At 42.2% G+C, this 72,089-nt stretch overlaps 1 protein-coding gene across 1 annotated transcript; it reads right to left on the minus strand.

The window, feature by feature from the left end:
• Positions 1 to 18,740: 18,740 nt before the first annotated feature.
• Positions 18,741 to 57,780, minus strand: LHFPL1 (LHFPL tetraspan subfamily member 1). Its single transcript, XM_049644204.1, has 3 exons — positions 57,399 to 57,780; positions 47,217 to 47,315; positions 18,741 to 19,187 (listed from the first exon to the last, which is right to left on the minus strand). Exons 1-3 carry the CDS (start codon positions 57,778 to 57,780, stop codon positions 19,006 to 19,008), a joined length of 663 nt encoding a protein of 220 aa, XP_049500161.1. The 3' UTR covers positions 18,741 to 19,005.
• Between the last annotated feature and the right edge of the window lie 14,309 nt (positions 57,781 to 72,089).

Raw genomic sequence — 72,089 nt, forward strand, 5'->3', positions numbered from 1 at the left:
CTCCTCCACAGCTAGGGAGACCTTTTCTAAGAGCGAACACAAAGCAGGAGGTGAAGGCACTGGTGTTTCCTAGTTTGAGACTCACCTACTGAGCAATCTAACAGCTAAGAGATTTAAGAGTCCCTACTCAACACTCTCATGGTTCCCCTCAACTTTCACCTCAGAAGAAGCATTTTCCTCTCGCCTCGCACCTAATGGTGGTACCAAAGGATGAATTATGTTCTTGGCTCTACCCTACCAAAAGGCAGAAAATGCTTGGTTTTTAGGGACTAGAAGCCTTATTAAGAACAAGAAGTAGAGACGTAGGAGGGCATAAGACTGCATGCAGGCCTTAAAGACCTGAAATGACCTGTAATATCAAAACTCGGGACTCTCAATAGGACCTGGGAACAAAGTAGTGGAGCATTAGTGTTTTGAAAAACATGCCAAGGTTATTATGATTCTCACCTTGAACTTTATATCCATGCATTAGCAAGTTATTCTTCCTAATTTCCTAGTTCACTGAAGAGACAAAAATGTCCCAGATAAGTAACATGACCTACAAAAGGTCCTCTAGCTGAAAGCGATGCCAGAACCTGCCCATGTCCTCCAGTGCTGATGCACCCATCACTGTTAGCCCACCTAAACCTCTCACCATGAGAGTGACTTTAGGGCGACCCTCATTCAACACTGAGGACCAGGGCTTGAGGCTTAAGAACAACAATCTTCCTTCACATGTGTGTTAATCTGCTAGGGTTACCATAACGAAATACCATAAGCTAGGTGGATTAAACAATAGAAATTTATTTTCTTATAAGTCTGCAGGCTGAAAGTTCAAGAGCAAGGTGCCAATTGAATTGGTTTCTCCTGATGCCTCTCTCTTTAGTAGGGAGATGGCTGCCATTTTTCTGTGCCCTTACATGGCCTTTTCCTCTTTGCACACACCTCCCTGGTGTTTCTTATTATTATAAGAACACTAGTCCTTTAGGGTTTGCTCCCCACTTTTATGACCTCATTTATCTTTAATTACCTCTCTGAAGGCTCTTCTCTAAGTATGGTCACAATGGGAGTCAAGGCTTCAACAGATGAATTTTAGGGAGACACAATTCAGTTCATAATATTATGAAAACTCTGTGAAACTGGTCTCAAGAGTGTTCATCCCCACCTTACCCTGCATTCATGAAACTATATTTCAATCATCCTAACCACATGCTGCAAACAACCTTCCTCTGCACCTCGATTACCACGACTGTTGCTTTCACTAAGTTACATTCCTTCAATTCTTCTCCAGCCCACAACATTCTGTCTCCTCAGTTCTGCGTGATCCTGGGACTGCCTGTCTTTTTCAAATATGAGTTCTCTGCTCCATGGCAACCTTATTAGTTCTTAAGGGCAGGAACCAAATCTGTTTCCTTTGGATCCCAAGAACAGACAGGAAATGTCTGGGCACACAGTGGGCAGTTGTACTGAAATCACTTTATAACGTATTTAATGACGTGATATGAAATGACAGTAAATGTCATTGCGCCCCAGAAATGTTGACTGAGTGACTGCCGAGGGACAAGAACAGGGTCACCTCATCCTCCTTTCTGCCCCCTATTTTAGTCTTTTCCAAACACCATGGAAAAGGTCTTGCTCTCTGCTTCTGTTAGACTGTTCTATTTTCTACTCTTACACTCTAGGCAGTGAGAAACTCAAATAAGAATAAAGGGCATTTATCTCACTCCGAGAGGCTGAGATTTTTTCTGCCACTGCTCTGGGGCTCTCACTCTTCCAACCAAACAGCTCAATAGGAAAAAAAAATGAAATTAGAAATTGGGGGCAGGGGAAGGGAAGAAAGAAGGAAGAAAAGGAAGAGATGGAGGTGGAAGGGAAAGCAAGCCAATATCATAGTGGCCAATGCTGCCCTCCCTGCTGCGAACAGGAAGGGAGCTACATTTTGTAAAGCACCTGTAAGTTTAGCCTTTCTCTGGACAAAGACTCTAATGAGAACTGGAAGAGGAGTGAGCCCTTTTCCACTCTCATGGTCATGTTAAAAGTGCAACTTCATCATCTGGCTCATCAGCCCAAGAACGAGGGCAGCAAGTGCCTAGTGGTTTATTTTTATCCCTGATATCATCTCCCTGGTCCCAGAGGGAGCCTAGTGTGGCTTATTTAAGACCACACGATGTTGCTGTTAAACTCCTGTGTGCCTGAGGGACCCTCCCTATCTGTTGTATAGAAGAGAGAACTTACGCTGAACCCCTCGGCCCTCTCGTCCTTGTTTTCCAGCCAGCAGTGTAATAGTGGCAGTGAACCAGAGAAGCAGCTCAATGACACTCCAAGTGCAATGAGTACATTGAGCAATTGTACCTGGCCCAGTGAGCTTATTTGTCACCAGCTAACAGTTCTGGAGTATGCACTGGACAGAAGACTGCATTAGAGATAGTGTGACTTTTCCATAGAGATGACACGATCCATGCCTTCCGGAGCCCCATGGTCCTGGGACAAGATTAATTCAGATATGCATTAGTTCTTATTGCTGCCGAACAAACATGAACTTTGTAGCTTAAAATAACAACCAATTATTAGTTCATAGTTCTGCGGGTCAGAAGTACAGCGTGGTGCGACTGGAATCTCTGTTTAGAGTCTTACTAGGCTGAAAATAAGTTGTCCGCTGAGCTGCATTCTCATCTCGAAGCCTAGGGCTCTCTTCCAAGCTCATGTAGTTGTGGCAGAATTCAGTTCCTTGCAGTTATAGGACGAAGGTCTGGGGACCTCTTCTTGCTAACTATAGCCAGGCACACGCTCTGCTCCCAGAGGCCACTGGCATCCTTTCTCACGTGGTCCCCTCCATATTTTAATCTGCAATAGCACTTCACATCCTTCTTATGCTTTAAATCTCACTTCCCCTTCTGCTTTTTCGTTCTGCCAACAGCCAGAGAATTTTTTCTGTCTTTGAGGACTCATGTGGCTATATTATGCCCGCTGGGGTAATCTCCCTGTCTGAAGGTCAACTGTGCCATATAACATAATATAATCATAGAGATGATCATCATATTAAGAAGTACAACCTGGTCAGGAAGGAGGGATGCATTGTTAGAATTCTTCCTACAGCAGTAATGAGAGGACACTTGTATATGCGTGTGTACCCACATGCACTCTCTACCCCTCCTTCTTTGCCATGCCCAAGTTTGCAGATCTGAGAGTACATAAATCAATACACATTCAGGGGTTAGCAATACTCAGACTTTCCCCCGACTTCTTTTATTGTCATGATTCTGGAAGTAAAACAGAACCTACTCTTCCCATAATTTCAGATATCAGGGTAATTTTTTTTAGTTCTGCCACGAAGAGTGACTGAATTTACAGTTGTGGTAGAACATCACTTTGAGAAAGAATTCTCCTTCGTGGCTGGCCAGAAGAATGGAAACCATTTTGTTGTTGTTGTTGGTTTCATGTAAGTGCTCAGTAGTATATAGCAGTGGATGGTAGCCATTTACATTTCACACCGGAACCCCAAATGTCTTTGAGTTGCCGATTTTTTTTAGAGGCAGAGTGCACACAAGCAGGGGAGAAGGGCAGAGGGAGAGGGAGAAAGAATCTCAAGCAGGCTCCACGCTCTGAGCGGAGTCTGATATGAGGCTCGATCCCACAACCCTGGGATCACGACCTGAGCTGAAACCAAGAGTCAAACGCTCAAATGACTGAGCCACCCAGGCGCCCCTTGAGTTGCTGGTTTTTTAAAATACATCAATTTATCTGAATGTTCATATTGTTTTATTATTAAAAATAAAATGGTTTTCTGACTGCTGTTACCTCTGATAGTCTAAAACATAAATTCAAAGAGAACATAGTGCATGAGTGCAGACATGAAAGCAGCATACATTTTAGTTAGTGGTGAAGCTGGGAATCAGGTTGGGTAGAAGGTTAATGTCCATGTATTGCTATGATTTACAGAAGGAAAGAGATGTGTATTATTCTTCAGAACCCAATAGTGATGGGAAATAGATATTTAATGGTAGTATGTCAGCCATACAAATAATAAAAGTCCTTGAAACTGAATATGTGTGAAGATTCTAACCCTTTTCCTTCTAAAAGCAACCAGGGAAAAATAAATTATAGAGGATGGTCCCCATATATACTTCCATCCTATATCTGAGTTTCTCTATACCTATCATATGGATATATGCCATGTATACTTACATGGATTCTTTTGAGCTTCGCCCAACGACCCTATAAACAGAATGGCTATGCAAAAAAAAAGGGGGGAATAAAGTCCTCTCCCTTTCCCAATTTGCTAATTGAAAACAACCTTAGTCTGGCAACAGCAGAGCATAAGAAAAGACAATTTTGTTAATGAGTTAATGTCCTACACTACCAATGACTCAGACCTAAAAGTATGGTGTGGAGATGTGCTGGTCCTGGCCGATAGAGCAGAAGCGTGAAAGAGCTTAGGGATCTGTGGGGAATTGTAGTGTCAGAGAGAGAGGGAAAGCTTGTATAAAGATGAGAAAGGTCATTTTTCCTAGGTTGTATGCCAAAGAGTTTGGAATTTGGTTTTGGATCCTGAAATGCTACTGAGTCAGAAGTTTGTATAAATAATGAGAGCATGTCTGACCTAGAAAGGAGAGATGAAGTGTATAAAGTTCAGTCAAAAAGGACTTTGCATTTTGGGGGAGAGAGGGAGCTGAGACAGAGATGTGGCATTATACTGGGGGTATAGAAGCATAAGGAAATTTAATGAACCAACAAAAACTATAAAAAATACAATTTATATTTCAATCTATAATAATTGGAGGGAAGCACCGCAAAAATTGAGGGAGGGACTAGAACTCTAAGAGCAAGGCTTTCAGAGAAGAAACCCCTAGAATGCAGGAAGGGAGAATTAGATAGCAACAGTAACTACAAAGCTGCTTTTTTGGAGGTCCACTCACCACTTATTTATCATTGGCAGATCTTATAATGTTTTTCAGACAAGGAAGAAAACTCAGAGAGGTTACAAGACTCACCCAAAGTCATATAGTTAATTAGCAGCAGGAGCCAGGGCTGGATCCCATGTCTCTGGCCTTTTTGGCAGCTTTCATTTCTAGGCTCTTGACCTTGAGTAAATCTTTATACAATATTATTGAGTATGGCAAGGATTGAGGAAAAGGAAATTAAAGGACAGGGAAAGACATCCCTTCATGACATTTATCATAAACACCAAATAGGGATAATCAGTGACCAAAATCATTGGTGGACTTATTGAGCTGGTTACATAATGGATTCAATCTAAAGATTCTTAAACACACACACACACACACACACACTGACAACTATACAACTATATGAAGTGAAGGATATATTAACTAACTTGATTATGGTAATAATTTGATAATGTATATGCATATTAAATCATCACATTGTACACCTTAAAAATATTGTACTATCTAAATATATGCAATATTTATTTGTCAATCAAAACTCAATAAAATGGAAAAAATTAAACATTCATAAAACATGGATATTTATTGGTAAATTGTATGAATTTTACAAAGAATTAAACTTGCTGAATTGATGAAGTAAAAGAGTTTGTTGTAGATAACCGACAATCTTAGAGTAGTATTTTGCAGGCTAAAGACAAGTATGTTCACTTGTGTCACCTCTTGGTGAACGTGGTATTGCAATCTAGCTGGAGCTACACATTTTAAATGACCAAGAGCAAATCTAATTTCTAAAAGCAAAATATGTGGAATCAGAAGCTTGTGAGTCGTTAGTCATTATGAAGGCTTGAGGAAGGGGCAGAAGGAGGAGAATAAAGCACCAAAGGCTTGGCCACGATAGCTTGATCATATAATTATCTATGTGTTAACCTACTTTCCCAAACTCCCTTGCAGTCAGATTGGGGCCATGTAGCTAGTTCTGACCAATGGAATCGAAGTGAAAGTCATGTGTACTACTTCTAGGTCAAATGGGTTAAGAGTTAGTGTTCCTTCTCCATCTTTATCTCCTCCTCTTATGATTTTGGAAGCTATATCTTGAGATGGTGGTGTCACAAAATAGGTGGAACCTGAATCCTTGAGTCACTGCTTGGAGGAAAATTCCCACCAACTTGCATTAGACTTGGTAAAATAAACTTTTGTTGTGTTGAGATGCTGGAATTTGTATTCATCTTCTAAGGCAGGTAGTGGTTACAAGTCCTAATGCAATACTGTCCTTATGAGAATACCCAAATCAGTCAGTCTTTTGCACGATTTCCATATTTCTCCCACACATGTCACTAAATACATTTTTACTTATATAAGAAGTATAAAACCGTTTGGTCATTTAAAATTGTATGAATTCTACAGAAATTTGTTTTGTACCACTTTGTTGGAAGCCATCTATTCCATAAAGCTATGTAGCTAAACTTTAGGTATTTTCTGGGGTTCCCATCAAGAATACTAAGTAATGGCATAAGGAGGCAATGATAACTGTTCTAAAAATGGATTGTGGTGATGGTTGCAGAACTCTATAAATGTACTAAGAATAGATAAATCATACACACAAACAGGTGAATTTTGTGATGTTTAAATGATGCTTTAACAAGGTTGTTTCAAAAAGAGGTCAACTAAGTACAGATATTATCAAAAACCTTTGCACATATTTGCACACCAATTATAATCATTCCAGAATTCACTTCAAAGAGTCCTAAGGATATGTCCATACAATAAGATAGGAGCTAAATAATGCAGCCTTATAATCAGGAGAGCTAAGGACAATATTCCCAGGCCCAGGAAGAAGTCAGGCCAATAGCACCTGTGTGGTGAGTTTGGCATTGGTTTCTCTTGGCAGATCTACAATGCGTAAAGAGATGATGAGACATAAAACATCCAGAAATCATTCTCAGAACATGGAACACTTGGGAACTTTGACAGAAGGAACATGTCTCACAGACTTCGAACTTCTCACCCACATGATAAGTAACAGATGCTAGAGAGTTGGTTCCTGCTGAGAAAGAAAATGATGACCAAGAGCATTTTTGAACAGAACCATCCTAAAAAGGAGGGGTAAATAACCCAATTTTGTCTCTGGAACTTTTCCCTTCACTTATCTTCCCAAATTTGTACCCAAGGCCCTCAGGTTCCCCCTATTCCCGGCACTGGAGGAAAATAAGTTATCGCATAAAACTGATGATGCAAAACTGTTGGCAGCATATTTCCAATGAAGTTTATAAGAGGCAGCTGGAATGGACAAGACATAAAACAAAAGACTAATTCTGTATGGTGAAATATAAAATATAAATGGCAGATTGGTGTAGAAGATATTATTTTACTAAAGAAAACTTCCAAATAATCTTGAACTTACACTCCACAAGCAACGGCCTGTTTTGTAGTAGAGGCAGTGGTGGCCGTAGCAGCAGTAGTAAAACAGCTAATATTTACTGAACGATTTAATATGTGTCACACCCTGTGCTAAGTGCTTAACGTCATTATAACATTTAACACTTTCAACCAACCTATGAAGTCGGTATTATTATCCCCAGTCTGTAGATCAGGAAACGAAGACATGGAGTGGTTACATAACTTGTTTCAGATTGTCCAGCTAAGAAGTAGTGGAATCTACACCTTGAGTGTCTATACATTATTGAGATAGTACAACAGAGAAACTGCAGATCCAGACGAGAGCAAGAAAGGAGACTGACATAACTGAGAGCCTAGATGCTAGGCTCAACACCTATGCATGCTCACAGACCTATGCTCCTTTAACCCTCAGTATAGCCATGCAAGGCCAGTAGTATTATCCCTACTTACAGATGTGGAAGCAATCCTGTTTTTTTCAACAAGTGTTTATAGAGTTTCTATTGTGTGCTAGGCAATGTACTGGACGCTTGGACCACGGCAGCCAGCAAATAAGAAAAGTTGTTTGCTTTTGTGGAATTTACATTTTAGTGCAAACACATGCTATGAGGGAAAAGAAGCAGAATAAAAAATAATAAGGATTCCTCGTTCCCATCCTGAAAAATACCACTCTCTTAAATTTAGTGCTTATTATTCCTGTTTTTATTACACATGCACAATATTATATATATGCATGGACTTGGTGATATGTATATATGTATTTATGCAATGTATGTGTGTGTATATATGTCATGTTACATATATGTTATGTTATATTTTATACATATATTTATGTATATATATTTATGTGTATATTTATATGTGTGTGTATATATATATATGTGTATATATATATATATATAAAACAACATTAGACCTTTCGGGTTTTTTTTTTAACATTTATTTATTTTTGAGACAGAGAGAGACAGAGCATGAACAGGGGAGGGTCAGAGAGAGGGAGACACAGAATCTGAAACAGGCTCCAGGCTCTGAGCTGTCAGCACAGAGCCCGACGTGGGGCTCGAGCTCACGGACTGCGAGATCATGACCTGAGCTGAAGTCGGCCGCTTAACCGACTGAGCCACCAAGCGCCCCTAGACCTTTCAGTTTTTACTGTATATCAAATCTAGTGTCATGTAACAACAAGCTTGCTTCCTTTACTCACCTGGTTTGTGTATCAGTTGGGGCAGCTTTTCTCCATGTGTTTTCACTCTGAGGCTGATACTGAAAGGGTAGTTTCAGGGAACATGATGTGTTCCCACATGGTTGAGAGAGAGAAAACAAATTCTCTGGTATCTCTTCTTGGAAGGGCACTAATCCTGTCATGAGGGCCCCACCCTGATGACCTCATCAAACCTAATTACCTCCCAAAGGTCCATTTCTAAATACTATCACATTGTCAGAGCTCCAACATGTGAATTTTGGGGGCACACAATTCAGTCTATAGCAATCCTCTATTCTATTCCATCGGTCTATGTGTTGATCCTTGTGTTAATATTACACTTATCAATCATTATACCTTTGCGCGAAGTCCTGATATTTGAATCCAAATATGAAATACAGACATATGTTTTCACTCATATGTGGATCTTGAGAAACTTAACAGAAGACCATGGGGGAAAGGAAGGGGAAAAAATAGTTACAAACAGAGAGGGAGGAAGACAAACCATAAGAGACTCTTAAATACAGAGAACAACCTGTGGGTGGATGGGGGGAGGGGAAAATAGGTGATGGGCATTGAGGGCACTTGTTGGGATGAGCACTGGGTGTTGTATGTAAGCAATGAGCCATGCAAATCTACCACAAAAACCAAGAGCGTACTTTACACACTGTATGTTAGCCAATTCGACAATAAATTATATTAAATAAATAAATAAATAAAATCAGCAAGCAAAGTTATATTTTATTTATTTTTTATTTTTTTTAACATTTATTTATTTTTGAGACAGAGAGAGAGCATGAATGGGGGAGCGTCAGAGAGAGAGGGAGACACAGAATCGGAAGCAGGCTCCAAGCTCTGAGCTGTCAGCACAGAGCCCGATGCGGGGCTCGAACTCACGGACCACGAGATCATGACCTGAGCCGAAGTCGGACGCTCAACTGACCAAGCCACCCAGGCGCCCCTAAAGTTATATTTTAAAAAACAGATGGAATATTTATTGGAACTTCATGGAATTTACAGATTCATTTAGAGAGAACTGACACACTGAGATATCAAGTTTTTTTTTTAATTTGTGAAACATATTTACCTCTCTTTTTAGTCTTTTCCCATGCCCTTTGGTAATGTTTTGTAACTTTCTCTGCTTCTTTTGTTAGATTTAGTGTTAAGTACCTTATATTTTTGGTTGCTATTGTAGACTAAAATACTTTTCATTGCCTTTTTTCTGACTTAAATTAGAATGTTTCTAAAATTTATTATTTAGTATGATTTTTGCTGAAGGCTTGGTATCTGTTATCAGATTAGGGTATCCCTCTTTTAGTCCCAGTTTTCTAATACTTTTTTATCATTGGTTTTCTAATACTTTTTTTATCATTAATGTCTTAGGATAGTACCAACAAAGATAAGAGAAGTAAGCAGATAAAGAATATAGTTTGTAGGTAGAATTGATAGAACTTGCACATGGATTGGAGGTAGGGACCAAAGAAAGAAAAAGAATCGGAGATTACTTCCAAATTTTTGGCAGAAGCAATGGTTACAGAAGGATGAAGAAAACTAGTAATTTTATTTTGTGTAGGTTAGATTTGAACAACCTAATCATGTTTAAATCATCATCATATAGATGCGATCACCTGGAGAGATTCAGCATCTTGAGAGGAGCAATGTGTCCTGGAATATTCCAACATTAAAAGGTAGAACAGGGGCAGAAGAGCCAGAAAAGGATGAGAAGGGTCACCAAAGGTGGTAGGCAGATAACCAAATAAGTACGGTTCCATTTACTTACTAAGATGGGGATAATTACAAAAAGCAGGTTTAGGGAGGAAGATTTGGATCTTGGGTGTGGATATGTACAATTTGTAAAGCCCATTAGACACCCAAGTAGATATGTAGAGTATGTAGTTAGACTTACGAGCCTGGAATTCATGGGAGAAATTTGGCCTAGAGATAATAATTTGAGAGCCATCAATATTTAAGTCGGTGGTTCTCAATCATGGCTATACATTAAAATCACATAGTGATTTATAAAATTTATGTGTGTGCAGGCCCTACCCTAGACCATTAAATTAGAACCTCTGAAGGTGGTCCTGGGCATTAGCAGAGTTTTAACTTTCCTCCTGATTCCAGTTTCAAATCAGAGCTGAGGACCGCTCTTATAGATCTTTGCCTTTCAAACGTTAATGCGCTTGGGAATCTAGCTAAAATGCAGATGATGATTCAGTGGGTCTGGGGTGAAAACCAAGATTCTAAATTTCTTTTTTTTTTTTTAATTTTTTTTTCAACGTTTATTTTATTTTTTGGGACAGAGAGAGACAGAGCATGAACGGGGGAGGGACAGAGAGAGAGGGAGACACAGAATCGGAAACAGGCTCCAGGCTCTGAGCCATCAGCCCAGAGCCTGACGCGGGGCTCGAACTCACGGACCGTGAGATCGTGACCTGGCTGAAGTCGGACGCTTAACCGACTGCGCCACCCAGGCGCCCAAGATTCTAAATTTCTAATGAACTCCTATGTTTTTGAACTATGCCTCACACTTTGAGTAGCAAGGATAGGGATAATATTTAAAGCCATGAGATTAGACTAGTATCCAAAATCTATAAAAAGCTCACCAAACTCCACACCCGAAAAACAAATAATCCAGTGAAGAAATGGGCAGAAAACATGAATAGACACTTCTCTAAAGAAGACATCCAGATGGCCAACAGGCACATGAAAAGATGCTCAACGTCGCTCCTTATCAGGGAAATACAAATCAAAACCACACTCAGATATCACCTCGTGCCAGTCAGAGTGGCCAAAATGAACAAATCAGGAGACTATGGATGCTGGAGTGGATGTGGAGAAATGGGAACCCTCTTGCACTGTTGGTGGAAATGCAAATTGGTGCAGCCACTCTGGAAAGCAGTGTGGAGGTTCCTCAGAAAATTAAAAATAGACCTACCCTATGACCCAGCAATAGCACTGCTAGGAATTTACCCAAGGGATACAGGAGTACTGATGCATAAGGGCACTTGTACCCCAATGTTTCTAGCAGCACTCTCAACAATAGCCAAATTGTGGAAAGAGCCTAAATGTCCATCAACTGATGAATGGATAAAGAAATTGTGGTTTATATACACAATGGAGTACTACGTGGCAATGAGAAAGAATGAAATATGGTCCTTTGTAGCAACGTGGATGGAACTGGAGAGTGTGATGCTAAGTGAAATAAGCCATACAGAGAAAGACAGATACCATATGTTTTCACTCTTATGTGGATCCTGAGAAACTTAACAGAAACCCATGGGGGAGGGGAAAGAAAAAAAAAAGAGGTTAGAGTGGGAGAGAGCCAAAGCATAAGAGACTCTTAAAAACTGAGAACAAACTGAGTGCTGATGGGGGGATGGGAGGGAGGGGAGGGTAGGTGATGGGTATTGAAGAGGGCATCTTTTGGGATGAGCACTGGGTGTTGTATGGAAACCAATTTGACAATAAATTTCATTTAAAAATAAAAATAATAAAAATAAAAAAATTAAATTAAATTAAATTAAAAAAATAAAAATAAATAAATAAAATTAAAAAAAAAATAAAGCCATGAGATTAGATTAACTCATCAGGGGAGTGGGTGTAGACAGAGAAAAGGTACAAGAATAGTTATTGGTTTTTTTCCTCAAAGGTTGGGAAATTGATCCATGCACAGACCAGGCAGATTAGTAAATTTAAACAGGATTAAAGCTTTGTGTGACAAATATATAACAGGTTGAGTGAGGGGCAAAAGAGAGGAACGTTTATTCAAGAGGTGATTACATTGATGAACTATGGGACTCTAGATTGGGTAAGTAGTATGAGATCAAAGAGTTGGTAGACCAAAGGAGCCTGGGTGGCTCAGTTGCTTGAGCCTCCAACTTCGGCTCAGATCATGATCTCACGGTTCATGGGTTTGAGCTCCGTGTCCAGCTCTGTGTTGAAAGCTCACAACACAGAGCCTGGAGCTATGTTGAAGCCTGGAGCCTTCTTCAGATTCTGTGTCTCCCTCTCTCTCTGCCCCTCCCCCGCTCATGCTCTGTCTCTCTCTCTCAAAACTAAATAAACATTAAAAAATTAAAAAAAAAAAAAGAATTGGTAGACTGGAGATATTAAGACCACGAACTGAAAGGATAAGAGGTGTTGGTCAGGAATAGAAGGCTTAAAATCAAGATTTTGGTGATGGAGCATTTATTGTTGATTTCAAGAGTGGGAGTGGCTGAGATTAAGTGAAAGAAAATATAATTGGAGGTAAGGAAGCCAAAGAACTTGGAGGGCAAGAAGTCAGCACAGAAGTTCACATGGATGTTGAAATTTACAAAAGTATGGCAGTCAAGAAGCAAGCCATGTGCTGAAGTCCTCAATGAATGACAGATGAGTAAGAGGCCAGCAGATGATATCAACAATGAAAATGGAATGGTATGGTCTACTGGCCCCCAGAGATTCTGACTCAGTAAAACTGGGGTGGAAAATAGGCATCCAACATTTTTCAAAGCTTCTCAGAGGATTCTAATGTGACCCAGAAATACAAATCACTGTGTTAGAATAATTATTGTGAAGTGAAAGGTATGGAGCTGCTGAATGGTAAATACCTACCATAGCTCCCGGGGAATGTGAAGGCCAACAGCAAATAGGAGATGCTGTCTTAGAAAGTTTAGTAAACGAAGAGAAGTTAAGTAACTTGCCCAGGGAGACACAGCTTGGAAATGTTTGGGCTTGGATTCAAAACTTGATCAGCCTGATTCCACAGTCTAGAGGCCTTCACTTTACCATGTTGTCTAGGGGTCAATATTTTAGCTCACAAGATACAAAGAGATGTCTTGGAAAGCAGTCCAAAATTCCACAAATGAGATTCTAATAGGCCACAGTGGGAAAAGAGACAACGTGTCTCTGGAATGATTCAAGCATTTATGTCTTTACCCCTTTTTATCCTGCTTGACCTTTCTACCAGCTTCGTTTCCTTTCCGGATTTGCAACCATCTTCCCAGGAGGTAGAGGGAAAGGGAGCCAGCTTTGTGGGCTGCCCTCATGGATGCCAGCTGGCCTCAATGCCCCCTTTCCCCAAGTACTGTTCTCTAGGGCCTCCTTTCTACACAGGGAGGAAGAAATAGGATGCAACGCTGCAGCCAAAACCAAGCATTTTGTCTCCCCCTACTTCTGCCTCCTGACATGTCAGCAGCTCTGTATAATGAAAATCTAAATCATCTGTGTGCATACATAGCAACTGTTTATTTTGCTGTTAGCTTTGAGGACTCAGTGGGGGTTCGATGCATTTAGAGAAGAGATCAACACTGGGAAAGCCTAATCTCATAAGTAGACAAAATGGAAATTCAAGCTGAAAATACATTATCTCTACATCCGAAAGGGGGGCCAGTAAAAATATCTTTCAACGTCAGCCCTCTCTCCGGCTCAGGAAATGCTTTTCGACCAAGGACATGGAGGGGAGATGACTCCTTGAAAGGGTCCCGCCTCCTGTCTGCTAGGAAAGTTTTCCTGGGCCTGGTGAGAGATCGTTGTCAGTTCTAGAAATAGCATACCTTTCCCCTCAAACCACCAAGTGGGATGCCTTCCATATTTTACAAAATGCGTTCACTATTAGTTTTCTTGAAACTTCCTTTTTTACCCTCAACCCTCCCCCCCCACCACCACCACCAACAGGCTGCCTTGGGACCAGATACAATCGTGAAGTTCCTCCACATTAGTACTTCTACCAAGAGTGACTGCCAGACTGGAGAGCGTCTCTTATCACATTTTGAAGGGGCCAGGCCCTCCCTCTTAGTGCAAGTTGTTTAACAGTTTATAAAGCATGTGCGTCTCAGTAGCTTCCTCATCCCCACATCTTCCCAGGGTTTCCCCTCATCCGGCAAAAGCCTTTTATTGCCACCTATTCTTGCAGAAGCCAGAAACCCCTTTCCCAGAGGCCAGAGCCTTTCCATCTTCATTTCCTTTCCATCTTGGCAAGGCAGGATCCCAGTGCCTGGAAGCGAACAGAGGCAGCTATTCCTCTGGGAACAGGGATAACGAGGAACAACATTCGGGAGAGGACATTGCCTAAGACACACCTGGGTGACTAAACACTTGCAGGAAACCAAAGACCACTCCAGGTGTAGAAACTATAACCCTACAGACATGAAGGCATGTTCATGGGGCAGTTACTTCCAATCTGGCATTCTCTCCTGAAAGAATGTCCTGCTAAATGGGCTCTTATGAAACAGTCAGTGGATTACGAGCTTGTCCAGGTGAATACCCTCCCACCTGTCACCCCCCCCAGAAGATCTAAGTGTTTCCAGGATTCGTAAAGGACCCATGGCTTGCCACTCCATCTGTGTACACAGGTGGGGAGCACGACAGCCAGCCAGGCACGGAACAAACCATAGTCTCTAATGTCCTCACCTGACTCATTTGGCCCTCCTCCTGACAGAATAGCTCTCCTTCCTCTCTGCTCAACAGCAGCCAGAGAAGGCAGGCTTAGCTTTCAAGAGCCTGCTCCAGGCCACAGGGAAAAAAAAAAAACCCAGGCTACTCAGACATCTCTGCAAAAACAAGGCTTGGCAGCAAAGAAACCAGACACAGGCAGAAAGGAATTTAAATTCAAATTGAACAAGGGGCTGGATCCTTTATTCAGTATAAGCCCCCTGAAGGCCTGATTTCCTCAAAGAACAAAAAAAATCCCTTTTAAATCCTATCCCCTTTCCCTGGAAAAGGAGAGGAAACATTCCAACGAACTAGTACCTTATACAAGGCGACAGTCATGTAAAACAGTTCTTTCGAATTAACTCCTTCCTGCTCAGTCTCCTGTTTAGGGTGTGACTGCTTCCCAGTGTCTTTGGGTGTCTGGGCCTGTAGGGCAGCAAAGCATAGGCTTCCTGGAGAGCCATGTGTAAGAAGATGACAGTGTCAGATCTAAGTATACTCACCACTGAGCTGTGATTTTCCATTTGCCCCTTGCTCCCCCAAGGTCCATTCTCTGCCCTTCTCTGCCACGTTCTGTGCCAAAGCTGACCTCAATGGACTGTAGCAATAGGCTTCCTTGCCAGCTGGCATCTGGCTGGGTCTGGCTAATGGTGGGCACTGGCAGGAGATCAGAGTGGTAAGAGAGTGAGATATATAGATTTCATGCCCCTGTATCCCTCCCAGCTGTGTGGCATTTAAGCAGAGCCCACATCGTGCAACCTAAAGCCACAGCTGTTACACAGCAGCCCCCAGCGTGCACTGGTGTAGCTCTCGATGGGTTCCAATAACACAGTTTCTTCCCTTTGCCCTTTCAGTCGTAGGGGTGTTGACGGCTCCCCACTGTTCATAGTGTCTGTATGCCTCACCAGTATTGTAGGTCCCTTTAATCCTACCCACACCACCATAAATGGTCCCTGCATTAAGCTCATCTCAGCTAAGTATACCTTACTGAGTATGCCATCTGTTTCCTGCCAAGACCTTGACTTAAAGACTTCTGCCCCTTCCGTAAATTCCATGCTACAGAATTCATGAATGTTCCCTATCCTGAGAAGAGAGATCCCCTGATCTTTTTTTTTTTTTTTTAATTTTTTTTCAACGTTTTTTATTTATTGTTGGGACAGAGAGAGACAGAACATGAACGGGGGAGGGGCAGAGAGAGAGGGAGACACAGAATCGGAAACAGGCTCCAGGCTCCGAGCCATCAGCCCAGAGCCTGACGCGGGTCTCGAACTCACAGACCGCGAGATCGTGACCTGGCTGAAGTCGGACGCTTAACCGACTGCGCCACCCAGGCGCCCCACCCCTGATCTTTTTTAAGGGGAGTGGCCTGCCTTTTCTCAAATGCCTGACATACTCTCCATATCTTGGAGTTTCCTAAATTAAAGTTGCATTATTTTGTCTATATAATAAAACGGAGGTTTGAGCTGGTTCCATTTTGTTTTGCCTCTTGTTAGTCATCTTTCCTGTAATTGCAAACTCAGTTACACTGCTTCCCTCCCATTGAGTTATTTTCAACTTGCCTTACCTTAAACACTTAATCCAGCTCCACGAGGAAGATAGTTCTTTACACGGATTCAATCACCAGTTCCTCACTATGTTATTCCTCCAGTATCCCCATCTCGGTGATAGAGACCACTCATATCTCAAAGTGGTCATCCCCAAATTCTCACTTGCCCTCACCTATACATTATCCACTAGGCTAAGTGCTGTGGGATCTAATTCCTAAATATCTTCTTTCAGATTCACCCATCTGCTCAAGCCCCACAATTAACTACCTTAGTCAGGACTGGATCCTTTTACACCTAGATTATGGAAATATTTCTAGTTTCTCCCGATTGTCCTCACTTTTGTCAAACTGACCTTTGAAAAAACCACAAACAGGTTTATGTCACTTCCCTTTCAATGGTGCTCCTTTAGGATAAAATCCAAACTACTTATCTTGGTGTAGAAAGCCCCATGGAATCTGGGTAGTATTTCCCTTGTCAGCTTCATTTTTTTTTTTTTTTTTGCCACCTCCATTTTTACAAACCTATTCATTGCTTTCATGATGGTGCCATATTCTTTTCATGTCTCCATGCCTCTTGGTTCCCCGCTCTTTTGTCTCATCCACTCTTGCCTTTGCTGACTAACTCTTCCTACTCATCTCTCAGATTTATCTTAGGCATCATCTTTCCTACGAAGTTTTCTCATGAACCTCTTTACCCCAAGTTGTTTTAATAGCTTCTCTGCATGATCCTTTAGCCCCCTCTTGTTCACTTACTAGCACTCAACACACTGGCAATTATTTATCTTCATGTCTGTCAGAGCCCACAACAAACTCTTAAGATGTGAAACTGTTTCTTCTTCCGTTTATCCTCAGCACTTAGCACAGAATGTGGCATGTAGTAGGATGCTCAAGAGATGTGTCCTGAATGAGTGAATAAATGAGTGAATGAGCCCATGAGGGAAGTATATGCTTGAATTCACTCACCTCCGTAAGATCAATATCAGGACCTAACCTTCTTGAAATGGCATATAACTAATCAGCCAATCTTTGCCATTTCTCTCCTTCTCGGTAAGGCCGTACCCAAACCACTCTGGAGTGATTAACAATAGAAACAGATGAGCTGGCCTTTTAGGTCACGGGCTCTCCCTAATCCCTAAAGCTACAGTTATGGAACAATAGAGCTGGCCTGAATTAATGGCCGTTGGTGGGGGTGGGGGGAGCAGTAGACAAATTCTGTCCTTGGGAGACACCAAGTTCTTCTACACCATCCGTCAACCTTGAGCACAGATGGGATGGAGGCCAACCCTAAAAATACATCAGCCCTAGGTGACAGCAGAGCTATGTTCTTTCATGTCTAATTCATCCCAGATGGAGAGGAAGCATTTGATGAGCAGTCTTTGAAACAGGCAGAGAAACTTTTATCATGTTCCGAATGACTATAGGGGCAAAAGGCCACTGTGGATTTCCTGGTTGATAAAAATGAACTCTAATAGAAGTTTCAATAAGGAGCCAGCAGAAACATCCTTGTCATCATCATTGTGAATCCATGTTTATTGAGGGTACAACAAATGCTATAGTCTCTGCTCAGAACATTGGATGGACCACAATTTCTGAACTTACAAGGGACTAGAGAATTCGTGCCACTATTTTGATGCCAGTCACCCAGGCAAAACACAAAATGAAATGTTATGAATATTGTAAAGCATAATAAGGAAGGGGTCTTAGACTATATGCAAACATACTTGATTAGTGTTTTCCCCACTGGGAGTCACCCGCCCCGTAAGCTTCCCCGCAACTGGAAAGGAAGAGAGGCAGGAGAAAATAGGAAGAGTCAAGGTATAGTCCTGAGAAGGTGACAAAAATTTGAGCAGTGGCACTCCATGGATGTTCGGAGATAGCAATAAGTCCCAGGGGGAGGGCCATATGCGTGGAGTGGTGGGAACCAGCCCTGTCTGTCTCCTAGTCCTTCCCTGCACACAGGTTCTTACACAGCCTTTCAGTGATAGAGAGGAGCTGTAGGACTCTGAAGAGCTGCTTGGTTGTGAAGTTACTTTTCAGGTGAGGATCTTCTCCTTATTTTGCATAAAGGAGCACTTTGGGACTTGAGGGCTAGTGGGTACTCACCAGCTAGGTCAACATTTGAGAGAATCATAGTTCTTGACGAATTCTGTAAATAGCCGCTGACCCGCTGGCTTAAACAAAAGAGAAAACGAATGACTGGTAAGTTAAAAAGCATGCAAACACTAGGCTATACTCCTAGCAGGTGGGTAGCAAGTGGCCTTGTCTTAGTGTCTGTCTTTTTTTTTTTTTTAAGTTTTTGGACGTTTATCATTTATTCCTTTTTTGAGAAACAGTATGAGTGGGGAGAGGACAGAGAGAGAGAGGGAGACACAGAACCCAAAGCAGGCTCCAGGCTCTGAGATGTCAGCACAGAGCCTGACGCGGGGCTTGAACTCATGAACTGTGGGATCATGACCCGAGCCGAAGTCGGACGCCTCACCGACTGAGCCACCCAGGCGCCCCTTAGTGTCTCTTTTCAAGGCTCCCTTCCCTTCTCTTTCCCACCCTTTCCAATCTTCTGCCAAAACTCAAGGTTTGAGGCAGTGGTCAAGCTCCATGGCATAAGAATTGGTGTTCCTCATGATGCTCTCCGCCAACATGACAGGCTTGGGGTTTCTTCCAGCAAAACAAGAGAGCCAGGTGCAGATCAACATGGCTGCAGCTGCTGCACCTCCAGCACAGTAATAGGCCCAGCCAAGCCGACAGGTACCTGTAGAAATAGGGACAGAGATATAAAGGTTGGGTTGTCTTCTCATACATTCTCTCTGGGGTGTTAGGGTTAATGTGATAATATGAAACAGCAAATACAACTTGGCTTCCTGTTTCCTCCTTTTCCTCTTGGGCTTATGGCTGGTATTTGCTCTAGAAAGAAGTTACAGAATTTTATTCTGTTACAGTAGGAACCTGGGGGTGGTGTGGGTGGTAATGGTGGTGGTGATGCTAATGAAAATGATGACAAGAGCCACTTAATCACGTGCCAAGAACTATGCTAAACTCCTTGGACATATATCTCATTGACCATTACAGTAACTATATGAGATAGACACTCTTATTGTCCTTGTTTTATATTAGATGAGGTAACAGAGGCACAGGTTCAGTTAATTGTGAAAAATCACACAGATGAACAGCGATAGAGTCAGGGTATAAACACTGGCTAATCTTGACTCTAAAGCTCTACGTTTTTCACCACACTGATGTGCATAGACTATTTCCAAAGAATCATATTCTGCATCATCAGGAGATTTGACAGGCAAAAAATCAATAAAAATCCCTTGCTGTTTACGACATGTCTTTGTCTTAACCTACCCTTGCATCATCAAGGGAAGAAACATGCGTTGGAATCAAGGCCAAGCTTGTGAGGCAGCAGTTTAAATTTGAAGGGTAATAGGAAAGGTCACCTGTTCAAAAACATCCACTCTACCACCTGCCCTCCTATCAGAAGGAGATACTGTCCTTTGAAGTATTTGTGCTTTCTCTGAGAATTTTCCCTCAGAAAATGTCAGTGCCCAAAGAAAAGAGAGCTATTAATTTATAAGGGAACAGACTAACAACTAATTACTAAAAATCACGTGCCTAAGCAAACAAGACTCCAGAAATTGGAATGGATGCCAGTGATAGGAAACTGCAGAGGGATCCTGAGAAAAGACATAGGTAGTGACCTTCACCTACCTCACAGTCTTGCAGAAAGCTAGGTCTAACTACAGTCAGTTGGAGATGTCAAGACTGATCTTCATGACAATTTACTTTTTAATAACCAGTTTCTTCTGTTCACATGGTGCCCAGTGAATGTTAATTTTACTTCTTCTAATTGACTAGTTGGCATGTCATATAAAGAGTCTAAGATGGTCCCAAGTTAGGCTGCTTTGCTCCTCTATTCGGGACAGCCTTATATATCCCGAAATTCTCACCTCAGAAATAGTGTTCCTTCTACCACCAAATTATCACTCATGCTGTCTCTCCTGCCAGAAACAGCTTCTTTCCTCTTATTCACCAATTCATATCTACCTTGGAACTCTATCCAGGACTTCCAAGAAACTTTCCTAGATTAACCCCAGTCGGCTCAAGTCACCTCAACAAGTATCCTACCAGGAGTTTGTCCATACATCTCTTACATGGGTGTACCTGTTGGTCAAAATTTTGGGAGGAAAATTTGCATAGCAAATATTTTTCATCTACCCTTTACCCCCTTCTAGATTGGCTCAACAGGGCAGAGGCATCAGCTTCTTTCTTGACAATAGCTCCCATATTGTGTCAACAGTGGGTGCTCAGTGTGCATGCTTTAGCCTGACAATACTCCAAAGGTGGGTACACTTACATTTTTTAGCCCTCGACATCCAAACTTATGACTTAATTTTTTTATTAAAGTTACAAAACCGACCATAGTATTGTTCTGTTTGCTTCTGGAATGTGCTACGATCCTTGTCACCGTAAGGCCTATGCATATTCTACTCCCTAAAATGCTTACCGCATGTAGGCATGTGCGCATATACTTCCCACCACTCTTTTTGCCTAGTGAATTTTCAATCATTCTTCAAAGCTCAGCCCAATCAATTCCTTAGTGAAGCCCTCCCTGACCTCCCTAAGTCAAATTCCTTCATCAGAGGCCCTCATGAGTACTGTGTATATTTCCTTCTATACTTGAATGAATGAATGGATCCCTTATCCCTTCCCATGGCAAATGTCAAACTTCAGTTCTTCAGCAGAGATACTGCTTTACCATAGATGGAGGCAGTCATATAACTCCCTGAAGTCACATGGCCCCACCGAAAATAATAGCGAAAGCCAGACTACAGTAGATAATGGAAACAATGCAACCCTTAGATGGATGGAGTGAATTTGAAAGAGAACCATTCTTGGAGAAAATAATCTAACTGGCCTCAACATGAACAATGATGGGTGGGACTCTGGGAAGAGTAAACTGAAGAATACCACATTGAGGCAAGCAAACAATAAATTTGTTCCTTAACCACCTTGTCACGCCTCCCCTTAGACATACATACATACTCCCTCTCTTACTAAAAGTAGGAGGTTTTATGTAATGCTTTGGGTTTCACGAGGTGAAAACTGTAGAGACGGGCAAACCTTCAACTTCTGCCATCCCTAGGAAGAAGGCTGCAGGTTTTATTGTGCCCAGTTCACAGACAGGAATCGTGAGGCTCAGTTGATAGCCTTAGGAACTCTCTCCGAAACAGAGAGGTAGAGGCAAGGATCCAGACCAAGTCTCTCTACTCTCAATCTGGTACTCTGTCTTCTACTGCTGTTGTTGTTTTTTTTTTTTTTTCATCTTCTCAAAAGCCATTTTCCTCTTATAGGACCCTTGACCTACAAGCCCTAAAGAGGGGCTCCTAAATTAATTTGTAATAGATCCACCTGAGCTTCCCCTGTGACCCCTCTAAGCGAAATCTCCTGTGCTCGCATGGCAGAGTAGACAGGCGCCAGCTCTGAGGTGGACTAACTGTCAGGCAAGTTCCTCCTCTCTGGAATGCTCCCAGTCTAGTCCAGACAAGGCATCTGAAGTCTCATTCTCTTTCTTCAGTTGCTTGTCAGCTCATCCTCCCATTAGAGTAGCAGGGACATTTTTATTAGATATATGCACCCAGGGACCAGGGAAAGACTTGTTTCTGTAAATGAAAGGAATAGATGCATAGCATGCCATTACCTCTAAGCTCTAGGCAGGAAGAAAGTTGACAGAGCGGGCAACTCCGGAGTGAAGACCTGGCTAGAAGGACTTCAATAAACCTTATTGAAGTCAGTCAGAACCGGGTACCACTGGGCGAGGATTCAGCACCAAAGCGCTCCCATTGCCACACCAAATGCACTCAGAGTTTCCATTCACAGAGTCACAGAGTCATGGAGTCACAGCGTCACTGAGGCACAGACACTCCTGTTAGGTAACTGAACAGCACCTAAGCTACAGGCTGCTGCCACACAGGGAGCCAAGGAGAAATAGAGGAGATACACCTTCTATCCAAACCTCTCCCCACAACCCTCCCTGTTATCTGCTTGAGGAAATAAAGAGGTTACATCACTAGCATTGCAAAGGGGAGGCAGGGGAAGCAAACCTTTAAAGAAGCACAGCTTCAGGTTGAGAGCTGATGTCAATATTCACCTACTCCACAGAAACCTTGGACACTGGTCTGATGCCCTATAGAGGAACTTGTGCTTTCTATGAAAGGGTGCAAAATAGGGAGCAGTGACGACGAGCTACCGCCTTTCTCCTCCAATCGCCTTTTGGCGAAGTCCCATGAACCATCACCGATCCCTAAATCCTACTCCTTGAAGCACTGTTGATTCTTCTATTCATCTGACAAATACATATTAAGTTCCTACGATGTGCCATACATTTTGAATACACCATCTCATTTGACTCTCACAACAGGCATGATTATTTTCCTTAACAGCTGAGAAAATGGAGTCTCGGAAAGATAAATTACTTTACCAACTTACAAGTGTTCAGATGTGAGTGCCAGCACGGAACGTCCATGGTCATCTATTTCCATGCCAGAAGAATGGAGCCAAGGATACAAGTTACTATAATCCAAAGTATAATGCCTTCAACTAATCACCTCAACCTTCTGGATCTCAATTTCCTTTTTTTTTTTTTTTAAGTGAAGGGAATTTTTGCTGGAGAGATTTTAAAAATCCCCTTCCAACTCAGAGTGTCCATTCTACCCTGAATGTAATCAATGTTTTAAGAGACATGCAAGAAATTCTACAGGAAAACCTAGGGAAAACAGAATGATTTCTATCTGGGAGAATTCAGGCTCAGGAAATGTTTGTGTGTGTATGGTGTGTGTGTGTGTGTGTGTGTGTGTGTGTGTTTACTTAAATTTTAGTTAGTTAATATACAGTGCAAGATTGGTTTCAGGAGTAGAATTCAAAATTCAGTGATTCATCACTTACAAATGATACCCAGTGCTCCTCGCAACAAGTGCTCAGGTAATGCTTTATAAAGAACATAGCATTGCAACTTGACTTCAGTAGCGGGAAGTGGGCATTCTAGGAAGTGGGAATGGTTGGTGTGAGCAAAGTACGTAAGTGAGAAGGTTGACCACACGCTCCAGAAACGGTACTCTATTCAGAATTGCTTCGGGAAAGAAGATGTAGTTGGCAAATAATAAGCTGAATCGAGACGAGGAGGAACCATGGAATGTGGCATCTTTCCCACAAGCAATGGGGAGCAATGGAAATTTTCTGACCAGAGGATGGCATGATAGAAAACAGTGTCTCAGCCTTGGCACTATTGATATTTTGGGCCAAACAAATCTTTGTTGTACGGGGGTGAAGTGGGGTGGGGCGGGGAGGGTTGTCTTGTGTATTGTTGCACCCTGGCCTCTACCGACTAGATGTCTGCAACTTATCCCTCCCCCCTGAGTGGTGGAAACCAAAAATACCCACAAACATTGTCAAGCGTCCTTGGGAGTGGGGGCGTGGTGGATTGCTTTCCGTTAAGAACGACTGAGTTAGAGGTATAGTTTGGGAAGATTAACCTAAAATCTCTCTATAAAAGAGACTGGAGGCAGTTGTACACTGTAGGAAGAGACCGGTTAGCCAGAGGACGGGGATGCTGGTACACATCCAACAATACATAAAGCAGCCTCCCACAACAAAAAATGATCTGGCCAAAAATGTCAATATTTTTGATGGTAAGCAGCCCTCATCTAGGCAAAACACCAGATATCTACACTTCGAATGACCTCCAAAATGAATCTTGATGACTGAACAATTAGCCCGACAGAATGGAAGCTTGTGCCTTAAGAACATCTGTGCATGGTTCCCTATTGACCTGGGGAGCTGGCTGGAACTGCAGCATGGTCAGCTTCGAGTATTCTAGTATGCTAGCTCAGGGAAGCTGGGGAAGGCCAAGGAGAGAGATCTCACAAGGTATTCAGGAGGAATACCCTGGGAGTCAGGAGACTGGAGTCTTTGAAGGAACCTCTTAACCCCACTGGAATTCAGCTATCTCACTCCTAAAATGGGAGAAAGCAATTAAGTACCTGTCTAAAGACAGAGCAATAAAGACCAGATGAGTTCGTGAGGTCTTTTTCAGAAGTAGCCAGGATCGCTGCCGCCTCACCTCTCAGATCGCACCAATTCTGAGCCTCCATGCTACAATTGTTCAGGGACCTGTGTGCTCAGAAAATAATGCAGTAAGCTGGCATCACACCGGGGGACTGTCTCTACACACGTGCATATGTATCTGTGAAAAGAAAGATTAGGCGGCAGGAGAGAGGGAGAAAAGAGGTCCTAACTGCAAATTCGCTGCATGCAAAGTTTCTAGAGGGGCCTGAGATAAGCCTGTTCCTTTTTGTGCTCTTCTGTACAATTTCTAACACTCTATCTGTGAGTCATTCTATTCCAATGTTGAATTTGCTATGACAAGATCCCTCATAAAAGTTATTAAATCATCACTCAGCAGTGGGCCTGACATTTAAATCAAGACACGTTGCTTTTATTCCAAGTTGCAAATCAAATTGGTTTGGAGTTTGACGCTATTTTCTTTGATTCAGCATTAAGTTATATTATTACATCTCTGCTGTTTAGAGAACAAACTGTCACTGGCTGCTACTTAAACTGACTGCCCTCCATAGAACCCCAGTCCTATGTACTTAAGGGACATGGTGTCTGGCCAACTACAAATGGGTCATTAGGAACTACTGGGAGGTGTTAGCCACACGCTGATGCTTTTGGTAGGGCCTAGCATTGGTGTGGGCGTCAGGATTGGGAATCAGAGTAGGAAAGAGTAACAGAGAGGCTCTCTCTGCAGCTAACATGCTCAGAATGCCAGCTTAGAAGCCAAGGATGCTAGAGAACTAATCCGAAGAAAAGAGTCCTGCTTGGAGAAAGAGGGAAAAGGCATAAAAGAGAGTGAACCCACTTTGGAAGACAGTTTGACAATTTCTTATAAAACTAAAGATACTTATACCATATGATTAAGAAATCATGCTCCTTTGTATTTACCCAAAGAAGTTTAAAACTTATGTCCACACAAAAACCTGCACAAGGATTTTTATAGCAACTTTATTCATAATTGCCCATTCTTGGAAGCAAGAAGTCCTTCGGTAGGTGAATGGATAGATTAACTGCGGTCCATCCAGACAATGGAATATGATTCAACACTAAAAAGAAGTGAGCTACCAAGCTATGAAAAACATGGAGTAAACTTAAATATATATTACTAAGTGAAAAGTCAATCTGAAAAGGCTACTTACTCTAGTATTCCAACTATGGAGATGGTAAAATGATCAAAGGTTGCCATGAGTTGGTAGGCTTGGGGAGGGATGAATAGGCAGGTCATGGAGTGTTGGTAGAGCAGTGAAAATACTCGGTTCGATACTATAATGGTGGATACACATCAATATACATTTGTGCAAATGCATAGAATGTATACCACCAAGAGTGAACCATAATGTGAACTATGGACTTCAGGTGACTATGGTGTGTCAATGTAGGCTTATCAGTTGTAATAAGTATACCACTCTGGCGGGGGTAGGGGGGATGTTGATAATGGTAGAGGCTATGCATGCATGGGGGAATATAGGAAAATCTTTGCACATTCCCTTCAATTTTGCTGTGAATCTTAAACTGCTTTATCGAAGTCTTCATTTAAAAAGAGTGAGCTAAGTCTGTCTTTTGGGTTTCTCAAGCCTTCTCTTTTACAAAATCATCTGATGGAAGTCTTGGCCCCTGAAAGTTTGGAGGAAGAGACAGGGAAGCAAGAATATAGCAAGTACCTAATGACCACTGACACTTCCAACACTGACGAAGGGCTAGACGAAATGAAATGGAACTTTCAGATATATGAAGTTTTGATTTGATGCAAGTGTTGCCAAAAGCCTAGTTCTGGGAGCTAACACTCCAGAAAAAGGCATGCTTATGACCCAGGATCAGAGGTAAGGCGCCCCAGATATGTGGTGAGGAAGGGACTAATGGAAGGGATAAGATCTATGAAGTAGCTTGGAGCTTTGGGGTAGGGCAAGAAGGTACAGAGCTGTTTACCAATGTAAGCAGCTTAGGGGTATGGATGGGGGACTAGAGTCCTATACAAAGATGACATCCAAATTCTAGGAACTCATGAAGTCAGGATTCAGGGAGGGGGTTCAGGTAGAATGCATTGAGAACAATATTGACATCTTTTTTATCATCAAATCTACTCCCATAATCAGGGAGAGGCTGATCACTTGAGAGACACTGCTTGAGCCTTATAGGCAAAATGATGGAAGAAGTGACCCCAAGGTAGAGGGGGACCTGCAATGGGAACAAGCATATTGCCCTCAACCTCACCATCCAGAGCAGAAAGACAGAACAGATATGCAGGATGTCTGTCTAGGAGCCACCTGTGGGGCCATCGCAGCCTTCATAGCAAACCAGGCTGCCCGCACTGGCCCTGAGAACAATCACCTCAGCTACAGAGAGATTTTTATTTTTTTATTTTTTTTAACGTTTATTTATTTTTGAGACAGAGAGAGACAGAGCATGAACAGGGGAGGGTCAGAGAGAGGGAGACACAGAATCTGAAACAGGCTCCAGGTTCTGAGCTGTCAGCACAGAGCCTGACGCGGGGCTTGAACTCACAGACCGCGAGATCATGACCTGAGCCGAAGTCGGACGCTTAACTGACTGAGCCACCCAGGCGCCCCTACAGAGAGATATTTAAGATTCCGTTGGCATTCCGGGGAGCCTGGGTGGCTCAGTCGGTTACACGTCTGACTTCAGTTCAGGTCATGATCTCACGGTTCATGAGTTCAGAGCCCTGCATCGGGCCCTGTGCTGATAGCTCAGAGCCTAGAGCCTGCTTCGGATTCTGTGTCTCCCTCTGTCTCTGCCCCTCCCCTAGTCGTGCTCTGTCTCTGTCTCTCAAAATATGCACAAATGTTAAAAAAATTAAAGAAAGAGATTCCTTTGGAAGTCTGTGGAGGGAAAGGGAAAGAATTAGAGAGAGATTAAAGAAAGGAAAGAGTCTAAAGGAGAGTCAATGGGATAGATAGGTAGAAGAGGAAGAAAAGAAAGATGGGGGGAGTTTAGAAAACATTAGTATAAAATTAGAACACTAGAGAACATAGGGACCGAGTGGAGAGGTTGAGCTCTTCAACAGACCTCTTCCTAATAAAAGTGGAGTTTTCCCCAAAGCATACCCAGCTCAGGAAAATCAGCTGCTCCTCCCTTCACCCACCATCTCAACTTATGAAACGAGGGCTGCAACCCACCTGGTTGGGTTCATGGTTGGGGGTAGGGAGGGCTAGGGTTGCTATTTGCTTATTCAACATATTTTTTGCCATAGGAACTTGCATTTTGTGTTAAGCAGGCAGCAAGGGTTTGGAAGAAGTTGGTGGTCCCATCTGTTCAGAGAGACACTGCTAACTATAGGGTCTCCATAGGTAGCAGCATAAAAATATTTTCAATGCAGCCAAGCTAAATGAGGAGAGAACTTTCTCTGCTAGGTTCAGCATAGATGAATAATTGTAAAATATAAAGCAAAGCCAATGAATTCAAGGGCAATTGCCAAACACCCTACCCCCCAAAACCCTACCACAGCCCCCAGTAAAAAGATAGCCAAAGCCATGAGGACAGCTTTCTTCTTACTCTCCAGGCTGGGCATAACTATCAACCAGACTCTAGATTGGAGGCCAAGAACCTACTAAAGATTCCAGAAGTCTGTCAGGCTCTCTTGCCAGAGACAAAGGCAAAAAAAAAAATCCTTTGAAAAAAATTCAGTAGTTCAGGAAAACATGTTTTTGTTAGTAGTCACTATTTCTAACCACTTCCAGAAAGTCAGGGTAGCACTCAGTAAAGACTCAAATCCTCATGGTGACAGAGAGCCCTGATATGGTTGATTTTCTTTCTCTTATAGTTCTGCCAAAAAAAAAGAGTCCTTCCATTGAAATCTTCCACAGCACCCTTAAATATCTGCTTCTGACCCATCCACATATGTTGCCAACCAGTCTTTCCTATTTATATTATTTCCTGCATAGCTATCCCAAGTTTTAGCTAATCTGCTCATCTTTTTCTTCATTAGGGGATAAATGAGAGGAATCATGTCTTAGGCCAACTTAAATTGTGCTTCTGGATCTTTCTTAAGATTGACCCCCACCCGCCCCTGAAGAAACCTTCGTGTCACTCTGTTATTCTTTATATAGACCATCAAACGACACTTGAAGCAGCTTTTCAGAAGAGCTTTGGGAATTGCTGTAGACTGAATGTTTGGGAACCCCCAAATTTATATGTTAAATCTTAATGCCCAACGTGATGGTATTTGGAGGTGGAGCCTTTGGGAATTGACTAGGTCATGAGGGTGGAGCTTTAATAAATGGGATTAGTGCCCTTATGAAAGAGACCCCCCAATGAGCTCCCATGCCCCCTCCTGCCATGTGAGGACACAGCGAGAAGATTGCCACATGTGAAGCAGAAAGAAAGAATTACCCAGACACTAAATCTGCTGGCACCTTGATCTGGGACTTCTTAGCCTCCAGAACTGTGAGAAAAAGATTTCTGTTGTTTATAAGCCACCTAGTTTTTGGCATCTCTCACAGCAGTCCAAATGGACTAAGACAGGTACTTTCCCCCCAAAGACACTGGTCAAAAACCAGCCAACCAAGTGTTTGTACCTGTTCAATTCAGCATGAGCTCTCTAAGAAATTGGCCTCTCTCATCTAGCATCTGCTCAATAGATTTCTGATTGTATCCACTGGAACTTTTTCAGCTCATAGTCACTGTGGTGAGCTCTTTAAATATGTTGTTCTCACATAGGTAAGATCAACAAACTAGATTGAGGGAAAGGGAGCCAGAGAGAGAAGTGGAACAAGTGAAGAGAATATTAGTGTGACGAGTGCTATTATATAGATGAAACAAAGATATAGATGTAGGGCATCAAATCCAGCTCAAAGAGGGCAAGGAGTTTTCAAGAAAAAGTAGGAAGTTAACTAGCTGAGGAAGGGGGAGAAGGGTGTTCCTAACAATGGACACAGCACATGCAAGGTTGCGAAGGTTTGAAAGAACATGGTATTTTTGAGGGTGGCCAGGCAAGAGGAAGATCTTGAGTGATAATGGACGTGACGGCCAAGGTCCATATAGGCCATTCTTAAGGAGTCTTTATCCTGTAGACAATGGGGACCATTGCTAAAGAATGGGAATGACATCAGATTTTCATTTTTCAAAATCACTTTGGCCACAGGAAGTGAGACCGATCAAGGGAGTAGTGTGAGAAGTATGGAGAGAGAGTCAAGAGTTATTTTCTGTAATATAGATGGCAACTTACACTAAAAGAAGATAGATTCTAAAGTTCTCATGAGCCTTAGCAGTATTTATCCCTTTTGATGATTCATGTCGTTATGGTTTGTAATTGATATTATTGTGGTTGTATTTGTTAGATGTCTATATATGTATATATATAGACATAATATATGCATGTTTATATAATATATATATAAAATGGCTATATGGATGATATATATATACGATATATATCATATATCATATATTATATATATAACATCTCAAAGCTTCTTGAAGACTATATTCTTGAATTCTTAAAATTATGTACAGTGTCTCATTCAGTATTTTATGTACAGTAAGTGTCCATAATATGCTTATTGAGTGACTGTTACATTTTTTTTTCTTATTGGACTAAATGGCTTTATTGGGGAAATCCAGGATTACAACAGACTTAAGAGTTGCAACTTGGTCCCTTCTTCCTGCCAAAGGTGGGCACAGCATTGACAAATGGCTGGTTGTACTGCAACCAGTACAACCATATGACTTGGCCTTTCTTCTTCCATTTATCCTGTTTGGCCACCTTGGGAGTCCGCCCTCTTATGTTCCCGGCACAGGCCAGGGAACCACGGACTTTTCTTCCAAGCATGGGGCCAGCTGCTTCCAGGGTGATCAGAGCCTCAACTCCACACTGACCAGGAATGGCCTCATCCTCTAGGTGAGTGCCTGCCAGGAGGGAGACTTGACCTTCTTGAGTGATCCCCTCCCGTGAGACTGAACCACGGCCACCGCAGCCTCTACTGCAAAGATAGAGTCAAGAAAGAGGAAGGAGCAAGGGTGCACACGTGCTCACCACCTGCCATGTGCCATGTCACTGCTCTTCTGTTATACACTTTGACATAATCTTCAAATACTTAAGAAAGCTAGTGCACCCTCATTCCAGCCATTGATTTAGCCCCATACCTGTGAGGCCAGCTTTGAGCATTCAGCTATTTCCATCCATGCTCCATTGGCCAATAGATACAGACCCTGAAGGCTCTCATCAGGCCCGGAACCTCTAGGTAACAACCAATGCCACAAATATGTTAAATAATGTGTGGCAATACCACCCAATATGTGTACAGAACTTTACAATTTACGAGGCGCTTTTTCTATCCATTATTTCATTTAATCCTCTTTTATTTGTTGTATTCATTCATCAAGCCCCAGCTAGAGGCAGGAATGTTGTTATAGAGAAAGCCATTGAGTAGACAGGTAAGTATTTGACCAAGAGCGACACTTAGCCAGAGGGTAGAGACTGGGCCAGGACCATATGTGCTCAGAAGTCAAGTGGTGCACGAACAAGATCCTGGATGAGAATTACAGAGAACGGTGTCTGCAGCCATGACCTGTCATTTACAAACTGAACCAGTAGGCAAGTGATTTAACACTTCTGAGTTTCAGCCCTCCTGTGAGTAAAATGGAAGTGACGCCACCCACCTCACAGAGCAGCTGTGAAGGTCAAATGATATGACACATATAAAGCACTCAGCACAACACCTAGAATGATCAACGCATCTTGGCTCCTTTTTCTTCCCGCTAAACACTTTTCAACTAGTCTATTCCTTCCCACAAATGTCTGGAGAGAGCTTTAAAATACAGATTTCTAGGCCCGGCTCCAGATATATAGAATTATTATCTCTGGGAAGAGGGCCCAGATGATTGCAACACACAGTCCAGTGGGGAATCACCTGAATGAGACCATATCATTAGCTCAAACTGGTCTAGCTTTCAGATGAAAAGTCCGACTTTCACTGAGAACCTACAGCGCTCGATGCAATGCTAGGGGCTTTCTCTTGAAAGATGTATTTGTGTGCAATTTCTCCCAAAATTCACCCGGGTGGGGGTGGGGGGGCTTGGCGAAGACGGTTTGAAAAAGTCATACAACACAGCAGAAAGACATATATTTCCACCCCTGTAACTCTAACCTTGCCAGAGAACTGCCCCTGGGATGTGTGTGCAAGAATTGTTCCCCGTTTTCCTTCTGGTTCCTACTTTTGAAATCTGTTTCACTTATCAAATAACCTGGGTCAGTCTAACCCATAAGAATAACAATACTAATAATGGCAGTCATTGTTCACATTTATTGAGTTCGGGCCCTATACGAAATTTTAGGTACATCAGTTCATTTCGTCCCTGCGAGAGCCCTGTGAAAATGGGCGTTACGGTACTAACACGCCTATTTACAAATGGTTTCTGTTTCTAAACAAAGGCTTACAATACTGTATCATTCCCCAGTAGCCAGGGAAAGACACAGACTAAAACTGAGGGGGACAAAAAACTATGATATTGAGGTTTGTAGAAGGATATTTGAATGGAGGAAACGGAAGCAAGGAAATTAAACGTGAATCATATTCTTTGACCTGAGCACCAGAGGCTGAACGAAGAAGCAGAAAACAGAATGAATTCGCCTGACTTTACTGCCATCTCGTGGTGGTCTGATGTACAGACAACCAGTTCACAAGTCTGCCTTCACTGTTTCAGTCAATGAGCCCGCTAGACCCTCTGCGAAGCGCTAAGTGGGGAAATAAGGCCAAGTAAATTGAGAACCTGCCCTCTGGGGTCTTTTTAGAGTCTTGTCTCCCTCTGGAGTCGTCAAGCTGGAAGTCACCTTAGGGATCGATTCTTCCAGGGGTAAGCACACTTTTCTCATGCTGGCTATTTCAGGAAAGGCAGAAATGTTTATAAGCACCGTCTTTTTTTTTTTTTTTTCCTATTCAAAATGAAAATAGCTTAGCATCCCATGGGATGTATAGAATCTCATTAAAGTTCTTCACTATTTTTAAGAGATGACGGTCAGTGAGAAACTTGGCACTGAAGTTTAGTCACTAAAATGATACTTTCTGGGGGGAGGAATCTAACAGTAGATAAGCTTTCGCATCTTCGACGCCCGACGCCTGTAGGGCATTGTTTTCATAGAGTACATTTATGTGCACTTTGTCATTTCATGGCCAAAACAATCCCTGAAAGTAGATAAAAAATCATCCTCACTTTAGTCATGGGGAGCTAGGGTTAAAGAAGTGAAATACAGGGGCGTCTGGGTGGCTCAGTCAGTTAAGCATCCAGCTTCGGCTCAGGTCATGATCTCACGGTTCGTGGGTTTGAGCCCTGTGTCCGGCTCTGTGCTGACAGCTTAGAGCCTGGAGCCTGCCTCGGATTCTGTGTCTCCCTCTCTCTCTGCCCCGCCCCCCCGGCTCTCTCTATCTCTCTCTCTGTGTCTCTCAAAAGCAAATAAACATTAAAACAATTTTTTAAAATGATGACAAAGAAAGAAGTGAAATGTATATGAGGAATCTAAAAAAGCCAAAGTCATCCAAAACAGAGAATAAAATGGTGGTTACCAGGGGCTGGGGGTGGGGAGATAGGACATATGTCGTTTAAGGGTACAAATTTGCAACAAGGAGTAAATAAACCCTAGGGGTCTAATGCACAGTATAGTGAATATAAACAATAGTAATGTATTATAATCATCAAACTTGCTAAGAGACTAGACCTTAATTATTCCAGCCACTAAAAAGAAATAATTATGTAATATGATAGGGGTGCTAATTATCTCTACAATGGCAGTCATTTTACAGTTTATTAAATGTATCCTATTAACCTGTTGTACACCTTAAATTTATACAATGTTACAGGTCAAATATATTTCAATAAAAAACACAAGAGCCCAGCTCTTCTGGATGGAGACTCCTCTTTGTGCGAGTTAGGAGGGCAACTGGAAAACCTTAAGCAACACTTGAGCCAGGAGTTTTCCAGAAGGACAGGCTGCCCAGGGCATTCTAGCCGATGCTGCCCCATAGACGAGTTGCTTTTCTCAATCCCCTGGGCCAATCCCTGGCCCTCACTCCCCTGGGGGAGTGATAATAAAAGGCTCCTCTCCTCTAGGAAGGCTGCCTTAAGTAGACTGGTTTATCCTTCTGGTTTTTTAAGAACACAATAGATAAACGTGAAATCGGATCAAAGGCTTCACCACGAACGTAGGTGGGTCACGGCAGAGGTCTAGGTAGGTGTCTGGGGCCTCTGGTTGCTCCTCAGTCTAATTCAATGCTCTCTCTATAAAAACAGAGAAACTGAGGCTCAGGGTGGGGGCGTAACGTGCTCGAGCAAATTTAGGAAAATTAAAACACAGCTGTCCTGATACCCAGGCCAGGACTGTTTCTACCACACTCTGCTGCCCCTCTGTGGACATGAGAATGTATTAAGCTGCCTCATTGTGCTGCGGTGAGCACAAGAAAACAGACTGTCCATAAAGAAGGAAACTGATAAAGAGGAAAGGTAACAGGAAATGCCTGGAAACTGAACCCATAAAGTCTAAACCCCGAGTCGCCGTAAAAGGCTTTGAACTGGCAAGAATGAGAGGAAATGATGAGAGAACAAAGGAAATGGGCCTCAGAGAGAGGAAACACAGGGAGCACACATGAGGCCTTTGGGTAGCCTCTGTTGCAGGCCTTTGTCAAGTTGAATGGGTCTCTCCCTCCCTCCCAGAAGTCAAGCCTGGGGTGTCCTCCCTAGAGAGGCTCTGGAGAACTGTGCCGACTACCTACCAACACAAGTTACATTTAGTGCAGCCTGTTGTGTGAAATGCTTTGTATGTGTGTATCACTTCACTTAATCTTCTCAATATCCTTATGGAGAAAAATATTTTTATCGATCCCCATTAATGGAGACACTGAGGTTAACCAGCATGCCCCCAAATTCACAACTAGGAAGTGGCAAGGCTCAAATTTGAATGCAGGTCTTTCTACTATTAACCTGTTGTGTTTTAAAAAAAAATTTCTTTTTAAGCTTTATTTTTGAGAGAGAGAGAGAGCACATGTGAGCAGGGGAGGAGTAGAGGGAGGGAGACACAGAAGCCAAAGCAGGCTCCAGGCTCTGAGCTGTCAGCACAGAGCCCGACGTGGGGCTCGAACCCATGAGCCATGGGATCATAGGTTCTCACTGAGCTGAAGTCGGACGCTCAACCGACTGAACCACCCAGGCGCTCAACAACTGCACTGTGTGTTTTGCCTGTGTGAGCTCATTTAATCCTCACGACAACCCCACGAGGTAGCAATAAGCTTCCTGAATGCTGAAAAACTGGCCCCAGGTCACAGAGCTCAGGATGTAGCTGTGCTAAAGCCCACTCTTACCACTAGTCAATCTTCCCTTGGGTTCTTCCCTGACTCACGCTGTTGTTGATGCCAATTAGAGACTCGGTGAAGGACAAATAGGTGGTAGAGTTAAATGCATCAACTTAACGTTGGACTGAGGATTCACTTGTGTGGGATCAAGTTGTTGAAATCTCTATTTGATGGCCGGAGTTTAATTAAGAACCATCCAAACACCTTTCTCAGCTTAAATCTCTCATTTAGTTAATCAAATTAAAGTGTGGGAAAGTTTGCCCTTAACAGGCTGTTGCTGGGAGCCTTTGTCTGACTTTCCCCTTTGTACTGAATGAGTGATTCATTCAACAAACAGGTATTGATTGGATTGCTATTGGGCAGCACGGGAAGTACGCCTGAGAGTCAGGAAGCTAGTCCCAGGTCTCTAGTTGTGGGGCTTTGAGAAAGTCACCTGCCCCCATTGGGTCTCACTAGATATAAATAAACCCGCTGATTGATCTGTAAGGTCCCTCCCACTGTAGGTTTCAGTGCAAGCTCCTGATCAGTGTTTGTTTTGTTTTCCTGTATTAAATATTTGATTAACTTCTTATTTATTTTTATTGAGCTATAATTGACGTATGACATTATATTCATTTCAGATGTACAAATGATTCAATATTTGTAAATGTTATGAAATTAACATCACATAAGTCTACTTAACATCCATCACTATACATGATTACAATATTTTTCTTGTGATAACTTTTAAAATCTACTCTCTTAGCAACTTTCAAATATACGATAAGTATTACTAACTATAGTCACCATGCTGTACATTACGGCCCCAAGACTTATTTATTTTATAATTGGGAATTTAAACCTTTTGACCCCCTTCACCTATTTCACCCACCTCCTACCGTCTGCCTCTGGCAATAACCAATCATTTCACTGTATCCATGAGTTTGGTTTGTTGGTTAGTTGTTGGATTGGTTGGTTTTATAGATCATACAGCATTTACCTTTCACTGTCTTATTTCACAAAGCATAATGCCCTCGAGTTTAATTCATGTTGTTGCAAATGTCAAGATTTCCTTCTTTTTTATGCTTGAATAATATTCCACTGTATACATATCCCATATTTTCTTTATCCATTCATCCATCAATGGATATGTAGTTTGCTTCCATATTTTGGTTATTGTAAATAATGCTGCAATGAACAGGGGATTGCCTATATCTTTTTGAGATAGTGTTTTCATTTCCTTCAGATAAATATCAAGAAATGAAATTCCTGGATCATATGGTAGTTCTATTTTTTTTAATTTTTTGAGGAATTTCCACAGTTTTCCACAGTGGCTGCACCAATTTACACGCCCACCAACAATGCACGAGGGTTCCCTTTATTCCACATCCTCACCAACACTTGCCATTTTTTGTCTTTTTGATAATAGCCACTGTAACAAGTGTGAGGTGATATCTCATTGTGATTTGGATCTGCATTTCATGATAATTAGGGGTGTTGAGAACTTTTTCATGTACCTGTTGGCCATCTGTATGCCTTCTTTGAAAAAAAAATGTCTATTCAGGTCCTCTGCCCATTTTTTAAATTGGATTGTTTGAGGTTTTTCTGCTATTGAGTTGTATGTGTTCTTTATATATTTTGGACATTAACCCCTTATCATCAGATATATGATTTGCATATACTTTCTCCCATTTGATAGGTTGCCTTTGCATTTTGTTGATGGTTTCCTTTGCTATGCAGAAGCTTCTTAGTTTAATATAGACCCACTTGTTTATTTTTGCTTTTGTTGTCTTAGCTTTTTGTGTCAAATCCAAAAAAACCATCGGCAAGACCGATGTCAAGGAGCTTACTTCCTATGTTTTCTTCTAGGAGTTTTTTGGTTTCAGGTCTTATGTTTAAGTCTTTAATCCATTTTGAGTTAATTTTTGTGTACAGTATAAGATAGTGGTCCAGCTTCATTCTTTTGCATATAGTGGTTCAGTTTTCTGAATACCATTTGTTAAAGACAGTTCCCTTTTCTCATTGTATACTCTTGGTTCCTTTGTTGCAAATTAATTTGTGTGGGTTTATTTCTGAGCTCTCAGGTCTGTTCTGTTAATCTATATGTCTGTTCTTATGTCAATACCATACTGTTTTGACTAGTATAGATTTGTAATATAGTTTGAAATCAGGGAACATGATCCCTCCAACTTTGTTCTCCTTTCTCAAGACTCTCTTGGCTATTTGGGATGGGGGGGGGTCTCTTGTGATTTTATGATAAGAAAAGATAGGATTCAGTAGGCAGAGAGTGAAAGGTTAGGACCTGAGGTCCCTGGGTGGGGAAAAACATATTTTGGAACAATGCTGGGAGTGTCTGAACACAGCAAAGCCCCTCAGGCATAAGGTTCCTCTTAAGAATGTAACAGACACCACCTACTCCCCCTCAGGTTCCCTTCAGGAATTTGACAAAAGACCTAATTAAAAATAAGTAGTAGAGCATAAAACACATGACCCACAAGGAATGGTATGGCCATAGACCACCCCTCCTGCAATGGAGTCGAGCCAATCAGGAATGTTCAACCCAGCACCTAGAGTTATCCAGCCAATAAGGGTAGAACATGAGAAGGAACAAGGGGGAAGGGAAGGGGGGTGGTGACCGGAACCTTATAAAATAAGGACCCCCCCCTATAGTCCTTGGGCATTCACTTTCAAATGTCCCCTCTCTGTAAGGAGAGCTTTCCTACTATTCTTCCTTTCTGATCTTATATGCTAATAAAATTCTGCCTGCTGCTCATTTTGTGTCCACATCTTCATTCTTGGAAGTGGCAAGACAATGAACCCTGGGTATTGAGGTAAAAAAAATCCTACAACAGTTTCATACAAGTTAATTTCCTCTTTGAATGGATAAAAAGAAGAAAAGGAGTCAATTACTTAAACTGCTCAACTGATGACCCTGGTGGGTGAGAGCCAGGTAAGGTATGTTCCAGGGGGTTAGAGCAGGCACTGAGGGAGGATTGGGACAGCAGGGGACCTGGAAGATAGGTTTGGAGACATGAGAGAAGATCCTAGAAATAAGGGAGGCAATGGAAGGGAGGTGGTCATGTAATGGAATCAATGTGAGTTAGCTCCTTGGTGAGTCAGAAACTGGACCAGGTTGAGTTGTCTCACAAAGTAAACTTTAGTTGCAGCAAATAAGGAGATCACGAAGGAATAGCTTCCAAAGCCATGACTCCCCCTTTTATTTAGGTTTAGGATAAATATTTAGATAGGGAAGCCTTGTCATTGCATGTGGAGGCAGGCATAAGGTCACACATGCACCTTAAGGAAACATGCCCATACATACATTGCGTGTTATGTAATGAGGCTGAGGGTCCACCTTGGGTGGAGATTTTAGTATTATAATAAAGGTAGTCAAGAGTCATTCTAGAGGTCACTCCAAGGTCCATCTGTGCAGGTGCGGGTCAGGGGTTAAGTTAAAATTAGTCTCGATGGTCTGGGCTGGCTGGAGGTCTTGTCAGGGCAGTCACTTGCTCCAGGGGCAGTTTCACTTTCCCTTTGCCTAAGTTCATAGGTAAGCTGGAAAAAAAGAGCTTAAGAAAAAATGTGGCACAAGGGTCGGTGAGCACAAGCTGGAGGACAGTAAAGGTCAGGTCTTGGGGGTGTAACTGGTGATAACCAAACTTTTGGGGTGTAAGAGTTTGGGAATTCCTTATACAACCGTGTTTTTGTCTCAGGAGCTGTGTCTTCTCCAGACCCTCTGATGTTTTATTTTTCCCTTCCCTGCTCTACTCAGTCTCTTCCTTTCAAGAAGAGAGACCAAGATGGGTGGTACATAAAGAGTAGATATGCTCTTAGAAGACCAGAGAGAGGCCCTAGGTAGACTGTATGTGATCTTAGAACATATGAAACAAAAAGTTTTGTATATCTTTCTTCTATGATCAAGTTTAGCAAGACAACTTAGGTGTCTGTATTAATGCAAGTCAAATCTAGAGGCACTTTAAAATCTCCCACACATATCCATTCCCCTTACGACCTCTTCCAGAATCCCGTCAGGTGCCGCTGCTGCCTTATGTATTTGTACCCTGACTACACTAAAAGATTGACAGGGGACCCAGACTGAGGGTGGAAGTGAGAGAGACAAGATGTAAAACTAGGTACTTTCCATGATGTTTCAGACATTTGTTTCTGGAAACAATAGAGCTAAAGTAGATCTTAAGGAAAAATTCTCAAATGACTCAAGACACACCCTCACCAGTGGAGAGGGGAAAAGTCATTGCACGCACATAGGACAGTGAATCTGGAGATAAGCTCCATTCACAGTTGTGCCTTTAACTTGCTGTATGACCTTACACAAATCACTTTACCTATTCCTACCTCAGGCTTTCCTCATTATAAAATGGGCATATTACCATCCGTTATCCATGCACTTTTGAAAATCAGATTAGATAATATTCATGAGAACATGTTGCAAATGTGATCTATTGATAGACCTTACCTTGCATTTAAGTGCTGTTGGTAACACAGTGGTTTTATAAGCTAGCTTGAAAACTGCTCTGTCCCATTAGAAGTATTCAGCTTCTCAAAATTCTCAGTGGGGCTCAGTTGGGTGTCCACTGTCTGTATAGGCCATCGGGTATGAAGGAATTCCCTAGTAGTTTTGTGGATCTAAGAGGATTTTGAAAACCACAGTGAAGCTGAAATATGTGAAACCCACTGAAATGAAGTCTCTGTTCAAGGCTCTTCTTGTACCTTCACATTCTCAAGGACCTTGCTTTTCTGCATCAATCTGTCTCCGCTACAGGATGATTATCATCATTACTCAAGTATTTGGCCATCTTAGAAAAAGCCTCTCTTAATCCCACATCCTCCTCTCCTCCAGCTACTGCTCAGTTTCTCTGCTTTCCCTCATAGCAAAACTTTTTGAAAGAATTGTTTACACATGCTGCTTTCATTGTCCTCATCTCACAACTACTCCAATATCTGTAATTGCAAAACTTCTCTAGGTCAACTTTGGCTGGCTGATGCCAATGGTCACTTCTCTGTCCTCATCTAGCAACTTGAATCAGTATTACACACAATTGACTACACCCCCTTCTTTGATGGATTCTCTTTCTCTTGGTTTTTGTGACCCTGCATTCTTTTTTTGTTTTTAAGATTTTATGTTTAGGGGCACCTGGGTGGCTCAGTTGGTTAAGCATCCGACTCTTGATTTCAGTTCAGGTCATGATCTCACGGTCATGAGATCACACCCCAAGTTGGGCTCTGCACTTGGTGTGGAGCCAGCTTGAGATTCTCTTTCCTTCTCCCTCTGCTCCTCCCCCACTTGCACACATGCACTCTCTTTCTCTATTAAAACAATAAAAAAATAAAATAAAATAAAATAAAATAAAATAAAATAAAGATTTTATTTTTAAGTACTTTCAAACACCCAACATGGGACTTGAACTTACAACCCCAAGATCAAGAGTCACATGCTCTACCAACTGAGCCAGCCAGGCGCCCCCCTATTTTTCTTTATATGTCTCTCTGGCTATTCTTTCTGGGTCTCCTTAGTAGGCTCTTCCTTCTCTACAGAGGAGCATAGAGGTTAAAAACACAGACTCTCAAGCCCTGCTTTCCAATATGGTAGCCACTAGTCACACTGTGGCTATTGCATTTAAATTAATAAAATTAAAGAAATAAAATTAATAAAAATAAATAAAATAATAAGATTAAATATTTAATAGGTTAAATTAAAAATTGAGTCCCACCAACCTACTATTTCAATTGCTCAACAATAACATACGGCTAAAGGCTAAACACATTGGACAGAAAGACACAGAACATTTCCACCATTGCAGGAACTTCTTTTGGATGGTGCTAGCTAGAACCAGACCTCTAGAATTCGAATCCCAGCTCTGCCAATTTATCAGCTGAGTGACCCTGAGCAAGTTACTTAATCTCATAGAAAAAAATCCCTGCCTTCACAGAGTTTATGCTACCCCTACAGCGGAAAAATATGGCATGCTGGAAATGTAGAAAGGAGATCTATAAACATTGCTAGCTCTCTAAAAGATTTTGGTAAGTAAAAAAATGCAAGGTGCAGAATGGTACAGTTAGCTACTAGATACCTAATATGACCTTGGATGAACAAAATAAAGATTTTTTTTATATTTTTATATTTTATATTTTATATATATTTTTTATATACTTATTTATTTATATTTATATTTATATTTATATTTTATATATATTATATATTTTTTATATTTTATATTCATATTTTTATATTTATTAAAATTCTGGAGAGATATAAAAAATTTAGTGGTCCCTTTGGGGAATGGAGTCAGGGTTAGGAAAAAGACTTTGGCTTTGCATTTTATATGTTTACGTACTGTTTAATCACATGCATAAATTGCTTTTGATTAAAAATCAAAATCTTAAATTTATATGTATATGATTTGGAATTTTTCTTATTATCCATTGCTGTATAACAAACTGTCCCCAGAGAGTCGCCTGGATGACTCAGTCAGTTAAGGATCCAACTTCGGCTCAGGTTATGATCTCACAGTCCATCAGGTCAAGCCCCTGGTTGGGCTCTATGCTGACAGCTCAGAGCCTGGAGACTGCTTTGGATTCTCTGAGAGTGTCTCTTTCTCTTTCTGTCCCTCCCCCGCTCGCACTCTGTCTCTCTCAAAAATAAATAAACATTAAAAAAATAAAAATAAAAAACTACCTCTAGAACATAGTAGATTAAAACAACATCCATTTTGGGGTGCCTGGGTGGCTCAGTCGTTTAAGCATCCAACTCCTGGTTTTGGCTCAGGTCATGATCTCACGGTTCATGAGATCAAGCCTTGCATCAGGTCTCAGCGTGCAGCCTGCTTGGGATTCTTTCTCTCCCCCTCCCTCTGCGCTGCCCCCGCCCTCAAAAATAAATAAATAAACTAAAAAAATCCATTTTATTATATCTCATGAATCTATAGGTAATAATTCAGTCAGAGCTCAGCTGAGCAATTTTTCTACTGCAATTGGCTTTTACTAGAGTCATTCAGTGGTATTCAGATGGCTTGAATGGAGGTCCTAGGACTGCTTTGCACACATGTCTGGTGCTTTGCAGGAATGGCTGGAAGTTTGGACTCAGCTGGGCCTCTCTCTGTTTCCAAGTATCTGTGGGACTTTCCATTTGGTCACTCCCACAGAGTAGTCAAAGTTTTTATATGATGGCTTAGAGATCCCAGAAACCAACATGGAAACAGAACGTTCTTTAGAGGCTAGGCCTAGAATAAGCTTTATGTCACTTATGCCATACTCTACAGGTTAAAGCAGTTATAGGCCAGCCCAGATTTATAACATAAGCAGTAGAGACAGACCTAGCCTCTTTATGGGAAGGGCATCAAAGAATTTGTGCTCATCTTTAATCCAACACATACCCCAAGAGTGCTGCCTTAATACAAGTTATATCTTTGATAATTCAGGTTAGGACTAAAAATTGTAACAGTGAATGGTTCAGGATAACTGGAATGGAAACCCAGGGAAAGAGGAGCTAAAAATACGAGTGTGACCTCTTCATACTGGAAGATGAAGGAGGCTATCCGGAGTCTCAGAGTAGAATTCTATTTTACTCATTCTCACAATCGCCTTGGCAGACTAACAATGCCTGCTTCCACTGTTCTCCTCATTCCCTTCATCTCTCTCAAGCAAGTCAAGGTAAGAAGCTTTGTTCCTCGGGTAGGGCTCATGTCTTTCCTGACTCTGTGAAGCTTCCTTTCCGAAATACAGAGTGCGTAAAATAGAGCCTACAGCAGAATCAAACTAATGCCACCAATCGATAGTCTCCCCTCCAGCACATTCTGCTCTGCTATCTTTTAAAGAAGGCCCCTATCTACTTCAAGTCAAATGTTGTGCTAGGTACTTTATATTTTATTATGTCATTGTGACAACGTTGGAATAGGTATTATTTTTATCCCCCATTTTACAGAGAAGGAAAGTGAGACACAGACACTAAGTGACTGTACCCCCATACAAATACATAGGGGGCAGAGCCTGGATAGCAACTGAGATCTTTGACTCCAAAGCTTATGATCTTTCAGTATACCATGCTGCCTTTCAAGGAAAAAGAAACAAAAGTCTGTACACTGGATACTGAGTGTACTTTTCTTGTATTTCATTCATCTATCCACACGGTATTTAAGGTATGCCGAAGGGGCTTCCCCACTACCAGAATGTCCAGAGCATTAATGCACTTTTATTTTTAAAATTTTTATTTCCTTTTTGAGAGAGAGACAGAGACAGAGTGTGAGAGGGGGGAGGGGCAGAGAGAGAGAGGGAGACACAGAATCTGAAGCAGGCTCCAGGCTCTGAGCTGTCAGCACAGAGCCCGACGCGGGGCTCGAACCCATGAGCCGTGAGATCATGACCTGAGCCGAAGTCGGATGCTCAACCGACTGAGCCACCAAGGCACCCCAGAATCTCCAGAGTCTTAAACAAAAGTCTAAGGGGAAAAGCTGTACTTCTAGCATTGGCTTTTCCAAACCTTGGTATCCACAAGCTCAGTATTGCCAACATATCATAAAATATATTTTTTTTAATTCTACTACATGTTTTGCTGCTGCTCCTGGCACCTCTGTAACAAGGGAACAGCTGATAATACAGCTGACACCGTCATATATGTTTTGGCAGCTGACCAGAAAAGGGTCAAGAGTGGCACAGATGGTCTCTCCTTTTCAGCATTAACCAGGTTTTTTTTCAAACAGAAAAGTGCTAATATGGAGGCCTGTAATTGAAGAATATGGGCCCAAAATGTGGCTCATGGATGAGAGACACTTTGGTGATTGGAAGAATTAGAGAGGGTGATTCGAAAAAGGAACTGGGAGGGCTTGACTCAAGCAGGATTCAGCAATCCCTTTATCCCTAAGCATTTACAGAACTACACTATCCAGTGCACTGTGGACAGGGGAGCTAGAGTCCTTGGGGAGACATATGGTGCAGGAGAGAAGGGTAATAAAGGAGGGGAATGTAATGGAGAGAGAAACAATAATAAGATATTGAGTAAAAATTAAGAGAAAAATAATGATCCTGTGGTAAACACGATTGATGGCCGTCAACTTGAAACAAAGGCAGCCACACACAAAATTGCCCATTTGTGAACTAGCCCCTTGGGGTGGTGATTAGTGCAGAAAACTGCCAGATGACTATATGCAAATCATGTCTGCAATCTTTTACTTTGGCATTTTACATTAATCAAAGTAGCAACTCATTCTATGAAGCCAATGTTACCTCCATACCCAAATCCAACAAACACATCACAGGAAAGAAATCCGTAGACCAATATTCCTAATGAACATAGATGCAAAAATCCTCAATAAAATACTAACAAACAAACCCAACAACATATAAAATGGATTATATACGCCATGACCAACTGTGATTTATCCCTGAAATGCGAGGTTCGCTTAACATATGAAAATCAATCACTAAAAAAGTGATCATGTCAGTAAGTGAAGAAAAAGTATTTGACAAAATCCATCACACTTTCATGATTAATCCACTTAACATACTAGGAATAGATAAAAGAGAACTTTCTCAACCTAATAAAAGCCTTATGAAAAAAACCAATAGTTAACATCAATATTTAGTGGTGGAAAACTGGACCCTTTACCCCTAAGGTAAGGGGTAAGCCAATAATGTTTGCTCTCACCAGTTCTATTCAACATTGTTGTGGAGGTTCTAGGCAAGACAATTAGATAATGAAAAGAAATAAAAGACACCCAGATTGGAAAAGAAGAAGTAAAACTATCTCTATTCTCAGATGACAGGATCGTATATGTAGAAAATCCTAAGGACTCTACCAAAAAAAATCATTAAAATTAATAAAAGAGTTCAGCCAGCTTGATGGATACAAGGTCAATATAGAAAAACCACCTGTATTTCTATACACTTTAACAATGAACAATCCAAATATAAAATTAAGAAGACAATTCTATGTATAATATTATCAAAAACAATAAAATACTTCAGAACATATTTAATAAAAGAAGTGAGACTTGTATATTGAAAACTACAAAATCTCATTGAAAAAAATTAAAGATGATCTAACTCAGTGGAACATCATCTTGTGTTCTTGGATTGGAAAACTTAACATTGTGGAAGTAGCAATAGTCTCCGAACTGATGTACAGATTCAACACAATCTCTATCAAAATCCCAGCTGGCTGTTGTGCAGAAACTGACAAGCTGAATCTGAAATTTACATAGAAATGCAAGAGATCCAGAATAGCCCAAACAGTCTTCATGACCTTGGGTTTGGCAATATATTCTTAGATATGACACCAAAAGCACAAGAAACAAAAGAAAAATAGAGAAATGTGGGTTTCATCAAAATTAAATAACTTTGTACTTCAAAGGACATCATCAGTAAAGTAAAATATAACGCACAGAATGGGAAACTCGCAAATCATATATCTGAAAAGGGTCTAGTGTCCAGAATACATAAAGAACTCTCACAACTCAACAACAATAACAAAAAAAGCAAATGACCCAGTTAAAAATTGGCAAATAATTTGAATAGACATTTCGCCAAGGAAGATATAGGAAGGATATGTCCAATCAGTAAATGAAAAGAAGCTCATCATCGTCAGTTATCAGGGAAATGCAAATTCAAATCACATTGAGATACCACTTCACACCCCCCGGGATAGCTATGACTTTTAAAAATGGAAAACAGGGGCACCTGGTTGTCTCAGTTGGTGAATCGTTGGACTTTGTCTCAGGTCATGATCTTCCAGTTCATGAGTTTTAGCCCTGTGTCGATCTCTGTGCTGACAGCTCGGGATTTTGTGTCTCCCTCTCTCTCTCTGCCCCTCCCCTGCTCATGCTCTGTCTCTCTCTGTCTCTCAAAAATATATAAACATTAAAAAATTAATGGAAAACAAGTAAACAAGTATTGGTGAAGATGCTGGGAAATTGGAACTCTTTCATATTGAAAAACAGAAGTACTGATACATGCTACAACATGGACGAACATGCTAAGTAAAAGAAGCTAGACGTAAAAACCACATATTATATGATTCCTTTTATATGAAATTTCCAGAATAGGCAAATCTATATTGAAAGTGGTTGCGGGGGGGCTCGATGCAGGGAGGAATGGGGAGTGACTACTTATGGGTAAGGGGTTTCTTTGGGGGGTTATGAAAATATTCTGGAATTAGATAGTGGTGATGATTGCACAAATTTGTGAATGTACTTAAAACCACTAATCGTACACTTTAAAATGGCAGACTTTATGGCATGTGGGTTGTATATCAATAAAGCCATTATTTTAAAAAGTAGAATTATATATCCAACAACCAAATAGGAGAAATGTACTAAATCTTTAACTGTCTCTATCCCAGCTAGCTGGAATAGTGGCTTGCTTCCTTTTTCTTCAGAACCCACCCCCAAATATGTACTCATTCCTTCACCTATGGCAAAATTATTATATTTGCCAGTCAGCTCAGCCCTGAGCCAGTAACACTAGACATTCCAGGGCCCACATTTGTCACATCTTCTATATAGCCCTTCCCTCATGCTATGCTTGTATAGTGAACAACTCCTTTCTCCAAAAATGAATCAGAGGAGACTCAAAAAACAGGCTGAGGCAACAGACAGAAAGGGAAGTATTGGAACGTAAGCTGTAGGGAATAGGTGACCTCATTATTCCAAAATCCTCTCCTACAATTGAGAATACTCAAAGAACCCTAGACATTTCCCCTTCTACTCTCTTCCACGATAGTATATTGGGAAAATACTTTGACGTCTTTCAATTAGAGTCTAATCTAGTCCCAATTCACATTAGTGAACTTGTCGTTCTCAGTGAGAATTGGCAGCCATAGAAGAGTCCAGAATTACTCCGCCACCCATTCTAATATTTGACAGCTCTTGCCATTAACGTACCACTAACAATGTAACAATGTGAGTAACAATTCCCAATATTTAATCTAGGTTCCTAATGCTTGATGTAAACCAGATTACCTCTCGTTATATCCTTCATAGAGAGTGAGAAGAGACAGTGTTGATTTATATTTGGAAATCAGTGCCTGGAAAGGAAAGAGTAATAGAAACTGGGATTTTTTTCAGAGAATGACAGATCATCAGTTTCTAAACATTTGAAATCCCCCTGTAGATAGGGCTTCCCCAAACTGGTCACAGGACTCTGGGTAAAAGCGCATAAAGGATGTAGAGAGACATAACCGAAAAAGAGAAATGTATGTCCCACCTTTGTGAGTTATCAAGGCCAAATGAATCTAGCCAAGCCACCACTCCCCACAAGCTAACATGATGACAGAGACTCAGGCAAGCACCATTAGCAAGAAGACTCCCCTCCAAGAAGTAAAGCACTTGGAAAACCAGGTTCCCAAAAGAACCATCACTGCCATCCTGCCCAGACCACCTTACCTAACTGAAATTGATTGGAGACATTCCCACATGTTTGCATTATCTCCGGGCTATTCCATCCTAAGGGGTATAATGCACAGCCTGAGCTTATCAGCAACCCTGGAAAGAAAAGCATACACATAGGTAGAAGAAAATGTAACAAGTCTTCTGTCACCCCAAATTTCTCTCTGGATTAGCTCAGCTCCAACTCTGCCTCTTGTTCCCAGAGTTTATCTTTCCCCTTTAACCTTAAATGTCTGTGACACTACCAACTCAACAGGATTTCTTGGCCATGTCATAAGTAGTGAGCTGCAGTAGATAGTAGAGGGAACAACTTCTAAAGAAAAGGCAGTATTAGGAATTAAGACAGGCCGGTATACTTTTCACAGGCAAAATGTTTTTGACAACGACCCACAAAGCTAACTTGGCCTCTCCAGTCGGACTCTTCTTCTATCTTGGTCTGATTTTCAAAAGACAACAATGTAGAGAATGCTACTCTTTCCTAAAACTCAGCCTTTTCTAAGAGTCAAATGGGTCCTTAATGGTTAAAGGTAGGTCATGGCTTCTATCACTTAGACTCAGCTGCCAGACTGATATCTACAGAAAGCATACACATTGGGTAGGCTTCTCCTGGTGGGGAGGGCACCACACTCCTTCTTCCAGAAATACTGTCTCATTCTGAGAAATCGTTTCAGCTTTATGCTAAGCATCTCTCCTTTATTTGGCTTCTGATACCTTCTGCTGTGCCCCCCATCTTCGCATCCATTTTGTTTAGGTTATTTGGTCACTACAGAGAAACTATGGGATCTTAGCAATAACCTTACTCTTCTGACCAGAGATACAAATCTGGGTCTGCTTGCTGATACTTCCTTCTAAGGAAACTACATCATCCTCAGCTCTTCCTTACTGCCCAGGTTTACATTTTATAACCTATGACCTCTTCCTCCCTCATGTCTTTGGTGACAGTGCGGTGGACTACACATGACAGCTAACACAAAAACAACCAAATTCATTGGCTGCTCAATGATGGGTGACCTCATATCCTGGCATGAAGACATCAGCTGGGCCTGATTCTTCCTTCTGGACATTTTAATCCAGAAACAGAGATGCTGAGGGAGTTAGCAGATGGGGCAAAGGTTAGGGAAGAAACACCAAGAGGTAGAACCAAGTGTGTGTCAAGCTGAAGCCAAGTTCAATCCAGAGTTATGAATAGACATCAACTCTGGGTAGGCTGAGCAAACTGATTCCTAGAGAGAGAGAGAATACAGCGGCATGAAGCAGACATGCCATGGCGAAGAACTCCACACTTCCCCTGAAAGAGCTAGAGAAAAATCCAGTCCTTCCCAATGGCTTTCCAGTTCCACTTTCCTTGTGTTATAATCAACTCCCTTTTTAGTGAGAGAGCTCAAGTGAGGCTCTTCTACTTCCAACCAAGAGAGCCTAATTACAAGAACACTATACCTGGGTGCCACACCAAAGGTTATGGGAAGGTCATGTGCCAGAAATATACATGCAGAGACTAATAACACAGAACCTCCACGGAGCAGGGCTTTGATCAATGATGAATGAATGGCATATTTATAGGTTCCAGAGCTCTAGGGCTCGGCTGGACAGTGAAAGGCAGGCTACTCCAGGGACTGCTGGCCTCCCCTGCACCTCCCTTTCCCCGCTGAGGAAGATTCCACGTACACGCTGAGAAGCTAATAAGTCCACTCTGCCTTAAGATGAATCCTTTCGGAAGAAGACCACAAAGTACTCTAAGCTTGTCTGCAACATGGCAGCCAGCTTTTCTTAATATTCAATGAGTCCAGAGAAAAAGATGAGGTAGCAAGAAGAGTTTAAATAGGAAAACTGAGATAACTTTCTAACAGTAAGAGAGGGTTTGGAAACTAAAAGAATGACCAATTAAGGTTAGAAATTCTCTTCAGTGGAATGCTTAAAATTAGAAGGCATTCTTATCTGTCTCGTAGTCGTAAAGGAAACGAAACTGGTCACTCAAAGGTCTTCCTAAGCTCTGGAATTTATCCAGTAGCAATGGAACAACACTCCTATTTGTTTAGGGATTCCTTCGTCGTGTTCGTTTGTTTTTACCACAGATGAACTGAAATCCTATGATATGAAGAGGTATCAGCCAGAATATGGAGCTCAGAGTGTGCACAATGGGTTAAAGACAAAATGGGAAACGAATCCTAAGCCTTTTCCTGCTCCTGGTACTTATCCTTTGAGAGAAGAGTTACTAAAAAGTGAGCTTTTCCACATAAACTAGGAAGAAAAGAACACACGTTAATGAAAGAACAGCAGTTCAGCTTTCTAACCTCCACCTTCAAAGCCCTGGGACTGTCATGAGCTCTAGTGCTGGCCGAGTGTCTGTCTTGCCATGGCTGAAGAGGGTGGAACTTCTTCAGCCCTCTCTTGTTCCTCAGACCTTACCGTGGTGAGAAGCTTAGGTCAGGAACTATCTTCTCCAGGAAGCCTTTCTCACAATCCCCCAGGTGCCCCGCCCCCAGCCTAAGTTAACATTTTCCTCCCCTCTGTTCCCACAGCACCTTGTGCTTACTCCTGTGACTGAAATATCCTGTGATATATATCTTTTACAACTGATTGTGGTCTGCTTCCCTCACTAAAGTGTGTGTTTCTTCTGGAGGGTATGATGCTAAGTGAAATAAGTCAGTCAGAGAAAGACAGACATCATATGTTCTCGCTCATAAGTGGAATTTGAGAAACTTAACAGGAGACCATGAGGGAAGGGAAGGAAAGGAAAAATAGTTACAAACTGAGAGGGAGTCAGACCATAAGAGACTCTTAAATACAGAAAACAAACTGGGGGTTGCTGGGGGTGCAGGGGAAGGCGAAAATGGGTGATGGGCATTGAGGAGGGCACTTGTTGGGATGAGCACTGGGTGTTGTATGTAAGTGATGAACCATGGGAATCTACTCCCAATGAATGTATTCTTAATAAAATGTTTTGAGAAAAAAAAAAGTGTGTGTTCCTTGAAGGGAGGGGCCTTATTTATCTTCGACTATGTACCCTTGGTACCTGGTACATAATAAGTGCCCAATAAATGCATCTGTTTCAGAGTATGCTCTGGGTACCTAACAGACAGCTTACTTTGCCCACACTACCCAAGGGGGAAGCCTTCTGAAGGGATCTTCTTAGCATGGATGGGAGATCATCCTAGACACCTAGTACAGCTATAGAATCCTAGAGAGGGAAAGGCCTCTGGAGATTACCTACTCTAATCCGTCCCCATTACAGATGTGGATATTGAGACTCAGAGAGGGACAGTGATTTACCTATAGTCACATAGCCAGTTACTGGAAACACTTTTTCTCACTAATCAGAGAGATCATCAACCCTTAGAAGCTCTGTCCTTCTATCCAGAAATGACTGCCTTTTGACAACAATATCTCTAGCAAGCACTAGGAATCTTATAGGCATTAGATCCAGAGAGATGGTACAACACAATGGCTTCAGAGAACAATACTGGATTATATATACTTGAAAGTTATTAAGAGACTAGATCTTAGATGTTTTCACCACACACACACACACACACAAGGAATGAAATGAGGTGATAGATTGTTATCTAACCTTATTGTGGTAATCATTTCACAATATGTATGTGTATGAAATCACATTTTACACCTCAAACTTACAGTGTCCTATGTCCGTTATATTTTAAGAAGCTGGAAAAAAAGAGAGAGAATGGATTCTCTAGTCAGTCTAGATCTAAGTTCAAATTTCAGCTCTGCCACCTAGAGGCTGTGTGACTTTCGGCAAGTTACTTAATCTCTCTGTGCAGTTATCTCATCTTTAAAATGAGAATAGTACTCTATCCTATAGGGCTGCTTCAAAAAGTAATACTCATAAAGTACCTAGCATATAGAAAGTGCTCAATAAAAATATTATTATTAAACAGCAGCCTCCCCCTATGACTCCTCTCTCAACTTCTCACATATAATATTCTCTGTGCTAATTTCTTTCTCACCTCTTTGTCCTCATAAGAAAAACCAGTTGAAAAGTCAAAAACTGAATAGGGCTCGATTCAAAAGCTGCCTGGTTGGAGTTGTTATCTTGCAATTTTTTGCAGGCACCAAGCCAGAGACTAGAAATCTCGGCCAGGCATGTGTTCTGCCCCAGTGCATGTGGCCCCATACTCTGCCCAACCAGCCTTCCTACTCTTCCTATCCTCTGTCCTCCCTCCTGCCTTTTAAATGATGAACACAGCATATTCAGCATATTCCTGGGCTGCTCTGATGGCAGAAAAAACTAGTTTAATGTTTAATTATTTTTGAGAGAGAGAGAGAGAGTGGGGTAGAGTCAGAGAGGGAGGGAGACACAGAATCCAGAGCAGGCTCCAGGCTCTGAGCTGTCAACACAGAGCCCAACACGGGGCTCGAACTCACAAACTGTGAGATCATGACCTGGGCTGAAGTCAGATGCTTAACCGACTGAGCCACCCAGGTGCCCCAGAAAAAAACTAGTTTAAATCCCAACTCCAGCCCTGTGTGAGATCTAGCCCCGGCTCCCACTTCTGTATGTGTTATTACTAACTCCTGGTTTTGTCTAACCAGATACGTCCCTTGGAAAAGTCTGCCCCAACTGCTTCTGTTCAGCTGGGTACTTTCTTATTCTCACCTGTCTCTAGAAAGGATCTTATACTTTTTCCTGCCAAGAAGGAAGTTCCTTATATTTCCTTCTCAACTATTTCTTCTTTGTTTAGCTCTCACTGAAAATAGAGAACAATTCACAAGCATCTTGCATATGTACACACAGGGGAATGTGAGAGTATGTTCTCATCCTTACTTCCCTACTATACAGTGACCAGTGGGCTGCTATCTTGTTTCCCTTCTTTGACTGTTCTTTCCACAAGAACCCCCTATCCCAAAATATACCAAATATCCTCCCCTAACTTTGTTGCTATAGTCTGAATTCCCTTCTCTGACCAAGCAGAGGCCTGGAGTTGAACACTTTCTTCAGCCCTTGTGGCAGGCAACCTCAACACCAATACAAACCCTCAGACTCGCTCACCGTCTCGGACAGAACGTGGAACCCTTCTTGCAGCTACATCCCAGCTACACTCAACCTTCCCTTGATGACAGAATGACTACTTTCCCATACCCCAACAGTCATATAACCTCCTTCTAACTGCACATTCTCCATTAGGCAGATGCCTAACCTTCGTCTCTGGGCAGAGAAAGTCCCATCCCTGGGTGTTACCAATCCCCTTTGCTACCCCTTCCGCCATCCACAAGCGCAGATATTGAGTATGCAGCCATTTTGTGGCACTCTCCACCCCATCCCCAAATATCTGTCCAAATATGGTTATTAGGTAGTTTGAATTTACCACCTGAGCAGAAGTCCCGTTCTCAAACGTACTAGAAAATGTATAAATCTGCCTTCTAGCTATAATCTTAGTTTTCCCTTCCCGGGGAGCTCCTCACTCAACTCTCTAATTCATTTGACCCCATATTCTCTCTTGGAGTTATAAGAAAGTTTACTTCTGCAAGAAATATTTAAGGTAGATCAGGGGAGACTTCACATAGAGGCTACATTTGACCTGAACTTGGAGAAAGAGGCAGATGTTTACAGGCAGAGATGGAAGAAAAGGGAGTTCTAGGAAAAAGCAACATTATGAACAACACTGAGCAGAGGTTCTCAAATGTTGGTGTGTACGAATGAAAGATCATAGCTACCTCTGCTGTAGGAACAAGGGAATATGATCGGGATATGAAGGAGACTATAAATGTATCGGTAACATATTTCTTAGGCTGACCGGTGCATACATCTCAACTGTTTTATACTATATTGTCAAGAATAGATCAGTCTAAGGAGACTGTGTAAAATACAGAGTATAAGGCATCAGTTCTGATTCAGTAGGCTTAGAATGGCACTAACAAGCACCCCAGGTAATTCTTATACAAACGGTTCATGGGCCTCTCTAAAAAAACACTGTGATAGCATTTCATCTTCAAGAGGAAAAGGACAAATCAGTAGCACCGGTGCATAAGGCCCAGGGCTGAGAGTCAGGAGCCCTGACCCATATTCTCTGTTCTGCTCCAATTTGGTACCTAAGTATTTGCTAGTAGGTTAACTTCTTTAAATACTATTTTCCCAAGCAGAAAGCCACTTTTATCCTCGTTCATCGTGGTAAGGATAAACTAAATGATGCCTGGTGAAACTTGAGGGATTTTTCCAGGAAATGCATGGTTTACAGGGAAGATAATGGGTTTTTTTTGTTTGTTTTTGTTTTGTTTTTGACTTTGTTTTTGTTTTGTTTTATTTTTAGAAAAAGAGCCCCCTTTCCTTGATTCAAGTTCTCAGTGATCTGTCTCTAGTGGCAATTTTCACTGAGCTCGAAGCATGTAACATTAGGACCTTACGTGGAAAGAAACACTGGTGCCTGTCTGGGTACGTTGAATTATAGCTCCTTAACCAAAAAAAAAAAAAAAATGTCCAGAGTGGTGGTTCTCACTTGCGTTGGGAAAAAGGAACACAGCATACACATCAGAGTCACTGGGGAGATTTTTCAAAACACGCAGACGTCCACCTGTTGCTATGTAAATCAGAATGGGAAAAAGGTTGAGAGAGTTGGGGAGTCCACATATTTTTAAGCCCTCCAGGTGATCTTGATACATTCCCTGCTCAAGAAAGATTCTTGGCCTCCCTCATGTAACCCGATCCAAGATCTTATACTTTTTCCTGCCAAGAAGTTCCTTATATTTACTTCTCAACTATTTCTTCTTTGTTTAGCTCGCACTGAAGATAGAGAACAATTCACAAGCATCTTGCATATGTATACACAGGGGAATGTGAATAATGACCTTGTTCTCAGGGACTGGGGGCCAGCTGTTTGGAAAGCCCAGCATCCCCAGGGTTGAAATAATCTCCTGGCCAGATGTTTCCTTCACCGGTTGGAGCAGGGCATGAAGGTCCCAGTGGAAGGCTCCCTGGACCCTAGGCTTGTCCAGCTGGATCAGCTGCAGGTGGGGCAAATGGGACCCAAGGGCCCCATCAGGTCACCTTGCTAAGTCTGACTCAGGCCAGCAGCTCTTTATTTCTTCCTGTCTCTCCCACTTCCCACTGTTCATCTCTGTGGGCAGCTGCCAAACTGGGGAACACGAGTCAGGCAGGGGGGAGGGAGTAGTTCTTAATGGATACTCCATCTCTTCAGTGGTTTGGGGTCTGGCAGAGATCAACCAGACCTAAAACAAATTGGCTCCACCCCCCTGCTGCATTTCGGTTAATGCACTAGCTGCCGAGAAGCAGGCAGGCCTGGAACAACAAAATCAATTCCCCTCAGCTGAACAGCAAGCTTAAACTTAACCCCCACAGCTCTTTCTCTTGTGTCTTTTATCCGTGGTGCTAAACGTGCTGTTCAGGCTTGGCTTCCTGACACTGACAGAGCATACCTCCGAGGGGTCAGATACAAGATCTCTGGAGACCCTTGGGTGATGGTCATGTGCCAAGGGGCTCCTAGGAAATATGATGCATCCAAGCAGTCTTCACCATTCCCTCACATCTGATGTAACCTTGACAGGTGCCGGCTTTTAAAAAGGAGGTACAAATGACTCTTATTTGGCTGGTGTTACAGATGGGAGAGCTGTGGAAATTTAGCCATCTGTCCAGTATCATTCACTTATCCAGGGATAAACCTTGAACCACCATACCTTGGGTCTTGACTCCTATGACTACTGTCAAACGGCATTTTATTTTTGAACTTTAAAGGCCCTCACCCAGGTATAAATACTGTGACCATATGCCTATGAGCAAGGGTCAATGGGGAATCATTCTATATGAGGAACCACATAAGAGGAAAATAGTACTAATGTTTTGCTTCCTATGTATGACACCTGCCACTCAGCCAAAGTTCTTCCCCACTCAGTCCATGAGTGTATTGTAAAATTCCATCACCTACCCACATACCTCCTCAAGAATTTCCTCTGAGTTTCTAAACCTCGGAAGTGGGATCAACTAAAATATATCATATGGAGAAACATAAGGGTTTTTGTAAAAGTCTCAGTCAAGCCCAAGTAAGCTGGGAGTAGGAGCCACTGTTAATAATGCTTGGACTCTGGTGGAAGCTGTTGTTACTTGCCTTCTGATTCCTACCAATTAGCCCCTCTCACCCTCTGCTGGCAACTCTTAGAAATTCAAGTGAGGCTAAGCTGTCACTCTCAAATCAGAATAGAAAAGGACTCAGGGTGCTAACGTCCCCTGGGGGAAACAAAAAGGATAAGATGTGAAGGAACCCAGCTCTCACGTGTTCAACTTATCCTAAGATACGCTAGACACTGCCATAGCTGTGTATTCATTCTTCTACAGTTACTGAAGACCTGGTCTGTGCCAGGCACCGAACTGGGCCCTGAGAATATAAATATAAGTTGTAAAGACCGTCCCTTTCTCCCGCCAGCTAAGTGTTATTTTCTGAAATAACGTGTCCATAAAAGTGCTGAGCTATCTATAGCATGTCCAAGAATTCAGGTGAAAAGTGAGTCTATTTAAGGTTTATTTGTGATACCCATAGAGCCCCCAAAGGGAGACAAAGTCATTGGCTTAGACCAGCCTTAGTAACTGGTTCTGTACCATGGTTTTCAAGGGGGAAGAAAGGAGCTAGTCTAATGACTTTCAATGTGGCCAGAAAACCATTAGTAGATAAAGAATGGAAAATTTCAGGAATGAGGGAGACTAGAATGTCAATTCACATTTAAAACTTTTACAGTGAGTCTGAAGAAAGAGGGAACCAGAAAATATCACCTTAACTGGAACAACACAAAGAAACTGGCAATTTTCATAAGCAGGTCAAGAAACCATGATGCGTTAGTTCAGGGTTTCTCGACCTTGGCATGATTGTCATTTTGTGCCAGATACTTCTTTGTTGTTGGAAATTGGAAGCTGTCATGTTTTTATGCCTTGTGGGATATTTAACATCATCCCACATCTTTATCCACTGGATGTCAATAGCACACTCCCCAAGTTGTGATAATCAAAAGTGTCTCAAAGAGATTACCAAACGTCCAGGGCAGGGCGGGAATAGCTCCTGTTGAGAAACAATGTCTTTGTTCACCACTATTCTCTTACTCCAAGGCCATCTCAATACAGTCATTAGAGAGAATAAAGAAATTTAGCATCTGCGCCATCTTGCCAATGAACACATTCAAGGAAGGAAGGGAGGTGAGCATACTAGAGGTCACTGTCACTTTCCCAGCCACTGGGCAACTTAGCATAAGAGCCAGAAGTGGGAACCAAGTTTCTTGGCTCCATTCACACACATTGTGCTGCTAATGGAGATGATAATGATGATGACTTGAATAATGATTCTAAAACTTCATGAACAACAACCACAAACTTCAGCAAGATGTTCTACCAGCACTTTTTCCCAGTGCCCCATTTAGGTATAAAATATAACACATACATTTGCCTGTCTACACTTGCCTTTTCTTCTCGCAAAGTTCAAATTAAACTGCCCCCATCGCCTTCCCGCAGTCTGCCATATTTGCATTTTGCTCTTTCCTGGCCCATCTGCACACTACCAGCACCCCAGGTCTTCAGCACTAAATTTAGAGGGAGACTGAATGAGGGGAAAAATGAGTAGGGTGGGTCAGGGCCATAGGAAATTGGGATAGACTGTTAACAGCTACCAGATAGGGCTAGCCTTAGATATAGGGCAAATAAGCAGGGACCTACAGTCTGTCTGGTACCTAGCATTTCACTTTTAGAGCTATATTCCTTTGGTGAAGGCTGTACATTAAACTTGTCAGTAATTAGCACTTGCGTGTACATGTTTATCAGATCATTGCCCTTTGAGATCACTACCAGAGATCAAGGCTCTCGGAGATCAAGTGTATTTAGAGTATATGTTGCTGCCCCTGGAAAGCGGACCTGGATAAAAGTCTTCAATGGGCACTGCTCAGGCAGAAGAAGGTGATGAAAATGGAGGCTAAAAAAAAAAAAAAAAACGAAAAACAAAAAACCCAGATACCAACTTTGCTACCAGCCCGTTTTGCTGTGAGTAAAACTCTGCTATAGATTGCACTCTGGGGAGTCCTGGGCTGGGTGTTTCAAAGGAGTCCACATTCATAGCGTTCGGGTTGGATAAACAGGAGGGGCTGAGAGTGGATTTCCCCGTAAGGCAACATGTCCCACCCCCACCCCCACCGCCAAGCTCCACAACCTGCCCAGCCCCGGTGACACAGTCTTACCTCCCACGAACTGTGCTGCTCCCATGCAACGTCCCATCATTCTGGAGATGAGCCCCTCCATGCAGCAGCCCAGGACAGCAGCCAGTGCCACGAGGAGCAGCAGAGCACAGCCGGCACCTGTCACCACTGTGCACATCTGCCAGGCCAGGCTTGGGATGGCACTGAAGCTGGCATAGCGCCCACACTCTTCCACCATGATCAGACTGTGCCCCTCTCCCCGCACGGGGTAGTTGCACCTCCGGAATGTGCTGAATGACACTGGCTTCCCCAGCTGGGATCCAAAGAGCCAGTAAGGCAGGAAGTAACTGGTAGAACTGGCCACAGCAGTACCAAGGGACAGGAAGGCCCAGAGGGTCCCCACCAGGGTCAGGCTGCTCCTCATGGTCCCAGGTTTCTCTGCAGGGATGGGGAGATGAGTTGGGTCATAGCACCAAATGCAGAAAGTTAGCAAGCAGGCCAGTTTCATCTGGCTGGCCAGTCCTAGGGCTCGTTTATGTACCACTTGGCCTTTGCTTCTGGATAAAGTTATTCTCCTCAGGACCGTTTAGGTCCTTCTGGGATTCTGCTTTCCAGCATTTTCCCCATCTTCCCTTCCCTCCACCTGATTCAGATTTCTATGGTCTCTAGGCTGCAATGGAAGAGCCATAGAACTGAACTGGTGGCTGCTCCAGCAGCTCGAATGCAGCCTGATCAGACAGCTTTCAACTCTTGACGTCTAGCATGAAGCAAGTGGCAGGAGGGAAGGCTGAATGAAACCAAGGCTGCCCAGAGAATCCTCAGCTTCCGGTGGAACGACTTTACTGGCCTGGAGGCCTGGAAGGAGATGGTATCTCAAGAGGGTCAGGAAGCAAGTTGTTTTCAGAGAGTGAGGGAGAAGGAAGACAACTCAGGGGGCTGCCCCTCCTACAAGGGAGAAGAAGGAAAGAGAGCTCACTGTGGGGGGGTCACAGGATGTGCCCCTACGACCTATGTAGGATGTCTAAGAGGGCATCAATATGAGCCGTTCACAGGGTTGAAAAATGTGCAGAATAAAATATGGGGTTCCTCTCTCACACCCCATTCTTATCACTGAGTGAGCACTGATCAGTCACTTTTTCCCCAAAAGCAATACGAGGCAACTTTCCAACCAGTAAGCGTTGTTTGACTCTAGACCGGCCATTAAGAAAACCTGCCTCATCCTTTGCTCCAAAGCTTCTCTTCTCTCTGACATGGATCAGGTGCCCCCTGCCTGGCAGCAGGAACGTATATATAGCTGTAAGGACCTTTCAAGGTGCTTCCGGAACAAGCAATCTCAGGTTCAAGACCCCGAGAGCCTTTTCAGATCTCATCTCCTCAGCCCAGCTCACAAATGGCTTTCACAGACCCCTCTGTTGAAAATCGACCACTTCCCTCCCAACTCCATTAATCTGCCATTGCTTTCTGGCCGCAATTAGGGCAGCCAGAGACCACACTGCAGCTTGATGACAGCACTGTGAATGTCTCCAGCAGGCAGATGGTGGAGGATGTTTCAGAAACGTCTCCATGATTCATCACCATTGCTTAAGGCTACAGGTGGTGGGAGAGGGTTTCAGGGGTGGGGACCCAAGGTAAGGGGGACTGCGCAGGCACTGGCTGTATGGGCTACCATACTGCTAATTGGAGACATTGTCAGGAGCTAGAAGCAGCTGTCTTCAGGGTCTCAGGGACCGTGCCCAGCCATGGGCCCTTTCACAAGCACCATTACAGAGTGCCTGGCACAGAGTAGGCGCTCCAACTCATGTTAGTTTCATGAAACCCATTTCACAGAAGCAGCCAATTTCCAGGCTGGCAGGGACCTTAATGAATCTCCTAATTCGACCTTCTTGTTTTATGTATGGGGCGGGGGGGCACGGCCCAGTAAGGGGAGAAATGATTTCCCCTAAGTCATAGAGTAAATTAGCAAGCGGCAACACCAGAATAAGAAAATAAGAAACCCGATCTGCCTATTCCTGGGCCATTACTTTTCTACCACACAGTCCTAACATCCCTTCCCCACCCCCATCACTTTACGGACAGGAATCCGGAGAGGAAGTGATTTACCCAAGGGAAAAGGGCTAGTGAGGTACACTGGCCAGACCAGAGCCCAATTATTTGATTCTTAGCATAATGCTCTGTTTTCAGTCCACCGCAATTCCCCTCCTGAAACATATGTATTGTGTGCTATGTGTTTTGTGCAGGAAGGGAGAGGAGATCATAAATTGTAGGTGCTTACGTTGGAATGTTAGGGCTTGGGAAGAAAGTGCCCTGAGCTGGGCCCCTGGGAAGGAGGCTTTGTGCCTGATTGGGGGGCGGGGGGGGGGCGGTGGGCAGTGAGAAGAAGATGTGATGAGGGATTGAAAGCCAACAGGAGAAGTGGAACTAGTTTTAAGTAATTGCTGTTAGAAAACAGGTATGCTTGGCCGCAATGAGGTAATGCCTCTGCTTGTTATATTAGCGTTTGTAAGATTATGAGAAGTACAAGCAGAGCTCTGTTATGGGCTCACTTCCTGGTGAAGAAGCCCAGGCGGGAGGATGAAAGGAAACAAACTGACCAACGCAGCCTGCCGACTGCCTCATCGTATTCCCTTCCAAAGCCTTCACTTCACTCTGCCCAACAATCTGTGTTCCGTAAGAAAGGCAAGAAAGGCGTCACTCCCGATTTACAAATTAGCCCACTGAGTATCAGAAAGCTAAGTGGCTTGCCCAAGGTGACACAGTGATGTAATGCACAGCCATCATTTCCCACTGCTCATTCACCCACAACCTTCCCCCGTTGTTCTCCTTTATCACCCCAGTAGTATTACACTTAAAAGCCTCCATGGTTTCCCATCCAGGATTTCAACAAAATGTTTACGAATGGGGAAAGAATTAGAGGCGCAGACTGGGAGGTTGGGAGAAAGGCCACTTCCTCTAAGCAGCGTGTAAACCAGCAGAACAAAAGCATTAGCTCTTCCAAGCTCAGCAGTTGTAGTCAGAACCAACCCCATAGGTTGCCCCAAAACATGATCGCCTGGAGATCCAAGGTTCCAGTATGACAACCAGTAGAAGGGCAGAGAATCTAAGGCAGAGAAAGAAACTATATCAGTGAGTGGTACCTAGACTATACTCGAAATAAGAGGTGGGGCTCTGACATAAGAGTATCATCATCTGTGACAAATCCAGCAGTTTAAAAAACTACAATACTGCCAACCACTGTCTCCACAATTTTATTTTTTAAGTGGAATTTTGAACCCAAGATATAAGATGGCAGAATCACAAAAGTCAGTTTAAATTGCACATGGTTAGCTTTAGGGAAACTCATCAGCTTTCAGAACTTAAATTAAATACTTCTAACTTCAGAAAAGACTCATTGTCCTTACTTCATTCAGGACTGGGATGACAAATTATGCTGGTTCTCCTGGGACTGAGGCATTTCCTGGCACTTTCAGTGATAAGACTAGGAGAGTTAGTCATTCTATTTAGTACTAGAGGTGTGGTGGGCCAGCACCGTCCGTGGACAGCAAGTTCAGAATCACTGGCACAGCTAACTCTCTGATGTTCTCTCTCCAGAGAGAACAATATAAAGTCAGAAGTGACCATGAAATTACACAGGGGCGAGATGAAGCCTATGTGTTTTGAATGTAAGCCTTTCTGGATCATAGATGAGACCTCATGCAGTCAAGGAAGAGGTCTCACAGATCCAATTGCCCCATATTTTCTGAGCCTAGAATAAGCCCCAACCCAGCTCGGGAATTAGAACGATTTCTCCTGTGGCTGGACAGAGAGGTCATGCGCCATGTGGACTCTAGGCAGGCACACTGCTACACGCTCACATGCACCAGGCGGGGAAGCACATTCAGTCAAGTGTTTTCAGTTCCTGTATTGCCTGCAGTGGAGTAACTTCCCTTCGTGACACGCCTCCAAAGCAATCCAAGTTCATTCCCAGGAACTAGCTAAGTCTCTTTGCAATGACGTAAATAAAAGTCACACACACAGTGCTATACTTCATTCTATCTTTATTCTTCTTGTATATGTCATGTACACAATGGCTTTGTTTCCCTGCCCTAGAATTCTAGCCACATAGCTACACTGGATTTCAGAAACCAAGAACTCACCCTGGTGCTCCTGATAACTGGCCCAGTAACCAGGCATTGATAGGATTGTTAATGACCCTCTCTCTTTAGGTGTCCTATGGTCCCTCATCCCTTAGTTTCTTCATCTCCTAAATGGGTCACATGCCTGTTTCTGAGAGTGGTCGTGGTCATATAAGATGCAGTGAGTGTAGCCAGAAAGTTATAACAACCAGAGTGGAAGCATGAAGTGTCTTCTGCATTTACCGTTGTTTACGGAAGGCTGATGTTCACTAATCTTTAGAGACATGGTGGTCATTCTAATGCAGACTCGTGGGTAGGAATCACTTCAACCTTTTGAGGCAGGAAACCCACCTAAGCCGTACATGTCCAATGGTCATGTACAGTGCTTTTAAAGAACTCTATAGAAGGAGAATCCACAACTTTCTCAGTAGTTTAACAACTCTCCCTGTCAATAAATCATTTATTATGTCTCATTTTAAACCTTTTCTGCTGCAACGTAAGGGCAATTCCTTTGGTCGCGTGTCCTCAGAGGGAATGGAGAAGAGCTTGGCTGGTCTTCCAGATGACAGTCCTTAATCAACTCAGATTGCTGGTAGCTTACTTTTAGCCCTCCCCCGCCCCAAGTGAGCATTCTACCTCTCTCTTTTGGTGTCTTATTGCCAAGTCTTTAATCATTCGTTCTCACCTTTTCATTCTCATGTGTTCTACTCACATGTGGGCACTTGGTATCAATGGAACTGGAAAAACCGCTCTTATTTCTTCCGGGTGGAAGAAAAGAAACCCAATCCTTCCTTTACTTCACTTTCTCTCCAGTCCCCACAGAAAAAGACTCAAATACTTTTGTTCCCGGTTAAGCTTGCCGTACATCTTCTGAGTTAAGGAAAACACTGCATTACAAATGTAACAGGGTCCAGGAAAAGCAGCCATTGAGTTAATGACCAGAATACAAAGTGGTCAGAGAGTCCCTGATCTGCAGCTGCGAAGGAAAACATGGCCGCAAGACTACTGGTCTGTGAGGAGCAGCTTTGTTGGCACTGATGTTGGCAAAGGAATATGAACAGGCCTTTCTCCTCATGCCCCCCAGATGGTGTGCATCGCCTACCTGCCAACCCTGTTACAAATATATCATGCCCAGTGCTGAGACTTCTGTAGAAAGTGACACAGGCATAGGTTTCCAGGGGTAAATAGAGCCATGCTCCAGAAATATCTTTGCCCAATGGGATGCCTTGGATCAAGTTAGGTATATAAGCGGCCTGAACCTGAACATTCTAGATCTTTCTGCTTTGGACACAGCCTCAAAAAGGATCTACTACCCCTTCCCAAACATTTCTCTCATTTTCTACCACCTTAGTCCTTCAGACGTTATTCCTCTTCTGTATATCGCCACAATGGGAGTTACTCCTAGTCCTGTGCCTGAAATCATCTCATGATGTAGCTATTCCAAGGGCTTTGCTTCCCATTTGTGTCTAAGTGACTCAAAGACGACCTCACATTTTTAAGCTTTATGTGTACACATCTCAGTGAGTTTTGACATCTCCTTATATCTGTTTTACCATCACCACCATCAAGGTACTAGGACATATTTGTAACCTTCAAAAAGTTCCTTGTATTGGTTTTGTGTGTGTGTGTGTATGTGTATGTTAAGAATACAATGTAAGATCTATCCTCTTAATGTATTTTAAAGTGCACGGCACAGTCCCATTATCTATAGGCACAAAATTGTATGGAAGATCTCTAGAATTTACTCATCTAGCAAGACTGAAACCGTATACCCATTGAGTAACAAGTCGCCATTTCCCCCTCCCCTCCAGCCCTTAGCACCACCATTCTTGTCTCTGCTTAATATCTCACTTTTGACCTAAGCTGTATCTTTCAAATTCCTGAGCTGATGTTTGCTGACCCTCTTTCTAAGCCTTGTCCCTCCTTCCCTCCTCTTTTATTCTGGAGTAGAAAGATTAGCAAAAACTAGCTGTGTTGGCTTTGTTTATTCATTCATTTGCATCTGAGATGCTCACAAGCAGGTAAGGCAGTTCAAGGCAAGAAGTCAGAGGGTAAGTGGAGACAGAAGACCAACTGAGTCACTGACAGCCTGGAAGACCAATTCTAAATAATCAAGTTGGCCATGCAGAGACAGAGAGAGCCCTTACAAAGACTCTCCACGGAAGGTCCTGGGCTATTCCCTTTCTCCAGAGTTTGAGGTTGGAAAGGTAAGAATTGGAATGATTTCCCTAAATTTCATATGAACTTCTCCCTTCCCTAAAAAAAAATTCTGCTCACTGAGCTCCCCATTTGTCTTCTGCTTTGGAAAGTGAGGTATCAATTAGAGCTCTTCATCTCAGTTCTTATTCCAGCTGGACAGATGCCACCACCTTCAGTGATCAGTTGGTCAGCTATGAGTCTTATCTCACACCTTCCACCAGTTAGAAATGACTCCTACCAGCCTGCTCTGGAAAGACACTGTTAAGCTCTATCAAAGTGGACTAACTGGTACTGCCTCCCCCCAAACCCTTAGGTTCAAGGTCCCAGCATTGCTGCTGTTGCCCAGTAGACCTTCTACCTGTGGCCTCAATGGGGAATAGAATGCCAGCACAGCTGATCACCTCTACTCAGTGAAACTAGCCAGTATAGGAAGAAGGTGGGCTAGATACTTCTCCAATCACTTCAGCAGACACAAGAGGCAGTATGGCATATTAAGAGTTTCTCAAAATGGGGGCCCCAACGCCTCTGCATTAAAATCACCCTCCATGCTTGTTTTTCAATGCAGACTGTGACACTCCTTCTCAGAGTCACTGAATTACAATTTATGAGATTTGCATTTTTTTAAAATTCTGAATTGATTCTGATGGGAGCTAATGATTGAGAAATACCATGTTAGTGGAAAAGGGTCTGGATTTTGGCATCAGATCTGAGATAGGGCCCCAAGGTCTTCCCCTTACAGGTTATATGAACTTCAGAGGATCACTTAAGACCTCACAGTTTCAGTTTTATCTATAAAATGGAGATGATTAGGGGCACCTGGGTGGCTCAGTCAGTTGAGTGTCTCACTTTGGCTCAGGTCATGATCTCACAGTCTATGGGTTCGAGCCCCCGCATCAGGCTCTGTGCTGACAGCTCAGAACCTGGAGCCTGCTTCGAATTCTGTGTCTCCCTCTTTCTGCCTCTCCCCAGCTTGTGCTCTCTCTCTCTCTCTCTCTCTCTCTCTCTCACTCTCTCTCAATAATAAATAAATAAACTTAAAAATATATAAAATGGAGGTGATTAAACATAGTTCAAGAGAAATAACATTTGTGGTATGCCCAACAGGACAGGTCTCAATTATTCTCTCTTCTACTGGAAGAGATTCCATTCCCCTATAAGTAAGAGAAGACTTGAAGTCTCCCAAGAAGTAGAACATCCCTCCTTTCCCCACTCTTTCTCCTCCAGCCCCTCTCCCAGTGACTTCTTACCCCTCGGCTTCTTTCTGCATTCAGTTTCCCATCACAAAATGGAACCACTGGGCCCAGTGTTCTTTTCAAGAATGGATTTATAGTTTAAACTATTGAAGGTTTTCCTGTAAATCATCATGCTTGGCACATAGTAGGAACTCATAAATATTTACTGAGTGAATGCAATCTTTTGTTTCCAGCCTGACTGACTTCAACATCTGCACTTCAGTTTAACCCCATCACCCCATTTCAGTCCTGTAATCCCAATTTAGGCAAGTCTAGGAGATCAACCCAGCACACGAGCAAAGCGGATCCACTCTCCCTTCTATAGACAGGTCAGAACAAAATCCCTCCCTCCACTCCCAGAGACATGCACTTCCTCTCCTCAAGTTACCAACTCTCCTGGGGAATCCAGCTAGCAGTTAACCCTTAGGTCCTCAAACCATGTCAATATGAAATAGGAATCCAGCCCCAGATTCCTCTTACCCTCTGTGCAAACAACAGGCTCTGAGGAAGTAAAAATGCACCAGGCCCTCTTTGGGAAGAAAACAGCTTCTCTGAGCTGTGAGATGAAAGTACAGGAAGCCTGAGAAAGAAAAGGGAGGAGAGGGGCTGAGCAAGGGGGAGAGGGAGGCAGTTTCTTATCCAGCTGTTTCAATTGCATTTGGCCCAAGTTGCAAATTTACCTTCTGACCACGAAAGCTGATTGACTTGTTCCCTCTCTTCAGACTCAAATCTGAGAAACAACTTCTCCTCACAGCTTGTCAGAAGGGGATGGGAATCCCAGCTGCTCTTTGCAGTGATGCCTGAAAATCTTGCTTTACCTTTGGGAGAGAGGGGCGGAGTCCAACCTAATGGGAATTAACTCCACACACGCTGGAGGTTTCAGATCCAGCCTCAGACATGCAGGCACTTGAAGTAGCTTAGCTGGCACAGACTCCCCCACCTCCATCCTCACAGCTGCCAAGTCAGCTCTGTGTGTGTGTGTGTGTGTGTGTGTGTGTGTGTCTGCCGAGGAATAAAGGTTCTGCTCAACTTTCCTCAAAAGCCCGAAATAGTCCCCACCATATATGTCAGGTAGTAGACCTAAATGTCTAGAAACGCCAGAAAACACACACCTGAATGGAGTAAGACACAATAATCTTCTTTTCCCAAACCAATTTCCACTGTCTGATGTTCCAACAGAGCAATCTATGACTCCAAGATGTAAAGAGTTTACATTTAAGAAACTTAAAATCACACATTGAAAAAGCTAAATAATGCTTCCTAAAAATAACAGCACCAGCAAAAGTCAGGGTGTAAATAATTGCGTTTGTGCTTGGGAAGGTAGCTGAGAGGTCTGGAGATTGTTGGAGTTCTGCCTGATGGTCTGATCCAACCTGATGTCATCTCTCCCACCTGTGAATGTCCCTGGCGCTCTGTATTATTTTGGGAAACTTATCACCTTCTACCTTGTGTTAGTTTTTTTGCATATGTGTCTCATTTCCCCTCCAAGATGCTGTGTGAATAGGGAAATTTGTTAAACAAAATGAGTTGTAAGGAGGAATGCTAACCAGTTTAACTTAATAGAGCATGCTAGACTAGTCCAAAATACCTTTACTTCTGTAATGTCCTACTTGCCTTCCTAGAATGCTATCAAGGTTTTCAGGCCTGTTTTCTAGCACTCTGTGGCAATCATTCAAAAGAGGAGAGTAAATGAACCAACAGTTCAACACACTTGTACCACAATTATTTAATGAAGTTAAAAGTTTTTCCTGCCTGCTGTGGATACAAGTGGGCATTCTGTCTTTTATCGGTGACAAACCACATTCCCATCTGTAATAATGGCTTACTAAGGCAGTTTCTGGGAGAGGGACAGATGAGCTCTTAGGTAGAATGTCAGATTTTTGGCAGCGTGAGCTCCTGAGATAAGTTTTATCATCTCCCAGTTGTTGTCTCTTTAAGAATCACTGCTTCACAACAGAAAGACAAATAAATAAACTGATCCCATTCACAATTGCACCAAAAAGCATAAAATACCTAGGAATAAATCTAACCAAAGATGTAAAAGATCTGTATGCTGAAAACTATAGAAAGCTTATGAAGGTAATTGAAGAAGATATAAAGAAATGGAAAGACATTCCCTGCTCATGGATTGGAAGAATAAATATTGTCAAAATGTCAATACTACCCAAAGCTATCTACACATTCAATGCAATCCCAGTCAAAATTGCACCAGCATTCTTCTCGAAACTAGAACAAGCAATCCTAAAATTCATATGGAACCACAAAAGGCCCCGAATAGCCAAAGTAATTTTGAAGAAGAATACCAAAGCAGGAGGCATCACAATCCCAGACTTTAGCCTCTACTACAAAGCTGTCATCATCAAGACAGCATGGTATTGGCACAAAAACAGACACATAGACCAATGGAATAGAATAGAAACCCCAGAACTAGACCCACAAACGTATGGCCAACTCATCTTTGACAAAGCAGGAAAGAACATCCAATGGAAAAAAGGCAGTCTCTTTCACAAATGGTGCTGGGAGAACTGGACAGCAACATGCAGAAGGTTGAAACTAGACCACTTTCTCACACCATTCACAAAAATAAACTCAAAATGGATAAAGGACCTGAATGTGAGACAGGAAACCATCAAAACCCTAGAGGAGAAAGCAGGAAAAGACCTCTCTGACCTCAGCCGTAGCAATCTCTTACTCGACACATCCCCAAAGGCAAGGGAATTAAAAGCAAAAATGAATTACTGGGACCTTATGAAGATAAAAAGCTTCTGCACAGCAAAGGAAACAATCAACAAAACTAAAAGGCAACCAACGGAATGGGAAAAGATATTTGCAAATGACACATCGGACAAAGGGCTAGTATCCAAAATCTATAAAGAGCTCACCAAACTCCACACCCGAAAAACAAATAACCCAGTGAAGAAATGGGCAGAAAACATGAATAGACACTTCTCTAAAGAAGACATCCGGATGGCCAACAGGCACATGAAAAGATGCTCAACGTCGCTCCTCATCAGGGAAATACAAATCAAAACCACACTCAGATATAACCTCATGCCGGTCAGAGTGGCCAAAATGAACAAATCAGGAGACTATAGATGCTGGAGAGGATGTGGAGAAACAGGAACCCTCTTGCACTGTTGGTGGGAATGCAAATTGGTACAGCCGCTCTGCAAAGCAGTGTGGAGGTTCCTCAGAAAATTAAAAATAGACCTACCCTATGACCCAGCAATAGCACTGCTAGGAATTTACCCAAGGGATACGGGAGTACTGATGCATAGGGGCACTTGTACCCCAATGTTTCTAGCAGCACTCTCAACAATAGCCAAATTATGGAAAGAGCGTAAATGTCCATCAACTGATGAATGGATAAAGAAATTGTGGTTTATATACACAATGGAATACTACGTGGCAATGAGAAAGAATGAAATATGGCCCTTTGTAGCAACGTGGATGGAACTGGAGAGTGTGATGCTAAGTGAAATAAGCCATACAGAGAAAGACAGATACCATATGGTTTCACTCTTATGTGGATCCTGAGAAACTTAACAGAAACCCATGGGGGAGGGGAAGGAAAAAAAAAAGAGGTTAGAGTGGGAGAGAGCCAAAGCATAAGAGACTGTTAAAAACTGAGAACAAACTGAGGGTTGATGGGGGGTGGGAGGGAGGGCAGGGTGGGGGATGGGTATTGAGGAGGGCACCTTTTGGGATGAGCACTGGGTGTTGTATGGAAACCAATTTGGCAATAAATTTCATACATTGGAAAAAAAAAAGAATCACTGCTTCAGATATAGGGCTGCATAAAGAGAAATGTTACACCCTCTATCACTAAAAATAACTCAATATTAACATCCACATCATAACTATGTATAAGATATGGCTGAAAATTTCGACATAGGAAAAATAATTGATTCCACTCTATCCACCAATAAATATGGCACTTTGCTTAGTGGCTACACCTGTCATTTGGAGAACTGATGACCATTCGCAACTCTACGTAGAGATCATTTTTACTTATCACTTTTTATCCTCTCTTTCCCTATTCTTCCAGTTCCTTTAAGTGGAATAATATGAAAACTGAAATGTTTACTAAACAATTATCTAATTTATTGGGCAAAGTTTTGCTTCCTGTTCTTAGTTTAACAGTTGATAATTGTCTTAGGAAAAAAAATTGCTCGCATCTTGTGGCTGTAGGTAATTTTTCATTGAAAATGCTCTTCAGCCCTACATGAATAGACACTTCTCCAAGGAAGACATCCAGATGGCCAACCGACACATGAAAAAATGCTCAACATCACTCATCAGGGAAATACAAATCAAAACCACAATGAGATATCACCTCACACCTGTCAGAATGACTAACATTAACAACTCAGGCATCAACAGATGTTGGCGAAGATGCGGAGAAAGAGGATCTCTTTTGCATTGTTGGTGGGAATGCAAACTGGTGCAGCCACTCTGGAAAACAGTATGGAGGTTCCTCAAACAATTAAAATTAAATAGAACTACCCTATCACCCAGCAAATGCACTACTAGGTATTTATCCAAGGGATACAGGTGTGCTGTTTCGAAGGGGCACATGCACCCCCATGTTTATAGCAGCACTATCAACAACAGCCAAAGTATGGAAAGAGCCCAAATGTCCATCGATGGATGAATGCATAAAGAGAATGTGGTATATATATATACAATGGAGTATTACTCAGCAATCAAAAAGATTGAAATCTTGCCATTTGCAACTACGTGGATGGAACTAGAGGGTATTATGCTAAGCGAACTTAGAGAAAGACAATATCATATGACTTCACTCATATGAGGACTTTAAGATACAAAACAGATGAACATAAGGGAAGGAAAACAAAACAATATAAAAATAGGAAGGGGGACATAACAGAAGAGACTCTTAAATATGGAGAACAAACAGAGGTTTACTGGAAGAGTTGTGGGAGGGGGAATGGGCTAAATGGGTAAGGGGCTTTAATAGGAATCTACTCCTGAAATCATTATCTACTCCTGAAATGCTAACTAACTTGGATGTAAATTTAAAAAATAAATTAAATAAAAATAAATAAAATAAGATAAAATAAAATAAAACAAAATAAAATAAAATGCTCTTCAGCCCTACTTTCATAAGATCACATGGGCAGGATTGAGAAGGGAACACTTCTTGCATTTATTTAGGGGATAAGATGATATATAGTATTTTTAATAATGCTAAAATGGGTATTGGTCAGGGACCCAGGGAATACCTAAATTTTGTCTTTGGTCAGTCTGGAATAAGAGATCCTGCAAAGACAAGATATGGTGATGGATGATTTTGATATCTATCCCACCCCCATCCCTAGTTTGCAAAACATTACTCTATGCAATAGAATTTCCCAAGCAAAATCAACACTCCCACAACATTTTGCAGTCTAGACAAAGGGTCAGCAAGCCAGAGACTGTGTTATGCGCCAACTCTAATAGGCTGCCTGTTTTTGTAGTTTTATTGGCATGCAGCCACAACTTATTCATTTATGTATCATCTATGGCTGTTTTCATGCTACAATTGCAGATTTGAGTAGTTGTGACAAAGATCTTATGGTCCACAAAGCCTAAAATATTTACTATCTGGCGCTTTACAGAAACAAACAAACAAAAAGATGCTGACCCCTGATTTAAACCCACACCAATAGACACATTATGTTAATTATTAGGAGAAAGGGATTGATTGAAAAGGAAGGGCAGCGGAGTGAAATAAAAAGAAATGCTGCTTGCTTTCATCTTTCTTAATGTGCGAGTCAACCCTCACCAGATTTTAGAATCTGTGAAGTTAACAACACACTAGAGATCACTAAACGTCAAATATTCAGTAAGTTCATTAAAATGTATTTCTCTGTTAACTATCCTTTGAACCTGTGTTTATGTTGTTTGTCAATATACCTTAGTTGTTTTTTTTTTTACTGACAACTTCATTGAGATTTAAGTCACATACCATAAGATTCACCCTTTTAAAATGCAGAATTCAGGTTTTTTTTTTTGGTGTATTCCCCAAATTGTGCAACCCATCGTCACTATCTAATTCTAGAACATTTTCATTAACCCAAGACTAAACCTCATACACATTAGCATATACTTTAAGTTATTTTTTGTTCTTTTGTCAGAGCTGCTTCTTAATTGGGGGCTACTTGTTTTTATTTTAAATAAAGTTTCTTATTACTATGGGTACATGTTCTTTTCTAGTCTACAAGAAAAGGCCATTTAACCACTTACACCATACACAAAAATAAACTCAAACTGGATGAAAGATCTAAACATAAGACTGGAGCCCATCAAAATCCTAGAGGAGAAAACAGGCAACAACCTCTTTGATCTCAGTCACAGCAACTTCTTACTTGACAGATCTCTAGAAGCAAGGGAAACAAAAGCAAAAAATGAACTATTGGGACCTCATCAAGGTAAAAATCCTCTGCACAGTGAAGGAAACAATCAGCAAAACTAAAAATCAACCGACAGAATGGGAGGAGATATTTGCAAATGACACATCAGATAAAGAGTTAGTATCCAAAATGTATAAAGAACTTATCAAACACAATACCCAAAAAACAAATAATCCAGTGAAGAAATGGGCAAAAGACACGAATAGACACTTTTCCAAAGAAGACACCCAGATGGCCAACAGACATGAAAAAATGATCAACATCATTCATCAACAGGGAAATACAAACCAAATCATGACGAGATAACACCTCATACCTGCGCAAATAGCTAAAATTAACACTTCAGGCAACAACAGAAGTTGACAAGGATGCAGAGAAAGAGGAATGCTTTTGTATTGCTCGTGGGAATGCAAATTGGTGCAGCCACTCTGGAAAACAGTATGGAGGTTCCTCAAAAAATTAAAAATAAAACTACCCTATGACCCAGCAATTGCACTACTTGATATTTATCCCAAGGATACAGTAGTGCTGATTCGAAGGGGCACATGCACCCCAATGTTTGTTGGGATGAGTTCTGGGTGTTGTATGTAAGTGACGAATCAATAAGTTCTATTCCTGAAATCATTATTACACTATATGTTAACTTACTTAGATTTAAATTTGAAAAAAAGAAAGAAAGAAAGAACTCTTGGCTCTGGAATTTTAAGTGTATTATGGAAATAAATCCCCAGCTGAGTTGATCATTAAAATTAAAAATATATCTAGATTTAAAAA

The sequence above is a fragment of the Panthera uncia genome, chromosome X (genome assembly GCF_023721935.1).
Source record: "Panthera uncia isolate 11264 chromosome X, Puncia_PCG_1.0, whole genome shotgun sequence".
NCBI lineage: Eukaryota > Metazoa > Chordata > Mammalia > Carnivora > Felidae > Panthera > Panthera uncia.

What these genes read in the sequence shown, in the direction of transcription:
- LHFPL1 (XM_049644204.1), bottom strand. Translation starts at nt 57,780, where the DNA reads ATGAGGAGCAGCCTGACCCTGGTGGGGACCCTCTGGGCCTTCCTGTCC. An exon ending in AGCAGCACAGTTCGTGGGAG is followed by an intron (nt 47,316 to 57,398) that starts GTAAGACTGTGT and finishes TTTTCTTTCCAG; the next exon opens with GGTTGCTGATAAGCTCAGGC. An exon ending in CTCCAATCAATTTCAGTTAG is followed by an intron (nt 19,188 to 47,216) that starts GTAAGGTGGTCT and finishes CTATTTCTACAG; the next exon opens with GTACCTGTCGGCTTGGCTGG.